We start from the raw sequence: 71259 nt of genomic DNA, 5'->3' as shown, positions 1-71259 counted from the left end.
CACTGCACACTGGCGATACATTACAATTTATGTTACACAACAGGTATCATATTGATCAGAAAGGCACCAAGACTTTATTTTAAGGAATGGAATTCGTTTTCATGCATTTAACCCTTATTAAAAATTAATACCGATTCCCTATTTCGGAATTTCCCAGTCAACATCTGATCAGAGCACTTCCTCAGTTCCATTCCTACATTTTGTACTGGAGAGAATGTAATGAAGCGCTCATAACGGAAATTAATGAGCATTTATCGTGGCCTAACAAGTAATCCGACACGAATGATAGATTAATTAGAGCAATACATAAAATGACATGTAAATAAAAGAGCGCGCAGGCGGCGGTGTCTGCGGCCTATGGCCATACGCTTGGGACGAGTCGAGACAGCTCATAGGAAACAAACGAATGTGTTCTTTCGAATGTGTGGACGGTCGAATCGGCCTACCTGCCGCCTCGGCCCTAGCGACTGCCTTGTGGTCCTATTGACCGGGATTCAATAATACTACTTTGTAAAATATTTACTCTGGTTTATTTAAATACTTAGATAATAATATAAAACATTTTAAGACTAATTATTCATTATTTACCTACTAGAGGCTCGCACTACCACTGCCTTTCGTTTATTACCTACAGTTTATACAGTTATATACATATCAACTTCAACTTCGTTGAGAATAACGAGCTAATTACATTTACAACAGGTCGAATCGGGCGAGCTCTTCACAGAAACAACTAAACATAAGTAAACTAATATGGCCTGCCTCCCGGCTCTCCTCTACGATTACGTCACAAACATTCGGTTACCTCGTTCCAAACTCTACTATACATATTCTCATGGGACAAACAACTTTTTGACAACATTATATAGAAAAAATTTCGCCACAGAGTTGGCCATAATATAAACTAAGAAAAATAACAAAACAAGTAAAAACATCAGTTGACCATTTGGCGTAATGGTTGCAAGTTTAAGATCGAAATAAATAGCTTCGGTGAGACGGCCGCGGCGGGTCGCGACTCGCGCACTTCACTTATCGTTAAATTGCACCTAATGACTCCGTCTCCTACGGCCCACACCCGATTCGCTTTCGTCTCTAATTTACAGTAACGGGCTCAAGAGTTCTATGTCCACGGCACGGCACCTCCCGGCCCAGGGAGGCCGAGCGTTATTCTAAAAATAAATTCGATGATACGATCGTCTGTCACGCGAGCGCGGCACGGGCAGTACTTACCGGCGGCACTGCACTGCACTCGTCAGGCGTCACTGCTTGCGAATATCTACACGTATTTACAGCTCCCGCGGGCTAGTGCGGCTCCGCGTAGAAAGGCCGCGGCGGCGCCCACGGGGCGAACTGTTAGTGCGCAGCCAGCGTGTGCGCTCCCTGTAGCGCGTGTTGCGCGTGCTGCGCGTGCTGGTGCGCGGCGTGCGGGTGCGAGTGTTGGGGCGCGTGCGCCGGATGAGCGTGCGGCGGCGAGAGGGCGGGCGAATGCGCGTGCAGCGGCGGAGAGCCGTGCACGTCGTGCCCGTAATGCCCGTGTCCCATCCCGTCCAGCATCTCGCCGCCCAGCGTGTTCGGCGGGGTCATACGCTTCTCCTTTTGCCGCCGGTTGCAGAACCACACGCGCACCACCTCCTTCTCCAGTTGCAGGCTGTCCGCCAGTGACGTGATCTCCTGCGCCGATGGCTTTGGTTGTTTGTGGAAATGCTGTTCGAGCGCACCCTTCACCGAAACTTCGATGGACGTTCGCTTCTTGCGTTTCCGGCCCTGCGCCGCAATCTTGTCGATGCTCGTCGGGCTCCCCGTCGTCGAGTCGGCCTCCTCCAACCACTTTTGTAACAACGGTTTTAATTTGCACATGTTTTTAAAACTCAACTGCAGCGCCTCGAAGCGGCATATCGTCGTCTGCGAGAAAACGTTGCCGTAGAGCGTTCCGAGCGCCAAGCCGACGTCGGCCTGCGTGAAGCCCAGCTTGATGCGGCGCTGCTTGAATTGCTTCGCGAAGGCTTCTAGATCATCGCTCGTAGGCGTGTCCTCCTCGGGTGGGTCTCGATCCAACGCATGGTGGTGTAGATGTGGCGAAGGCTGCACATCTCGCAGCATATGGTGTTGATGCATGGGTACCGGGTATCCGGCGTGAAGCGGCACGGGTGATCCCGCGCCGTAGTGAGCGGATACCACGGGGGCGTGCCAGCCGCCCTGCAGGTGGCGATGCTCGTGCGGAGCGGACGGCGGTTTGACGTCGGCGTGAGCGTGGTGCTGGTGCATGGCCCACGGGTCGGAGGGAGGCAGCGCGGCCCAAGGATTGAGCGGCGCTCCGGGCGACGGGGAGCCGCCCGCGTGTAAGTGGTGCTGATACTTCATCTCGGCGGGCTCTACGCTGCGCGGCGAAGCAGCGTGATACCCGCTAAGATTGCCGAGGTCCAGCTCACCCGGCATATACGTGGTCGCCGCCATGGCGCCGTACCTCAGATCCACGGTGGACGGCGTCTTGCCGGTTCGAAGGCTCGTGAGCCTTCACCTGGCGCACACGATCGCGAAACGGGCGCGTCAGTCGCGCGGAGCGGCAGCGAGGGCCACCTCACATCACCAAAAACAACAACGAGCGACATGCGCGTGCGTGCTCGACGGCAGCACGGAGCGGACTGGCGTGAGGCGGTCGCGGCGGCCGCGCGCCGGCGCCGAGAGGGGCGGCCCCGCCCAGCGCCGACCGCCTAACCCCTCTCGCCCCGTGCCCCTCGCCCCACGATCCGACCCCGCTCGCACGGCTCACATCGACACCTTATTATTTACAAACATTATGATTACTCGTGTACGAGTCGCACCACTCACCGCTCAGCACTCACCAGTCACCACTGATAACGCACTCAATCTGCAACTATTACTTTGACCGCGACACAATAATGACATAAATCACTGAACGTGGTTTAAACCGCAACTAAATGAAAAAAGCAACTTTATAAGAATTATTGTCATGATTAAAACCTACACCATAAGTATTATCTATTATCAGTATGTTATATCAGTAGGTAGCTACTGCTCAAATCACCCTTAAAATAGTTTTGAATAAAACTCATAAACACATAAAATTAAGACTTCTTTACTCAAATGATTTGTAGATATTATGTATTTATGAGGCCAAACTCTGTAGTTAGCTTATTACTTCTTATCATTTGATAATTCAATGGGATTTGAAAATTTTAAATTGCATTTCCATGATTTGGCCTTGATTTGCATTATTACTTTAATTTTTTTTTATGATGAGACTTTCCAAAATATTAATTTGGTTAACTAAACGCTACCAGATGCATAGGTACACAATTATACAGAGGGCCTAACATAACGTTAGTTAACATTTAAAAATATTGTATTCCTTTCCTTGAAATACTTCTTATAAATGATAGCCATTAATTTTTCTGCTAGGTTTAAAAATAAACATTTTGTGTGTTCTTTGTAACTTTTTAAACCATTTTTTACACCAACATTTACAACCACAATTAACAAAGTATGTATAACACATAAAACAATAATAAAGAAAACCTTCTATTTAAAATATTTTTTCTAAGAAAATAAAATCAGCCTGATTTCATATCTATTATCTCCATCCATATTGGAATGTTAAATTGGAATGCAAACTTAACTTTTGTATACTTGACTTGATTATACAAATCCGACGGAAACATAGATATTATTTTTATTGAAGTATTCATTTTTTTAAGCATTATTAGTATTTAAAACTACGTTTAAAATTTTAATTGTTTTACAGAACAAGTATAATTTCAAGTTGTATAATTCATAAAAGTCTCGCCATCTACCGCTGAGTAGAAGAACTGATTTTATACACTTTTATTATGTATACAAACTATGAATATATACAATTCTTTTTAAAACGTATTTCATACAAGTAATAAATATTATTATGTGTTAGTTATTACATGAATACCTAAGTATGATAATTGTTGTATACTACATATTATAATATATATTGTATATTACAGAGAGACTAGTGAGGTATTGGTCGAACAATTTGAGCAAAAGTTGAATGAAGTCTGTAGGAAAGCCAATTTTAGTTCATTCAAGTTCTATTCAATGTGCGTGTAAAATTAATTTGAATTTATTATCATAGCATTGACGAGGTTTTCTTGTTTAAAGCGCCATCTTGTAGCATACAATAGAAGTAGCAACTCTGATGCAAAACTTTGGCAAAGATACTATTGTAACATAATATTTCAACCCTTAGATACCTTTTTTGGTTGAACTAATAACTTATACCTAGGACAAAAGGAAAAGGACAATCATTATTTAATATTTAACATAACAAAACATTTATTTTACCAAAGAAATAATATACCAAAAAAATATTAAAAGATAAAAAAGGAAGAAGGTACATTTTAACGCCCAAAGCCAACCGCAATCTATTCTTGACGATCTGAGATAGCCATCTTAATCCAAATGTTGTAAAAAATGTGGTAAATACCAATCGACGGATTGTAATAGCCATCTGTCGATATAAGCTATCCATGGTAGGTCGGATCAGTGTCTGTGGAGACCTTTTATTTTAAATTTTATACAGCTTGTTTGAAGAGTGAAACAATGTGCATAACGCCGACTTGAACTGTGGCGTTAAATTGTTCAGTTATAGGTACTATTCCACTCATTATTTTTCAGCTTGTTGGTAGCGTTGGTTGTCCTTTTATTATCTCGCTGTTCTCAATAAAGGCAACGCTTTTGTCTCGTCCTTTGATAAAAGTTTATCTTTAGACTATAACAAGGAAAAGTGCAAAATACAATTACTTAATAGAAAATAAATTTGTAGCATGTATGTGAATTGACACGTTAACACTTAATGCACAATTTTATAATAATAATATAATAACAATATTTGCAATCACTTTTATAACTGTTTGCAAGTTCCACTGTTATGCACGCAAACAAACTGTTTAACTTTTAAATTTTTTGGAAATTTGTCAATCGTCAGTTAGCATTACTTTTTACTATAAGAAGCTATAAGAAACTAGATTTCAACAGATAATTATTTTAACAGATTTTAACTTACACCACTTTTTTTAAATAATTAAAAAGCCATTTGATATGTTTTAAACATAGACATGTATATTTTATTATTATTAATTTTTAGACTGAAAACAATCTGAGATTGTGGATTAATAATTGGGTTCGGGCGTAATTGTAATGTGTGCGTCTAATATTTAAATATTGCGGCCAATCCTAACTTACATTACAAAATCTGTCTGTAAGATAAACCTTCAGAATATAATATAAAAAACTACAAAACGTTTTATTTAAATAGGTACATATCTTCTTAGGCATCCATTCGACTTAGAAAATATTAATATTATAAGAATCATTTATCCAGTCTTTCTCAAATAGTCAATTTTAGCGGAATCAATTAAAATTATTGTAAGTATTCAATAGAAAAAAAGTAATAGTTTAGTTTTATACACGTAGGCACGACTAAAAGTATTTCGAACAACGAGATATTAGTATAACTGTTTTGATTCCAATTGGGCAATCATTGGCAACTTTGGGAGTTCGAACAAACACACAAACAATAGTGTTTGTTAGGGGAGCTAAGGGACACGAGCCAAAGGATCGAGGGGAACTTCGGCTTTGTTGATATTACTTCCGAACCCGATCAATTAATACGCTGAACCTGCATTTTAATTTCTCTATTTTTCTTAATAATATCGTCGCTCTCATATAGAATTAGAATACTGAAACACCGACGGCAAAACAAAATAAAAAACTCGACCAACGTCGGCTGTAATACTCCTCCAAACAGATCTCTATGAGAGTATCTTGTCTTCAGCAGAAAGATGCAGAAAGATGTTTCGTCACCAATAAAAATTGTAAAATCAATTAATTTATAAATATTTATCTTAATCTTTTGTTAAGTGTATCGTCGTTTACTTTTATTGTATAATTTATTTCCTTTTTTATGATTGTAAGGTGTCCCTATAAATGTTGTGTACACTTGTCATTGAATCATGTCCCTATTATGTTTTTGTTTGTCGTGAGTTATCCTTAAGTTATGTGTTTCGTTAGTGTGGTTTTTTTTTAATAAATAAACAAAATGTGTATGGTTCATATTACTTTTATTGTATTTCTAATTAAGGCGTCATTGGAGGATCTCTTAGGGCGTTTGACATAAAATTGACAGAATGCATGCTGCAAATATCGTCAGAGGATTTAAGAAAATTATGTTGATAAAATAAATATAAAATCTTATTCATTAAATGTATTTAAAAAAGGTCTAGTAGGTATGTAACAGACTTTACTTATAACTAGATGAGCACACTACATGGTAACATCAAAAAGTTTAGAAAGAGGGACATGAAACTGTATGAGCTAATATATAGGTATCTTTATATACCTAGTCTTGCCATAAATACTGAATGATTCTTTTTTCTTTTGCAAATAACATTTATTACTTTTACAGTGGGTTCGTTTAATACATAAATAAAAAACAATCTCCATTGGCTGCACTACAGTCCTTTAAACGTTGAGGCCAATTATTATCAATAGAAGCACGCGCTCTTTCCATGGGAAAATTCTTCACTGCCAATCCTACGGATCGTTTTAGGGCCTACATTGTCATGCCGCTTAGAGCAAGCCGTACTCTCTAAAACTGACCATAAATCATAATCTAGCGGATTAAGAGAGAGAGAGAGAGCGCAGGATTAGACGACGGCCAGTCTTCAGCTCTGATGAAGTCCGAAACGTTCATTTCAAACAAAGACTGCGTAGACCGAGCTTCATGACTCGGTGCCGAGTCTTGCTGGAAGGATCCTTCACTGTTATTAAAATTCGTGTTTTTAAGGGGCTTCACTACCTTCTCAAGAATGGTATCTTGATACACTTGTGCCGAAATTTTAGTACCTTTGTCACAAAAGTATGGCTCAGTCACTCCTTCATAGCTAATCCCCCACCAAAACCCAAATAAAACCATCACTGAAGTCGAATAGTGAACCAGTGATAGAGCTTTCAATTACTGCTTTGACCACCATTTTCGTACGAACACTACGTGGACGGCCAGATCTTTTTCTGTGACAAACTGAGGAGGTCTCATTGTACCTATTAATAGCCCGGTACACAAATATTTTACCAAACAGCGAGCGTTTGGAGACTTTTAAAAATTGCATTTGGCTCCATAGTAGGTTGTGTAATGCAATCACAGCAATTCGGTTCTATTTATCACCCCACTCCATTTTAATATCGCAAAATATTATACAAGGTAGGTAGGTAGGCGCCAAAATAAGAAAACTCAATGAACAATCTTTTTTTTTTTAATTTATCCCTAATGGGAAAGGCAAAGGACTTTAGTCCATACAGTCAATAAACAATCATATAAAAGTGACAGATTGCAAATTCAAATGTAATAATATTTGGTTTATTTTTATATTAATTGTATCAGTATTTATGGCCAGACTAAGTGTATTCAATTCTGCTGAACGTGTGTATGTCACTGAACTCCTCTTAAATGGCTGGCTCGATTTGAATGTTTTTTTTGTATGGCGTTTTTGAGGCGCCCTCGATGGTTAAGATTCACAATTCAGGCCGGCAGATGGCGCCGCAGTCGGTACTCTCATAATTTGTTTAACATCCTACTAATTAATCGCTTGAAATATCATGCAGGACAACGTGGTTCGGGTCCGCAAGTAATATTATAAAATCTGGCTTGAGGAACATTTCGAAGCAATTTAAGGGAATTACTAATGAAAAATGACTTGGACGAATCAATACAAATACAGAACATTTTTATTTAATATCTTTTATTACGCTTTGGAATCAGTTCTATTTATTTAAAAAAAAAATTAAAGTAGCAGTAAAAATTATCTTAGTGTAGCTCCGAGTTAGGCATCTGTAAATGGGTGGTTAGTAAAACATGTATTATTAGCTTTGTTTAATGCAAATAATAAATTAATGACACAAAAAACAACAGTAAATGAAAATAATGTTACAGGCTATCTGTTCTATTATAAAACGAACTAAAAATCTATCTCTCAGATATGTAATCTACCTGCATATGTGCATGATGCTGATGTTTTTTATAGGATGTATATAATGTACAGTATAGTAGTATTTGTTCTGGCCTTAACAAATAATTATCAAATCAACGCTGTTTAAAATGATCCAACTTATTTGTACTAAAGGTAATAAAATTTAATAGTTTTATAATAATAATACTATTAAAATTGTAATAGCAATAGAATTGCAGATTATATTGTTCAGATGCCTTTAGAGGTATTTTATTTTATTTTTTACTTAACAAGACAATTATGAGCTCGAAATATTGAGATCGGATGAAACATGCCATCACACACTTAAAATGATAATAAGTTATCTGTTTAATGACTAATAAGATTGTTTCTTCTTAATAATGGAGTCCATTTCCGGGTTTGTGTTTAACTCTTCTATAACATGTGCGGACTTTTATCAGAACTTTTGTAAGAGAGACAATTTCGTCGGAGGAGGAGGTAATTTTTACTTATACCGTTTACGCAGCGGGCGGGACTTTCAATTAAGTTAAACGTTTCCCTCTTTTATAACATTTCTAATTGATCCTCTGTTTCTCTCTATTATAGCGAACTATAACTTGTCTTTGGACACAAAAAATATCAATTCCAACCAGTTCCTGAGATGAGCGCCCTAAGTTATATAATATAGTACCTAAATATGAATGAATTTTTATATCCTTACACAAATATTAATTATATAAGATATTTTTAACCATTAATAATAATTATTATTAGTATTTATTATTGATAAATAGAAAATTAAAACAAATTTTAAAAGTTTGATCGCTGTGGCTATGACCTTTGACGCTGCATTGCGATACTTATTCGTTGAACGATGAAACCACCAGCTCTGATAGATACAGATATCTACGAGGCGCCACTTTAAATCCTAATTATCACCAGTGCCCTTATACACAACGTATCCCTTAATTATATTTTACCGATATTTATTTTAGACACTAAGCAATCAAGGCTTATTAAGATATGAAATAATAACAACTTAATAAATAATCTTTTAACAGATCATGTTTTAATAAACTTGATTTAGATTATGCATGATACATAATTACCCACTTTAATATCCGATATGTTCATTTTGAGTTTTAATGAAATTCTGAAGATCAGAATATCCTATCAATTTTTCGCCAATATTGTATGTACTCCGGCGTCATTGCGCTCACGGTAGGTAGGTCGGTGTAGGTCGCCACAGATTGAATGAGTTAAAAATTTAAATTTCCAATATTATCCAATAGATAAAAAATAAAATAAATAAGTTTTAGATCTCAACATGAATGTATCGTTCAGCTAAAGCCCTTGAAATATCCTAAAATAATTTTTAATAAAGCATGTTCGTTTATAATCGGTTTTAAATCGCTGTGAAGCCCTAAGTGTCCGATCGGAGCTACTGTATCATGTTTATGTCTCGAAAGGCCGCAAATTTGTCTGCGCCGTGGACGCGCAAAAGCAACTCGTGTAGTTCCTTAATAAAGTTCAAATCGTATCATAAATATTTGGCCCTTATGACGTTTTAGACCCTAAAATTTACAGGCAAAGGCAGTTTATTTCATAAGAGTATAATTAGTGGGTGGAGTAGATGCCGGGCGGCGGTCGAGCGAGCTCCGACAAATAAATCTATCTCGCAGGAATCCGAGGACTGCGCGCGCGCAACTAAACGGATTCTTTACCTTTTTATATTACCTTACAAGCATTCTAGTCTTTGTAATAATTGTCTTAGGTAATTTGCCATTTAATAATCAAGAGGCAAACAACACGTGTGAACCATTTTTTCTATTAAATTTTTAGTAAATTGTCCAATTTTATCACAATTATGATGATAACTACAATATGTTACTATAACATAGTGTTGGCATACTAGTTGTTCACGCTAGTGCCGGGAGGTCGCCGTCCAGGTGATTGCGGTAAATTGATAGCAATTATCAAAATGACGGCCCATCTGCGACGAATGCTTCCCAAAATACGTTGCAAATTACCTGCGCAGAGGCAACCATAATGAAAAAAGAAGTATCAGTTTATAAAACTACTACGTTTATTAGTTTTTTTTTATAATATTTTAGGACGAGACATAACAATTAGTAATAAATAATAGCATATAATCTATGCTACAATATTCTGAGAATTCCGGTGTTATTCCTATTTCAAACTTCTACTAGGTAGATGTATTTAAGAAGTAAATATCAACTTTTGCTAATGTTGATAATGTTGGTTTAGACCGTTGCTGTTAAGATAAAAACCTATCTAGTATCTTCTTCTTCCAGTGGTATTTATTTAAGAATATCGGAAAGTAAGACATATACTTATATATATTTATTGTAGGTAATTGGTGTCGAAATCTTTAGTTAATATTAGATTTATTCAAATAAAAATGCTTTTGAATAGATTCCATATGCTCAACATATATGTAGTTGGAAACTAAAAAAACTCGAATGTGTAAATTAGATTTACATAGTTTTATTTTTGAAAGAATGCCAGAATGAGCTGTTGTTGTTTCGCGCAGTAGGATTTCGACATGGCCGGATTTAGATTGCTATTCGCAAAAATATTAGGCAGGCCGTTGACCCCTGAAGCCACGGCATCGTCGACGTGAAGACTCGTATGAGGCTATTACACGCTATTTGCATGAAAGGCAAACCGCAAGCGGCGCCAGGCGGCGATCTGATAGCTACGTGACAGACCCGCGCGGGCTAGACCGCAACCTCCACCGCCTAACTAAGCTCGAAGGTCGTTCTTGAGCTTTTAAACAAATCACAAGGTAAAAGCGGAGAATTTCCTTCTTAGCCTACTTTGCTCAATGCTTCGGGCATTTTGCTAAAAATCCTTAAAAAATATATTAGATAACTAAAATAATTATGGGCTTCGATATTGTAAACGATTGTTGACGTAGAAGATGTTCCGCTCCTCGAACGGTGACAGCAATTCTTAACCCAAGCCGATTAGCATTGGAAGACACAACGGTACATCACCTCACATCACCATTGTTAGTACTGTAACTTGTAAGTACATGAGGTGTCATCACCTAACATTAAGTATCTTTATTTCCATATTAGGTAGGTACAAGCTTTGAAAGTACTATAAGGTGTTTAGTATTTTGTATGTTTTCCAGCTACAAGAGTAGGAAATAGGCAGCGGCTAGCGCGTGACACGTGACGATGAGACGTGCTTCGACTACTCACTACGTACTCTGCCAACTTTATGTCGCCTGGCAACCACTATTGAAGTCATTTCGATTACAATGGCAACTCAGAAGAAATGAATTTATTTAGAGCCGACTGTAATATCTCATTCAACCATGCAGCAGTTTATCGCCTATAAACTGCGTTCCAAGGTTGATTCTGCTAATAATTAAAATTCTGTGTCACGGTGTTTGTAATCCCTCCTCCGAATTGGCTTGACCAAATTTCGTAAAATTTTGTGTGCATGTCGAAATCGAACATATATTTTCATCCTCCTCAATGTTAAGAGTGGTCCACCGCTAAATTTATTATATATTCCTCAGGCAACATTTATTGTTTTTATGTTTAATTAATAACTTATGACTTGAACTCCGAGGTTTCTTTAGAGAAAAATTTACAGAAAACCCTAAAAAGTTTTCATTCCGGAAAACCCAACAGTCTCTGGAGTAGCAAACCGAAATGTTCCTAAAGGTAGGCTAAGTAAAATCACATTAACACTAACGAAGGCCGCGGGGGTAGGTCATTTTTATAATAACGTAGGTATACAGAATGTCTCCTCCGTCGAATTATTTTCCAGCTCCACCTAAGCTCTCGTGGGTCTGAAGCAAGAAACGGCTGTCGAATTGCTTTTGCAGCGTATTCAGTGAAATAGACACTAACTGATAAGAATTACAAAAATGACAAAAAACGAAAAGACGAGTTGCTTTAGTTAATTAAACAAAAGTATTTTTTGCTAATAGGTGTTTTGTTACTTTATCCTTTGGTTTATACTAAGTAAGCATCAAAAGTATCTGCTCAAGCAGTCACAACTATCTTCTTATTTGTAATGATGTATTTCGTTGGCCATTAATATGCATCGAAGACTATTTAAAGAAAAGTGCGTGGTCTCGCAAGTGGCGCACAGAGATAGCATCGGCCGAGTAACAGTTAGCGGGGCAGGAGACACTGTACACATACTAATAACCGGCATGAAGAAGACTAGCTATCTCTTATCTGCGGCCTCCGACTGACGAGCAGGACAACTGCCAACTGGGCTGATTTTAAAACGACTTCCACGAAACCCGAAATAAATAACAATAAGCCTGATTTTCGGCGCTTGTTGCATTTTAATTACAAAACAAAATATATGTAAAATTGTATCGATAAAACTGATAATCGAAAATAAAGAGTCAATAATCTCTCTCTTTCTATCTCTTAATTATTTCTGTATGTATTGGTCGCAGTGGTCGGCGAATAATAACAATAACTTAGTAAATTATTCGTGTAGTAGGTACTAAGTAACTAGGCAATAATTACGGTCTACTGTGAATTCCAGCTTTCCCAAACTTGGATTGGCACTAAACTAGTATTTCATAAAAAAAAGAAAATTAAAACGGTTATCAATTCCTTTCTTTCCTGTCTGAAAATATCATGATACCTCACTCATACTTAAAGTGTTCTTAAATGTTAAATTCACATGCCTTATTTGTTCTATTACAATAATAAATATGTTCAACGTGTTTATTATTGAAACCTCGATTTACTTACTATACAGGTAATTAGCCTGGAACTGGTATCGTAATTACTTTCACTCAGGTTAGTTGGCACCTATTGACTAGGCTATTCTAGAAGTGTAATAGTTAGTTGGTAGCAAGCAAAATCGCAGCTCGAGTATAGTACGCACGAAGCGCGCATCGCGATGTCTTCTTTGGGCAATAACTCGTGGCGGCTGCCGTAGAATCCTTAAGTAGTTTATTCAAAGGAACGTGACTTCACCGTCGCCTGTTCCTCCTCTTTACTGGGTGAAAATGTAGAAGCTTTAAGCAGTACCAATCGACTGGATTCGAATCTTTATAAATTATTATAAAGCAAACGTCACTATTAAATAAAAAAAAATCTCACCAAAATCTTGAACCGGATGGTCTGTATACATGAATAAATCTGTTTTACAATCGAAAAGTAAATGTATTCTATGACATTAAATTAAACTGAAAAAAACAACCCATTTTGAAACTCAAACGATTAGGTAAACTGATACAATATTCATTGATTCGATAACGTCGCCAGCGCATAATTCACATTTACACTTTTACAGATCGACACGTCAATATTCCGGACGAAATCTATCATCGAATGCTAACGAAACAAAGAAATTTGAACGCTATGCGATACAAAATAGAGTCAACAGTTGATGGAAAGACACAGAGTTTGGCACCGCGTACGGATCCATAAGAATGAGACAACGCGACGGACACATCGCGATGTATTTATTTAAATTTATTACAATTGCTACTTAATAAGCTTCTGTTCGCACTCCATAATCTCCTCATCAATATCTACATTTACATACTTTTTCTGAATTAATAACTTGGGACCCTGCCGACTCTTACGTAACAAACACTTGGGAATATTATCTTTAGAATTTCTACGTATAGATTAAACCTATCGGATTTTTAAATAAATTATTTTGCTTTAACTCCATAATTTGAGTAAGAGAGTATCTCTGTACCGAAAAACGCAAAAGCCAATCGATATGATTTTAAATTACTACGCAATTAAGATCTACAGAAAACTAATATTTCTCATTGAAGTTATAATTTCTCACTGAAATATGTGTTCCATTATTTGGATTTGAAGAATCGAAGGACGATTGGCTAGATCGGTGCGGTGCCGCAGGCTCACTATATTATTCATTAATTTGCCTCGCTTTATCAATCCGATCGGTTTTTTGTATCGGCTAGCTGTCGACTCCCCGCTATCGCCCGCTCGCTTTGCATTACATTACAATACAATGGTAATGCGCCCGCGCCGCGAGCCCAGGTGCCCGGCAAAAACTGCTCGCATATTTTATTTTTTTATAATATCTCAGTTCCGATTACTTAAATGTTTATTTTGGCTCTTACCATGCAACGTGAGTCGCAGTGGTGACATTAGAGCGAACCACGGCATCGATATGCTGCGCGGTGCGCGGCCTCTACGTGCGATGCTCTAGCTTTGCGCGTTCACACACCGGGAGCCACTCCTGCCTCTTCCCGACCTGCCGCTCGCACTACATAGTCTATCGACCTGTGACTTTACAATATCGGATTGTTAATATTACCATGTTTTGAAACTATTTTAACCATTGACTAACATCAGTCTTTTGTGAGAAAATATAGACTTAGATTTCCAGTGAAGGGCAGGCACGTGAAGGAGGAGGGATGCGAGCGCGTCGTTATCGGCCCGGCACGCCGAGCGCCGGAAACGTACAGTTTACGTGCGCACAGCTTCGTGACATTAACTTTTTTGATGCTTCCTGCGTGCAGTCTGCACTCCTTGTTGATGTTGTCAATAAATTCCAACGAAGAGTTTGCTCTGCCTTGTTCAAATCTCTCATGTTCCTAAAATAGTGTCGAGCCATAATGAACTGTAATTACTACTAATCAATTACATATTTATCTATCAGCTACGTGAAAGGTTTTGTAATGTTAAACCGACCGATATTAAGAACAAAGTATAATTCTAATAAACAATATTTACATTCAGATGGTACGATTAACTTATTAGCATACTCATCCCTAAACATCGTACCTGGCCGCAGCACCAATAATACGATTAAGCTATTCGACCCTCGAACTACGACCACGCGAATGCCAAAGCCAGGTTCACTGTTCACCTGTATGTAGACTGACTTTCGCATAAGTGTATGCACGTCTCAGCTCACACTTGGATATTGCTAGTGCTGCTCCATTGTCTCTGCTACTTTTCGCAGTCCCTTCTGCTGTCGCTGCAGTAAAATTCAATGTCGTTCTACTCGTCATTTATGAAGATTAGAAAACTTCACGGCAATTCTCTGTAAAATATCTGTAAGTCAACCTTATGCGACAAGAAATCGATAAATTTAATTATTATCGCAGCGAAATAGCTACACGTCGGTGACTAAGCACCCGGCACTAACAAGAATCGCTAATTAAGATGTTAATGTATGGTAAGCGGTAGTGACCACGCGAATTAGGCTACGATGTTCTCACTACTCGGCCACGCTCCCCAATTAAGCACTTCGGCCGCGTTAACGATTTGCGTATTCCATCACGACCGCATCTAGTATTCCTAACGTCTCGAGATGACTCGCATGCTAATTGTTTGAGAATACTTTATTTGCTTGATACGTTTCCCACGTCTTCGGTGAGCACGATCAAAACGCTTTAGGCGCGGGTTGCATCGAATTAATGCCCCTTTCATCGGTTGCGCAGAGCCCTTTTAGGTATGGGGCGTAGGATTACGAGGATCTTCACGAGATCGTTATGAAGTTGTAATAACTGGAATATTGGTGATTCTGGGCACGTCATTAACGAGAGAGGTTGGCGGTCGCGAGGCTCTCCTACGAGCGAAACAAAATAGTCGAAAAAGGTAAACGCTCGTGACGGGAATGCCACTCGCGTTATGTATTTCAGCTTAAATTCATTGTATTTTAAACTGCTATTGTTTCGTATTTCGCACCCGCGCACAATGCGCACGCTCTCTAATATTTCTCGTGTCAAATCCTCCGGATAAATAATGCGCTCTTCCAGGAACGATCGGACATTGATGAACTGACAGCTCGCTCCTTAACAGCAACGAAAACAAAACGTGCAGAAGGATGATTTTACTGTGCAGTAGTAGATCTATATATTGGAAGAAGTTCAGGAGTAAAACTCACATAAGCAATAAAAAAATAGTGAATAATTCGTTCATGGTTCGTCGAACAAAGTGTTGTGGAATCAAAAAGATATGAGAGATGTTACGACGTATTTTTACTTTAACAGATATTGTTTATGAATCAAAAATATTGAAACTTTCTATAACTATTTGACAATTTCTGCTTCTAAGATATAATATTTAATAGTTCGGAAGTCATTCCAAATTAAAGGAGACGGAGGAGGGAAATGCGTGACGAGCGAATGTCCCACGGTCCATAGCAGTGATTAACGGTGCGCCTGCGCCGTCCGGGACGTGTCCCAACACAGCTGCGTGACAGAATTGCAACCTTCGCAAATGACTTAATTTCTTAGTATCTAAAGAAAACACTTTTTTAACGGATTAAAATTATTGTAATGTATTATTGTAAACTTATAATTATTTAAACATAATTTAAATTTAACCGACGTTTCGCGTGCTTTACAGCGTGCGTGGTAATAAAAGACAATACTTCTTAGTATCTAAATATTTATGTAAACTTCAATAATGGTCTAAGAGCCCGTGGGAGGTCGTCCTGAAATAAGTAGGCAAGCATACCTAGGCATATTCTGTGTATCAAAAACTATCAGTCAAATAAATTTCATTTGGTTATCAAAAGGATGAAGGTGATGAAAAAAAATCGATTAAAGTTAATTTAATTAAAAATAGCCAGTACCACTTTTCAATAGGCAAGCAATTATAGGCATATTTGTTTATAAAAAAATATTTAATAAAAAATACGTCTCTGATCTGGTTATCAGATCGGTGAAGGACGACCTCCCACGGGCTCTCCTACTATAAATATTAAATGTTATTGGCATATTATTCTTGTATGAAAAGTGGTTTTTCTAATTTCCTTCCTATCCGTACTAAAACAATGTTTGCGCAATCTCTTCTGCTTTCTGTCCTCGATTATACCGACTCATACACCTCCGTTATAAATGAAGAGCTGTCTGAATGAATGTTCTGAATGTCTTCAGAATTTCTGCATACGTTTTATATTTGGTCTTAGGAAATGTGACCTTGTCTCTAAATTCCGCTGGCAGATCGGGTTCCTACCTATTCGATTCAGATGTGACGCTCATCTTCTTCAACTTCTCTACTCAATTCTTTTCAATCCCAAAACTCCCTCATATATGTATATTATTATAAAAAACATTTCAAATTGTCAGGTCCTTACATCACATCATTTATAGGCCATTCATTTAGAATCTTCGCCATTAAGCTGTGGAATAGGCTGCCCGACTCCATACGGTTGGCTACCTCCCTATCATCTTTTAAAACTCTACTGCATAAATATTTCTTAACAATATCATATCCTGATCAATTGTGACTTGTGTAATTCTTATTTTTCTTTTATTTTGTATTGCATCGCCGTCCATGAATCCGAGTGATTAGCTTTTTAGTTTTTAGGTTCTTATTAATATTTTTGAAGCTTCTATAATTTTTTTATGTAACATTTGGTTATCCACTTCCTGCATTTTACTCATCATTTTTCTTTTTTTAGCTTTTCTCTTAGTTGTTAGCGATAAAGCCGCCCGTTCTATTCCTTATAATTTTAATGTATTGTGTTATTTGTTTTTCTAATTCAACAAAGTGTTAAAAAGCAAAAAAAATTGGTATATATATCACCAATCTCCAAAAAGATTCTGTTATTCAACCCCATAACCAATAAATAGGTTGAAGTTACAGTATTTCTACATCGAAACGCTACACCACATAAATTTACACGACTAATAGATAGACTACAAGAATTTAAAATAATATAAAAATGAGGCCGTCGGTGCCTTTTTTCTTGGAGTATAGAGACGAGGCATGTTTCACCGGCTGTAGGTACGCCAGGCAGGTTTTAATCAACCATTTAATAATTATGGTTGATTAAAACCTGCCTAAAATTAAAATATAACTATCAAACATCCTATGCAAAAACAAAATAATACCTATATATGTACCACGTACAAAATAATTTTAGGGACTAATGAAATAAATTAGTATTTAATTTAACAGTAAAAACAAGAATCAATCTTCTAAGTTTCCATTTATTTTTATACTAGCGACCCGCCCCGGCTTCGCACGGGTGCAATGCTGATACTAAATACACTACAGAAAATCTGTGAACGTTGTATATAAAAATGTGGGTTATCCATAAGAGATAGACATATACCATCACGGACTTTTCTGTAGACCTTTTCAATGTCTACAATACTTAGTGCATTATTTTGATAAAACAGCCTGCGTTTGCAATGTAAGCGGAAAAAATGTAATTATTTACGACATCACGTTAGAAACCTCAAAAATAACAGTACTTCTCCACTATTTAATGGATGTTATTATACGTATAAACCTTTCTCTTGAATCACTCTATCTATTAAAAAAACCGCATCAAAATCCGTTGCGTAGTTTCAAAGATTTAAGCATACAAAGGGACATAGGGACAGAGAAAGCGACTTTGTTTTATACTATGTAGTATGTAGTGATAGGTAGTGTTGTAGTATCTTTAAATTTATCACTCGCCTATAAAGGAATCAATAATAAATAAAATAAATAATTAAATCCTGCGCTCAAGATAGTCTCAGCAACTAGTTCTCGAAATCGCGACGGTTATAAAACTAAGAAAAGCTGAGTGAGAAAAATCTACAGCTTTGGCTCATCCACATAAATTAAATAGAGTAGTTATGCTAGTGCGTAAACACAGTAGGTGCATTCCCACACCGAATTCTAACACAAAGAATGACAGTTTTTCCTCAGCAGTGGTCGAGATGGGCAAGATTCGCGATGCTATCTAAAGCCTGGCGGAATATTTCAAATAGTTTTTATGATAAAGCATTAACTGACTGCGTTTAGTGGGCAGAGAGAACTGATCAGTTTGCAGCAAGCACCCACCGTGCTTGCACTTTGGTAAGTTCTTGGACATGAGGGGTTTTTTTGATGGTGTACCCTCAAACGTTCAAATTTTAAGTTCGTATTCCATAGCCTGGTCGAACTATTACCGCGGAAGATGAGGGGATTTTATAATTATAATGAGCTATGTTATAGAAAAATTCTAATAACTGCAAGTACATACATACTCTATGTAGTACTTTGTGAAGGGGGAAGGTTGCGGGCGGGGGGGTGACATTCCGGCGCGCCGGCGCACCTCGTTGGTATTCCGCGCTCGCGTCGCGCGCAAACTGAACGCGCAAAAAAACACAATGACTGTGTCTTATAGCTCCTTAAAGGTCCCATCAGCTTATTGATACGATTCTGTCCTCTTCTTAAAACGGCCATCTCATGTTTTTGGGGAATACCAACTCGTTTTGTTGTGGGCCTTAGATGCCTTATTGGGATTTGTCGTTCTTTAATCTCTCTGTATTCATTTTTAGACATCGTCCAAGTCGTGGACTTAAAGAGTGTAATTACTTATTTATTAGTAGTATTCTGTAAATTCAATTTGAAAAGTTGTAGAGAAAAAAAGTTTACCTTACCAAATAGGTAGGTTAGTTAAATGATAACTTATCTAACTAGAGATAGTTCCAATAAAAGCGAATAAAATTTATCAGGTTTATAAGTATGATGTTCTAGCGAAGTACCATTTTAATATAAAGCGCCTGCTGTGTTTTACGAGCAGCGTAGTATTTCGGACAATATAGTGATTAAAAAGAGTGGCAGAGACTTTATTGCCAGTTCTTCTCTTCCGTTCTACACCATTCATTTGAGAACTCGCAGTAAATGTAATATAAGAAACATGTAATGTATATTTCTTTTTTTGACGTTCAAATGTACATTGTGTTATTACTCTATATGTGTACCTAAATGATTTTTTTTTTACTTTTTGACTATTACGTGTCTTAAGGTACTTCGTAAAATAAGTTTTATTACCTAGTAGGTATCTATTTACCTGACGCACTCTAAATTCGCTGTTTTGTAAAATTAGGAAAACTGTAGTAAAATATGCCTCAATCGAACAATATAATAAATATACAAATTTGTCAATTAATTCCTAATTTTTTCGCTTTCGATGGGATCAAGGGTGAAATTGGCTGAACTCTTGCTAAATGACTAAAACATGTGTTATATGAATGGAAATTCATTACAAATTTTGCCTTGCCCACTTTAAATTTAGTGTAAAGGCAGTGCGAACAAGGTCAGCTGTTTGTAGCAAAACCTAAAGTCAAGGGTTATCAACGCAAATGTAGATTATTGTTTAGCTAAAGAAATTATTAAGTTCATGAACATCGTAAATGTCCTTCTAAAAACCAAACCGTTGTCACAAGGTGAAGTCCAGATATTAGTTTAATAACAGAAACTGATAAAAATGTATCGTCCACAAGAAAAAAATCATTTAACGTAAAGGCTTATTGTTTGGTGGAAATGGCAGTCGTTGCCGGCGTCCACAAGACGGCTAGTACTCTCACAAGCTTGTTCACTTTAGATAACGGCAGCTACGGCATCTGGCGCTGAAAACCAGAGTAGCAGACCTCCCTTTCGCACAGTGCTACATCCAAACAGTCTTAGGCAGTAGTGATGAAACCGAGATAGTGAGGTCAGCGAACACCGTCGCGAGTCGAGTGCTGACGCTGCGAGTGCCATTGTTTTTAATACGATACGTTTTTTCCGAGTGCTCGGGCCAACCGCGGCCAATGGCAGACGCGCCGGATCGCCATTGGGCGCGCGCGCGGGGGCGGTTCTTCGCGCCTTTCGCAATATGTCTCGTTTCAACCGCGATCGACGCGTTCCATATTTAAAAATAAAACGTTTACAAACACGCGCTAATTTACAATAAGTGCCTATTATTGTCCCAACAGGGTTCGTTCGCGACGAGCTACGATTCGCGTCCAATGAGGCGTTGGACAAGAAGGCTAAAAGCGGATTCTTTAAATTGAGTTATTAAATTAATAAGCATTTTTTATTGTTATGTTAATAATATATATATGTATATGTTGCCTGTACGTCAAATAAGTAAACGCGAGTCTTTTACTTGTTATTCACTCAATAAAGTGCAAAGTTTCTAGTTATGAAAAAGATACATTTCTCGTCCAATTATTATTACACGTATTAACAAGTATTAATATTTTGCGACTTAATTTGTTGATAAAAATCGAATTTATTTTTAACATGATAGCTTCTTTTAGAATTTAGGATTTTTGAATTATCTCCCTATTTGCGACTTAGAAACGATGAGTTCTGACTCCCGGGTGGTCCAGTCGTGCCGTAGGTGCTTATCTGCAGCAGCCGATATCTCGACCCGCGCTAAGCCAAGTTCCCACACATAATATAACGATCTACATTGCTGCTGCGTGAGAGGCACACCGTTGCAAGTCTCCAAAACTATGTATATTATGTACATATCTTATACATTTTATTAATAACTTTTTTCGCATACGTTAGCAAATCATTTCTATTCATGTAGTTCTTTTGAGAAAATTTTCATATCAATATTAATTTTTTAAGAGAAGTATTAATGAAAGACATCTCTCATATTATATTATGTGTGAATTAGTTAAGGGAAAACATTTATTTAAAATTGGCATTCTTATATCTAGCATTTGAATTGCCATTGGGTCGCCACCCTTTTATAAATAAACAAGGGCTCTGAGAAGTTAATACTTAATAAATGTCTATTTATTTGCCAGTTTCTATTTGTACAAAATGTGAAGTGTGAGCTTTTTTACACTCCACTTACTGCAGCCTTCAAGCTTACTAATAAATCTTACATAACATTTACTAACTATTCATTGTCTGCACCACTTTGTTTGCGTTAACACAGACAAACCGTAAAAAATAAGGAGTGTTTGCGAAAATAATAAAACATATATGTAATATACCTAATCAAGAATCACGATAGGTACATTATGTTTTAATTGTACTACGATTATCAATTAAAATTCGACATAAGCCACAATATAAAAAAATGTTGTAACGTTTATGCACCTAATGCAGTTACAGTTTTATATAATAAACCATATATTACTAAACCAACCTTATGGTTTAATCTTTTCTGTCAAAGGTACAAAAAAAGCTGGTAAGACACCCAAAAGAGGTAAGCGTACTAATTCGTGTTGGTAGTAATTTGTTATTATTAATTTAGAAATCATGAAACCGAACCGTATTTCAAAAGATTGATAACTGGCTATGAAAAGTGGTATGACAAGAGCATGCATCGAAGGTAGTAGGTACATAACTTTTACCCTTTTAAAGAAAAAATATTTGCACCAACCACGCACGCTGTAAAGCACGCGAATCGTTGGAACAATTTAACATTATGTAAAATTAGTTGATAATAAAGCTACAATCCGTTGAAAAAGTGTTTTCTTTAAATCGAAGGTAGCACTCAAAGCTTGATTAGGCTACGCTTTAAATGGCAATTTGGTGTTGGGATTTGCGGGCTGTAATTAAATGAAAATATACATAAAAGAAAACCTTTAACCAGAGGCTTATTATATAATTTTGTAGTTACCATATTAAAATATAATATTACTCCTGTTTGTGATTTCATGAATAACTAAAAGATAACCGCTTTAGCTAAATAGGTTTTCAACTACTTACGTTCATAATGAACCAACATTAATTTCTTGATGCTATAATGAATTAAGTCAGACTCAGTGAGTGTAAACAGAGACTAGTATTGGGTGGTGGGTAAGGGGGAGCGCGTATTTTAATCTGGAGACGACAAACGCGCAAAGGGTCCTCCACAGCGGCAAGTGTCAAGTGAGGGCATCTGAGCCATCGCTGCACAACCCCCTACACTCACTAATAGAGACGTACAAAATAGTAATAATAGAAGATTCTTCTTCTATTATTATTTTGTACGTCTCTTTATAATTAAAACAATGTTTTAAAATATTTTTTTTTTCTTTAGCTTATGAATGTCAATATTGGTGAATTTTATTTTCGGCTTAATAACTTAACCCAGAGTTCATAGGGACACGGCACTTTAAAAATAAATAAAAACCACGCAAAACATTTCGCCTGTTTCGGCGGTTTACAGGAACCAATAAAATGTATTTAAGATCTAAAGAATTACGAAATTTTTATTCACAATTATGTACATATCAGTAAGCTGCACTTTATTAGTGGACGAATCATAGGAATATATACACAGACATTGTTGACTGACTCTAATTCAGTTATACTTGCGAGAGAGGAGAGAGAGATATAGATATGTATATAATTACCAGTTCCCACTCCCACTACGGTCTTTAGCAATCGGATCTCTTGAAAAAAACCAATGATTTCTAATTAAATATTGGATTGATATAGTAAGTATAATCTCGCGCCAGTTTTTTACGAGAAGAGGAAATACAACTTGTAATAGTGTTCGCTAAACATAATAGATCTGAAAGATTTAGTAGACTAAAATAAGGTCACCGTCGATACATCGGGAAGGTAATTAATAATTGCCACTGATTAAGGAAACGGAAATATTGAGGAACAGGAATTAATCAAATCTTATTTATATATTCTGCAAACTTGTGATGCTGTATTAAGAAGATAATTGATGAGACCTCTCTTAATTCTTTTACTCTAAACACATGCCATCAATTTAAAATGCAAACAAACTATTTTCGAATGTATTCTATGTTGTAAATAAAACGATTCACCAATCTGTCATAAGCAAAGTGTCGGCACTTAAAAGTGTTTGATGGATTCGTTAATTAAATAAGCAGTGGGGGTAATTGGTACAAAGAAGCGTAACGCGCGTGTCTGAGAGCCCACGCGATCTGCTTTGATATGCAAACGTGCGACTGTCTAGCCCCATACCCCACGACGAACCCACGCCCAGGTCCTAATGCCTATATACAACAAGCATCTTACTAAATATAATTTATATTTTAATAATAACACGTATGAAAAAGGTCCTGCGTTTACTGTTTTAGAAACTGTACGCACTAAAACAAAAAATTCTACGGTCATCAGCTGGAAATTAGGTATTTCGCTTGAGTATTTAATTAATGTTTTTGCGTTGTAGCAACATCGGCCATACTCTGCTCCTATTCATAGCTACAGTTTTTTATTCATCGCTGGGCAACCACCCATTGCTTAGAAACATCTGCCTTTTTCTAAGAAATGTCAACGCTACGACTCCATTTATTCAAATGATCTTTATTAAATTATGTTACTTTTTATACCGAGCAGTTTTGTATCTGCAGTTAATAGGTACAAATATTAATTTTTTCGTGAATGGACGTAAACAATCTATAATTTATATCTATGATATATTATAAACATAAAGTTCTTAAATTTATTTCTAATATTTCCTCAAATAAAATGGTGAAACATATTTTTAAACTAATGACGGGCCTAAGTCGTGTCAATCAATCGGACGCGTGTCGATATAATGATTGTTAGCCGATACCCTTACAATTGTTCAATATCGGTGCCCGGCGTGCTGCTGTTTGCAAACAAACAAATAAACAATACATTGAAGTTCGCGGGAGATTTTAAAGATCGTTTGTGGTTTTAATTGATGGGAAGTTGGGAAGCGCGACGGAGTCGCTCATTCAGTCAACGGGTGGTTCATTTATTTGGTAAAATGTAAGCGATTTTCACACTTTTTCTACATACAAATATACTTATATGTAAAATAAAATGTTAAAAAAAATAATAGAACTTCTCGTTGTAATAATATTGAATGTTGGTATAAATTTCAAATATTATTATAGCATACTTAGCTGGCGATATTAAACACCTAATATGATGGCCGAATATGATGGTTTTTACACCAAAAAAAAAACAAAAAAATATTTGACAAGATTAGCACAAGGATACTTATAAAAATATATTTCGATAAATCCATTCCTAAAATGAGATTTATTTGTGAGTAAGGACAAGGTCGCGGACTCCGTAAATCAGAAAATGGAACCCTTCCGATTCTCCACACACGGCGCGACACGTAGACCTATTCATACTCACCTGATTGTTCGTTTCTGATATGATTTATATGGGAGCGGTTTTGATTCTTTTATAGTATTTGATAACTTTTTTTTAAGAAATATGAATTTTGGATACGCTGCAATCGTTGAAAAATAGCTTCTTTGTCATCGGCGGTCACTCGAATTTTAATTTTGTGTTTCTGAAAGTTTTTGGGTAAACCAGACCAATTCCACACTTATATTATCAACGCTCAAGTATGGTCACGTAAGAACTGTCGGCTGTTGACGAACGAGGCTGCAAGGAGAGGGTCGGTCATCCGCATAATTCAAGATGATGTTGAAAAACATCGAGATGTATGCAGAAGCGTATGCGAAGCCACTAACGGTTGGCGGCTTTTCGAGAACTCATCAATATTTCATTCGACATTTGAGTTGCAGATGTCGCAATCGCTCGATTTTAAATCGATCGTATCGCTTACCTATTTACGTACCAACTTTTTTTTGTTTGTATGCACTCACTTTCAATTGTTACGTCGTTATGTATAGCTATCGTTCCGTGCAAAACACGTCTAAAACATTATTCTCGCATCCCAGCTATTATTATTCATCTTAAGAATCTCTCTTCTATAAACGATAGAACGATATAAGAAATAATTCTACTTAATTATTTAAAACCGATAAACCGAGTTGAGCTTGAATGTTAACCAATTACATTCGATTATCCACAACACAAATATTAATGAGGTGTAAGCATGTTATAATTGTGATGTCAGTCATCTCTTAGGTGAAAAGCTTTTCGAGACATGTTGATATGGCATCCGATGTAGCGATAATAAAAGAGATCGCTTTTCGTGATACTATTTCGGAACTCGGAATGATACGCCAGCTTTCGTAGAAGGCACAAAAAGAACCATTCAAAACAATAGGACTGCGAAGTACCTGCGTTCTGATTGATCGCCCACACTTCTTACGAGACATTTTTTGCTCAAACTTATATAAAACACGTGTTTAATTAACTGTACACTTTATTTATCTCGGTAAGGTGTCATGGGGGACGTGATTTCTGCGTTTATTAGCTTTTTCGTAGAATGTTACGGCTAAAAATATGTTTATATAAGAAATAGTAGTGATTACAAAATCTACAGTTTCAGACCATTTATAAATCAGACAATGTTTCGATAAAATAAAAACGAAAATATAATGCGACGACCAATATAATAATATGTTCGTATCTAAACGTAATACATCTAATCAAATATGTTACGTACATACTAGTATTATTCTGTGACTCTAGATCATTACATATAAATGAATATCACATGTCTCGAGTTTATAGAGAATAGAGAAGGACAAAAGCTAGCAAAAACATGTTTTTCCGGTTTCTCATTATATTGTTGTCTTAGTTAAAATATAATTATAGCCGTTTTGTACAGTTTCTAATTTATGAGGACGATTTAAATTAAAGAAAATAAAAAGGAAATTCATACATATTCATAGGCTTTGACCCGTGCAAGTCAATTTACAAAATTCAGATTCTTTTCGCATGTCATTGTAATTTTGTTCGATTACTCAAGAACTTTAATCATATCAAAAAAATATAAATGGTATATAAATGGACAATAGGTATATTTACCATCAATAAATATTCCTTGCGCTAACCCACAAACACTAGTTTCTCATCGACCTCAAAATAAGAAAAGTGTACGAGTAGAATTAATACGAATAGTATAGTAGTAGTAACAGTAATTTTTAGTGATATAATTTAAATTAAAAAAAAGTATTTATATTATTTCGAAATAGATTTATATTTTTGTAATTCATAACATTGATGAATATCGAGCTTTAAAGCTTAGGCTAATTTTGCAAACATTTATATAAAAAATCAAAACAACCACTAAATTTAATATGTCATGTTCATTTAAATGTTTTCCCGCGTAAAACCAAATAAAGCATTTCACATCACTCAGTATGCAACCGTTTCATTAAATTGTCATATCGACAGAAAATAAATAAAATAAATAACCAAATAAATTATTTACTTTAAAAAAATAATAGGTATTTCAGCAGAATCAACTCAATAGACTAATCAAGTACTGCGTAAATCATAAATGAAACTCTTACTTTCACACTGTAACTGTATTAATAAATCACATATAATTGAACAGAGTATAAAACATATCGTCAAATTACAAAAGGAATAATCCCGCTGGCGAAGGTGAGGCGTCACGTGGGGCCGCGTGACACATTAACATGCATTTGAATTGATTGACAGCTCTTGCGGAGATTTTCCACACGGCCCTGCTTCTTCCAATGAGCAAACACGACGCCGCTGGAAAATAGAGGTCGTTGGTCGCCACGTTCTTACACCAAATTTATAAAAGTACGGCATATTTTAATAAGTAAACTTTAAAAAGAGTAGGTACGTAATACCTATAATCTAGTTGAAGAAGTTCACGTGCGAAGGCGAGCATTTTGTTGATGAAGCAGACAGCAAATAAGTAAATTTAGTAGTTTTGTGACTGGGTATAAAACTTGAAAAATTATACAGTTTTAATAATAAATGTCCATCTTATTAAGCCACTTTTACTCGATACTATTTTACAGTAAAATTTATTGTTTTGCATCTAGCAGAACATATGGTACTCTTTGGACCTACTGATCCGATTTTGAAAATTTATCAACCCGATAAATGAAGACTTTCGGGGTAGTACAATTTGCAAAGTCGCAGAAAATCATAACGAAACGGACGATTCTTAGAAATGCGGTTTAATCACGATTAGAAATATAAGTACTTATGATTTAGATCATGAATGTAGTTTTAGAGCTTCATAATGCCTACAAAAGAGTCAGAGACGGCAGAGCGTTTATAATATATTAGGTGACCCATGAACTTCGTATCTAAACGTAATATAGTATTTTTAAGATAGTTCAAGAAATAGGACCTCATACTACAGCTATGAAACAAAAATTTGAGAAGGCTTATATATATATATATTAACCACCACGTGACAATTGTTTATTTATAAAAATACAAAAGACAATTATTTCCTAGCTCGGAACAGTTTTTATTGCTATTAGCATTTTCCCTTCATTGGTCGAACTTCACCGCTTTCTTTTTATGAATCAGGGGTCTAGTCCAAACGGCTTAACAGTAGTGTCGACAGTTGGTACCAACTACTAGCTGTCATTTTCATACAAATTTAGTTTTTGACTTTTTACATACACTACTGTAACGCTGTCTTGACTCGACCCCAAGGGAGTTAGAATTTGCGTCGAATTGAACTTATTATCTCATGTACGTATGTGTGTATAAGCTGCATCTAAGTATTCTGACAGGTTGTCACATTTGGTCGGGTTTTTACGCGACCTGGGCTCGAGAGCACACGAAATCTCTCAGTCGTCATGTTTAATGCATTGGAATTCATTAGCGATAGTTTTTCAGCGTCTCTGCGGTTTTTAATGTATATTCTGGTCCCTAGCAGACCTCACCAAATTCCTTAAACGTTGTGATCTGAACTAAATGTATCGTATACGTCAAAGTGAATTAATCGTCCTGATGTTTTATTGTCCGTTATGTCTATTTCCTAAAAAATAGCTTTCGGTGCTCGCAGCGGCCACGCGCCTGCACTTCCGTGCGCAAGTTTTTTTTTTCAACAAAACAGTCCGGAAGTAATGCTTCGAGCGCATCAGCACACAGATCGTTAAGCTTTCGCTAAGAGACCCGCTTAATTTATGAGTTCCTTGCTACGTCACGACAAGGTCGCATTTCGGGTGTCAGCGAGCCGTATTAGAGGGTCATCATAATAACAGCGGAAAGTTATGTCGTCATTATTTTATGACGTCTATATTCGACGCGTGGTGGATTAGTCATAGAGGCAGCCCCTTAAGTAAATGTTCCTGCTCGTCTAACAGTGAAAATTAAACTACTTTTACTATTAGAACTGGCCAGTTAGAAACATTGCTAATGAAAACGTTTTTTTTTATTTGAATTTTACAACTCTTTGGTAACCTAATGTACTATATTGCTTTCTAAATAATTCATTCATTCAATTTCATTGAAAAATAATTCTAATATAATTACTAACCATACAATGTAATAACTAAAATATTAGGTCCTTACATATTTGATATTTGAAATTGGCGTTTTGTATGGGAGGAACAAAAAGTCGAATATTTTTAAATATAATTTATTTAATTAATCAAAGTATGAACCATTGTTTTCTATGCACTTTTGCCATCTCATAGGTAGTTCATTGATCCCTTTACTAAAAAAACAGTCGGACGGGAATCAATAAAATCTGTGAAGGCAATTTGGCCTGCCCCATCAGAATTAAATTTTTTTCCTTGCAAGAAGTTGTCCGAATTTCGTAAAAAATGGTAATCTGTTGGAGCAAGGTCCGGGAAGTACGGAGGATGTCTAGACTGATGTCTGTCTTAGACATTCCAATTGAAGCTCTTCTAATTTGGTAGCCGTCTGTTGTGCAGTGTGTGGTCTAGCGTTGTCGTGAAGTAGCAGTGGCGTGGAGCGATTGACCAGCCTAGGTTGTTAAGCCGCTAGCTTTTCCATCATGGTTTGCAATTGCTGACAATAAACATCAGCCGTAATAGTCAATTCGTGAGGTACCCACAACAGAAGAAAAAAACAAATCAATGACGGTCATCGAAGCACAAATACATGAGTAAATAGCTGTACAAATTTCAATTTGGAATTCCTTACCAAAGAGGAGAACATCGTGATTAAAGTGGCCAGTACGAAAAACGCCAATTTCATATGTAAGGACCTAATATATTATTTAAAGGAGTCCCTTTGGCAAGGTTCCGAAGATACCTGTCATGTGTTTTTGTGAATTAGCGGCAAATCTAAAATTGTTGTTAAACGTGAAAATGAACCAAACGCGAGTTTTTTAGTCAATGATTTATCATGGCTTTGGTTGTGGTCTTACTCAACAACGGAGCTATGCTAGGCTGCGATTCGCAATTCTTACGTAGCAATCTCAATGATGATCATCCGCGTGAGGGACGTCCTTGAACAGCGACTGCTAAGATAACATCAATTCCGTGTGACACATGATACAGGAAGATAAGAGAGTGACCTACCAGCAGATACAGGCAAGCCTAGACATTGGTATGAATCAAGATCAAAATATATTACACGAAAATTTAGACGTCAGGAAGCTTTGGACCAGATGGATTCCCCATACTTTAACAGAGGACCAGAAATACCTTCGCATGGACTGGTGTCGCCAAATGTAATGTAAGTTCAACGGTGTTGACTCAAAGTCACTCACTATGTTTTCGAGCGAACCCTAAACGACGCACCCCAGCAGCCTTTAACAAACTTGCTGCATCCTTTACCATACTGTTACAGAGTGCACTGGACGCAGCTGCCACCGAGCGCTCTCTGCCGGCCACGTACACACAGTTGCCGCTCCGTTTGCTGGTGCTCATCAGCCGCAAAGCGCCCTACGTCGACGCTGGCAACAGACCCGCTGTCCGCGCATGCGCGCAAATTTGCACGCCTTCTTCAAAAGCGTCTTCGATCCGGCGAGTTATTGCCCTATTTCATTACTCGCCACGCAATCCAACCTATTAGAGTCCATGCTGCTGCCGACAATCAGGCGGCATTTTACTCCTAGGCCCGAACAGTTTGAATTCCGAAGCGAACATTCCACCACCCTACAGCTGTCGAGAGTACTGCACGACATCACCGCCGCCCTTAACAAGAAAGAGGTGGCTGCAGTATTTCTCGACATGGAGAAAGCTTTTGACCAGGTCTGGCACGCGGGCACAGGCTCCTCGCCTCCGACATCCCGCGGCGCGTGGTGGAAATCATTCGCTCCTTCCTTCTCGACCGGCTGTTCCCCGTCTCCGTCGAGGGAGGTCAGTCTTTGGCCATAGTCTTTGGCTGGCGACAACTCCCGCCACCGCTCCTAAGCGACCTACCGAGGCTTCACAATGCGCCATCACACCGGGCCACGAGCCGCGCAATGGTGTTTGCCGCCAGACTCGCCCTGTGCTGCAGTCATCGCTGCCAATAAAGCGCAAACTGGCGCCTTACAAACTACATCACACCTCACACACTGTAGTGAAGCATATTGCGACAAAATATCATAAATCGCCATCTCTTGACAATAAAATATATTTTAGTAAAACGCCATCTTCTGTATATAAAGTGTACTACAACAACACTACACGAAAAATTATGCCTATTTGGTATAAAACTGCCATCTTGTACAAAAGTTACGTACTACGTATGCACGATGCTGGGAAATTGCTTTTTACAGTTGGAGCTACTAAAAAAGTGGATGGTATACTTAAAAATTATTAAAAGATGGCGTTGCTTCCTTGGCCGGGAGTTCTGGTAAAAATTATAATTAGGAAGCGAAATTGAAAACTTAATAAAGTCGTAACAATTAATTCTCTAATTTGTACGGTTAATCTGTTTCAGTAAAGAATCAGAGGTTTTTGATATACTTAAATGTTCTTTCACCTTTCACCAAACTGTTAGTTTTTAATCATATTCGCTGAAACAATTACTGGGCATGTTTTAAATTAATTTAATTTTTTGGTAGTATTTATTATGTTCGTGTTTTCATACATGTTACCAATGAAGATGTGATTGGTAACAAATGAAAACACGCGAGGGGTATGATATCCGTTACCGTGGTAACACACACTATTTACTGTCAATGAAATTTCCGATATCTGTAGAGTATGTTTAAACCATCACGATTTGATGAAGTCATCAATCGAGATGAGTGATTGTGGTTTCAGTGCGGCTATACGATCTCGTTACTCACATTCTATATTCAAAACAGATTGAAGTTACGTATAGTGTCAAAGTTGATGAAATCTGATGAGCGAATGTGCTGCATGCTAGCGGCACTGCTCGAGCAGTGGTTTCTGGCAACGGAACGCGCGCTGCGGCGGGCAGCAGAACGCTCGCATGAGCGTGTCGGTGCGTTCGGTGCTGGTGGAGGCACCACAAGCCACGCCCAAGGGACCTTACACGTTTGCTAGTCAACCACGAGCTCTATATCATAATACTAAACTGCGCAGGAATCCCTCTTGGTGAGTTGTAACATAGCATGTAACACAGCGTACACCACCATAATATTAATATGTTATCTATTATAACATGTATTACGATACATTTATCCGACTTTTAGGAACTCCTGCTAAATACTTATAGTTAATCAATAAATTGTTGAACTAGTCACAATATCCATAACCTTATAGATAAAAATAAAATCTTATAAATTACAAGTTATATTTCCTAGATACATTCAGCTCTAATATTCCGAGGCAATCAAACTTATAATTAAATGGCAGCGTAGAGGATTAATAAAGTTGCACGGCGCCAGGCAATATCAGTAGCATTCGATAGTTTATAGATAACGCGAGTGCACGCTACCGCATTGACTAACGTAATAGATCTGAATCATCTGATCATTAGTCAAAAAGGTCGGGGAGAGAGCCTCGACACTGGACTCTAGAAAAAGTTATGTTAATGTTTACGTGTTTTCGTCAAGTTATGTTTTTTGCGTCTTTCTGAGATGAAGGTCAACTCTAATCTCAATACCTACTGAATAATGAATCATTACGAAGTAAGTAAAAATATCGAATGTATATACACAGCCCTCTTGACTGATGCAAAGAATGAAAAATCACTTTCCTTTATGTTGTAAATCCTTGAGATCGCGTGTTGAGTGGTCAGTAACCACCACCGTGTGTTGTCGCGCAAAGGGCTCGGCACGCCATCGTTATTGCTCTGAGGTTTTTCATAGATGCACATATATATATTTATATATTATAGGTAACATTACATAGGCTTACATGACGTTTGAAAAGAAAGTTATAAAGAACTCTACAAAATAATATGGCAATAAATAATCGTTTTGAAATATTGTTTTGATTTCTTAAATTATATAAATTACGCAGCAAGGGCCAACGTGTAACACCAAACCCCTATTAGCGGTCAACCTCCTAAGAATGCTACATATAAATTATATAAATTCTTCTAGTAGGTTCCTATTAAAATATTTCAGAGGGAAGGTACATTTTTTTTAGTTTAGAATTGTTATTGCTCGTAGTAGCTTGACCTGAGTAAATTTCGCTGATATAATAATATTTAATTGACCTTTTGACCTCGCGTGAATGATAAGAATTAAGGCGAGTGCGAAGGTCACCTTTCCTTTAAGATATTTTGAGTTTTCGGTGTTATTTTGTGAAAAACCCTTTTGACTATCACGCGCATAAATAATTAAACTACCCCATAAAATATTCCTTTTTTCCTATTTTTATACATAAATGGAGTAGAAATATAGTCTCCGCATAGTTAGGGTTACACTTTGTAATCGCCTTCATTACGATTTTCATTTCTTTTAAACGACTTTAGGTTAAGAGTTTTCTAATTTGTCTTATGCGCTTGCGCGAATCTACGTGCCGTAGTGGTCGAATATAGAAAGGTCGTAACTGACCTGATGTAAAGAAATAGCGGGCAGCTTTCATTGGCGATCGGCCCGCGTCCGGCGTCGCCCGCACCGTGCGCCTCGTGACCCAGGATTTCTTCATAAAACGACACACGATGCCCCCAGGCGACAGTCAGGGCGATGAGTCAAGCTTTACCGTTATCGAATCGGTAACGCGGGACGAACAGTCAGTGATAGCGCGAAACGTGAACGTGGTGAGGCCGCTAGCGCGCGATGTACCGCCGGAGGCGCGCACCATGCTCGACGAAAGATTCTCGCAGACCCTTAACATGAAACTAAAGCGCTTGAAGCCGCGCGAAGCCCGGGTGCCTCTGGAGAAACCTCGCTTCGTTACAACAGTGCGGTGTGGAGAGTTTCTGCCGCCGCCACCACCGCTGGCCAGCCTCCTTCGGCTGCCTCCCGCCCCCCTCTACTCATACTCCAGCAGACCGCATCCGCTCGCGATACGCCACAAGCGTTCCGCCACACCACAATAGTTTGTTCATTTCATTAAAATGCATCTTATATTAGATATTCTCGAATGATCAAGTAGGTACCAATTATTAGCTCTACGATGACACGTGGTGATCAGAAGATTCTTCATGTTTGGATTTATATTCGGTAAAGAATACGTAAAGTATCAAAGGTTGTCGTGTCGTTGTAATAACTACCTTTTCTACCACTTCCCGCCTTAATATTAAAACTAAACTATAAGTAGTTAGTGCTCAGGATAAATAGGAAGCAAATAGCTGGGTGAAGCGGGTGGTCAGACGGTCAGGCGGGTCAATGCCCCTTTCGACCCAGTCTGAGTAAAAGTAGTTGTAAGTTAAGCACATCGTCCAGTGTTAGCCATGTTAACCCACTTTAAAACAATATTAATATTATAATCTAGTTAATATTTTTTCAAAAGCTCCAGTTATTTTTGATACCTGGGATACCCGGGGATCTGTTTATTTATTGAAAAAAAAAGTGGATTGTCTGCAGACAAGTGCAGAGTAGCTTTTAACGAATGTAAGAATAACGAGGAAACGAAACACATTTTTCTTTATAAGATTATTGTAGATAAGTTAATTTTTTGTACAATTTTAGGACTTAATATTTTTGCATATATATTGTCGTGAAACTACTAAATACATAATACCATTACTTTGTCGGCAGCGGGAGTGTGGTGACAGGTGCTACGGGTGCTACGAGCGCGCAGTACAGCAATGTGATGCACGACAAGCGCGTCGTGCGCGGCAGCACTTTCGCGGCGCACCCACATGCAGCCGTTAGTTAGCACCTATTTAAAGACAGGTCATTAATAAGACCGTATCACAAATGTGAGATGTGGTTTCCAGGGAGACGGACAAGAGAGCGCGGCGGCCCGCGCAGCGCGGACACGAAGACGCGCGCTTGCGCGGCGTGCGGCTCTGGCCCGACTGCGACCTGGCACACCGCCACCGGCACCTGGCCGACGACATCTACCCGTACAGACAGAGCGGTACCTCGAGGAGGTCAGATCTCCAATAAAATCAAATTATCCGCTCAAATATGGTTACTAATACTCGTTCACTTGCAGTCATTTAAAACGACGGTAGCTAACCGCACCTAAATTATTTATTTGTTTATACGAGGCACCAACAAATACTCATGGAGAAAGTCTGAAACTTTTTAATTTTTATTTTATCAAAACATGGACAAATACTTACAACAACATCAAAAAATCGCCAAACTGTAATAACACTAACAGTATGTTGGCGATCATAGCGCTCTGTTATTCAAACGAGTTGAGATGGGTTTTACAATTAATTACGTTATGTATACTAATTTCTAATTACTTCTATTTATAAAGTAATACACTGTGATTATATTATATACTAAACTTTGTAATAGATGAGATCTATTAAAAAGTCTCTCAAAGAATCTAGTTTATTAAATATTTTTGGAGTTATTAGTTTGTTATATCGTCTCGTCCTTTTCTTAAAATCACAGAATAAGCCAGCACAGTACAGACATAAAATACTCGGTATTAAATACATAAGTACACATAACAGAATATATAAAAAGACTAATAAAAACAAATGATTAGTAATTATAATGAGCGTAGTATATCTGGAGGGGATCACGATATATTGAAAATTTGATTCTACGACTTCGTTACCAGCTATTCGATAAAGGCCTGGAGGTAGAGGCGGGCGTCCAGACGGACCTGTTCGTGGACAGGCCAGCTACGCCGCGCTATGTACCTGCCATCACCGGGGCGCATGCCGCTACGCAGATCTATCCTGGAGACGTAAGTGATAACCCATGTTGGAACGAAGTTCCTTATTTTTCTTTTGATTTGATCACACAAATAAAGACGTCATCAACATACGATATAAATGTGACTATACTAATACAAATTAAACCGTTCCAGCTGTTCGACTTCGATCTTGAAGTGCAAGGTATTGTGGGAGTGCTCGTCGGCAAGACCGTGCAACAAGCGTTAGGAGAAGTGGCGCAAGAGGAGGAGCTGGAAACCCTGCGGGAGCAACAGCGCCGCTACCGAGAGTTACGCGATGCTGAACTCGCTGAACGGCAACGATTGGCCGCCACGGATGTCCGGCTGCAACACGAAAAGGAACGGCGCGTGGCTGAAGCCCGAGCTGCAGCGATATCGGCGCAAGAAGCACGACAACGAGTGGCAGCTGCCACACTCGTGCAGGGCTACGTCGCTGAACTTCTGCCCTCTGTGCTGGCTGGTCTGCGCGACGCCGGTTATCTCGTACGTCGTCTACACAGAGGTACGTAGGTTTTATCCTAGTATTAGGATTCTTATGGCGAAAGCAATCTTCAAATTTAGATTTACACAATCTATTTTTCTTCTTCACATTTATTAGTGTAGATTACATGTTTATCCATTTTCTACCACATTTTAAGTATTTATATTAAAGCAAGTTGTTTAACAGCCAATAAAGCAGGCGAAAGATGATGGTCACATAACACGGTAAAAGACGAGGTTTTACAGGTGTTGAAGAAGAATTCATGCCATGGCTGATAGAGGAGGTGTCAAAAGAGATCGAGTCGATTATTACCAGTCGTGATGTTATTACGGGTGAGATTTAATAATATGAAATGATTTTGTTAACCCTTTGGCTTCAAAAATTAAAGTCGTGAAGCATAATCACCCTATTTTAAAGTTAAGAAAGTTCAATTCTAAACAAAAAAACAATTTGGGTGAAAAAGCCTTTAGGAACCGACCAATTTATTTCCAGAAATCGTTCGCGAGGTGACAGAGGCCCGGGCGGATCTTTATGCGGCGGCAGGCGAAAGAGAAGCGCAGTACGAAACACCGCTAGACTCTTTGACGCCGCCGGAACCTTCAGCCGAGGAAGAGGATGGTAAGCGTCCTCTGAACATTACTCCCAAATCAGTTTACATTTACTACTTGCTATACTTATGTTGACCTTCGACAGGAATCTAACCGATGAAGATTTTTAGCTTTTCATCTTTTTATAAAAATAATGCAACTAGCATTAAACATTAATTTCTATCTTTATTTCAATTAAATAAAATGGAGATAAAAAAGGGATAAGTTTTCTGCGATACTAGCAATGCTACTAGAGTTTGTTACAGTGTAGTTGGATGACACCTGACGCCGCGACACGTGCGGCACGCACCCGCTGCACTCTGAATGCGGTCATTAGAGACCCCCGCGTGACGAATCGACCCCGTTGTTATTGCTGTATGCGGTGCCGGCACTCAGTGCGACACTTGTCAGGAAAAGCACATTTAATCTCGTATCAAACTATTAAAATATCCAGTAATCTAATACTAATAATTAAATTAAAACATTATTTATATTATGAGAATAAGATTTGTTCGTAGCATAATCAAGTTAAAGTATTGTTGTCGTGTAAATTTTCTATATTATAATACAATTGTTTTAAGAAGATATAGTTGTATTAAGATCTAATTGTGAAAGATAATTTAAAAGCTGTTAAATAAAGAGTGTTCCGTGGTCGTCTCGTTTCGTATCGATCCGTTGCACGCCATGATTACAATAATATAAATATAAGCTTAGAGACCGCACACGTGCACTCTCCTCGTTTAATACTAATTCAACTTGACGCTTAAGCGACAATAGCGAATTATGATCGCATTTAGTGATAGCCGAAAATCGCAACGCTTTATTTAATAATCATTTCACCAAGCAATTGAAACGTTGACTGAGATGGGGCTGCAGGGATTAAAGGTCCATACAAAAGTCTAAATATATTCCAAATTAAAAGTTCTAACAAGTAACAACGTTTATTAAGGTAACAAAAAAAATATTTTGTTCATGTATCAATATATTATGATTAAGCATAATATAAAAAACTAACACTTATAAAGACCTTAAGGTTACGATTCGACGTATACTTATGTTTTTAGTTATAAACAAACAAATATTACAAAGTTTTTAATTGAATTGGTGAAATAATAATGTTACTTAACTGTTGTGGCGCCCCGTGGTTGATCCATCTGCTGATAAGATAAGGAATAGCACAAACATGTGGGGCGTAATACTCCGGAAGACCAATATGCGGATTATTGGCACGTGCGACGCTCAGAAGTATGTACCACTGCTACCGGGTGTCATAAATGATATGCCTTTAAAACACTCATACCATTTCGATAGCACAAAAGACGATTTTTAATGAGTACTGAGATAACAATGAGACTGGCGTCACATTTCGGAGTGAGTGTAGGTTCTTGTGATCTTCTTGCCATTCCTTCCCATCCCCTCGCGTCGAATGTTTGTGCAGCTGCATGACGATCCGCGCCTCATCACAATACTATTATATTGTAAAGAGCTTAATGTTACAATTTAAGAGTACATTAAATTAATATTAAAAGCTCCATTTTACAAACTGCATTAATTGTTGCTGCTCTTTTTAGTTATTTCATATTATGAAGCTTGAAAAAAGATACTTTATTACTTAAGTATTTATTAATTAATTAACAAACAGAATTACTTATCAGAAGATAACCTAATTTGTGTTTCTTTTCGTTTCAGCTATAATTGAAGATCAGTGAGCATTGAGGCGTGGCCTGTCGTAACCGGAACCTCTTCGATGTAGAGACGCTAGTGTGCCTGTGTAATGTTGTTTAAAGAAATGAAATTTATCATTGACTAATTCGCTGGAAAGAAAATTGTAGAGAAGGAATACTATAATTGTGTTATTAAATATAATTGTCTCAGATATTCAATTATTCAGTAATTGGTCACTAGTAGTTGTACGGTTTTATTTACTTTATTTGGTTTATATTGATTATCAAATATGAGTGTAAAGAACGAAAAGATTGCATTCTATCCGTTGCCAAAAATGAATTGTCTTCGTAGGGTTTGGTTATTGGGAGCAGATAAGATGTCGATCGACTGTCATGGTCTGATTGTTTTCAATCTGAGATTGAGGATTAACTATTAGGTTCGGGCGAAAGCCTAATCTATAATATTTTTTATTTATAATATAACTAGCAGACTCGGCCAAGCGTTGCTGTGGCTAAGGTTTTTGTTATATTACATAGTAGTAAATTAATCAAGGGAAACCGTAGGAGAACTTATGTGAAACGTTGGTACCACGACACGGACCTAAACTAAACTACCTTTTACTCAGCGCCATCTGTTAGAATTATATCAAATAATAAACAAATAATTTGCAATAAAATAAAATTGCGACTATAATTAAAGATCTTACCTATCCTATCTCTCAAGTTGGATCGAACTGCACATGGTGTGCGAATTTTATTATAATCGGTTAAGTGGTTTAGGAGTCCATTGAAGACAAACATTGTGACACGAGATTTATATATAATATAATAATGAGGGTAGGTTCTAGGATTTCTAGTAAATAAATAAACGTAAAGTATAAAAAGCATTATAAATATATAATACATATAAAAGAGCTTAACCTAAAAGATTGGCATTCGCGAGCATTCTGGCAGATAGATTCCCGCCGCGCGTCGGACAATTTTTTTGAAAAAAAAATTGTAGAGGAAATAAGTGTTTTCCTTTAGATATCGAAAGTGTTATTAAGGCGAGTGTTAAACAGGCCATTAGTCAGGGCTACACAGGTTGCGGTGTGTAAAGGGCGAGGGACGACCGCGGCGCTAATTCAATAACAATTGTTTAATCGCGGAGAGATTTGCGGAGGGTGTTCTGCCGATTTGTCCGCCCTCCGCCCTCTGCTCTCGCGAGATATATACCGAGTGCGTATACGCCGACTGTCATTTGGTCCTCGTCTGCGCCATGCCCGGCGTTGTGACGAGACGTGGTGTGCGCCGAGGCCTGTCATCCGCCTTCTTCTCAGTCGATAACCTAGCGCAAGAACTCGCTTCTAACACGCAACCCGCTAATGAAACGGTAAGCCTCTCAAATTGTTTACTTTTGCCACATCTTTATCCTTTGAAGGTGCACTAACTACAGTCCACCGAACTCACACCTACATTTACAGAGCCACGTGTGTATTGAGCCTACACAATTAGATTTAAACTCGTAGGTACAGAAGAGTAGCACGTGTTTTCTTGACATACTCAGGTGTACGTGGAGGCAGACGATGGCGTGTTGCGCTGCGGTAACCCGGCACGAACGATGCTTCAGGCCGCTCTTGCACCGTCACCGCCCGCCGCGGCTTTACTGCTAGAGATGTGTGCGGCGCCGAAGATGGATTGCTCTTCGGGCGAAGCCACACTGCGTCTGCGGCTTGTAGCTGACGCACCACCACACGCGGATCTCACAATGTGGTTTGATGAAACTGCGTTGGCGCTCCTCGATATGCCATTTCTTACACTACGAAACATTACAGGTAAATCCTAAATGATTAAAAATATCAAACACAATCTATTTTGATCACTTCTCGATTCATATACTTAAATCAAATCAAATCGTTTATTTGCTAGAAGTCTTACAATTAGTTACATAAATTACAAAAATCCGCCACATATAAATTGGCATGCAAATGCAATCTTATATTTTATTTATTTATCTATTTATTTATTTATATAAATACATTTATTATCCTCATTTATGAATAATAATTATGAATAACAAGACTAGTTATTAAATATTACATTTAGAAAAATGACAGCGCAGAATTAGACACCAATATTTGTATTAATTCTTATCTAAAAAATACAACGATTTAATCGTAAGGCTTCTTTTTCTTGTATTTAATAACATCTGAAGTGATGTTCCCCGCGTTAATTTCAAGTTAATTTAGTAGTTAGCACCCGTAAAATATTGCATTAATTGGTTTTCAGGGAAAAGAAACTACAAGTGTCACGAGTGCAGCGTCGAGTTTGACAACCCAAACCCCTTAAAAATACATTTATTCTCAAAGTGCCAACCCTTCGATGAGTTAAGGTTTTGGCAGAAATGTGTGGAAATACTCCGCGGAAACTCTATAACGGCGGCCGCAACCCTCTCGACTGCAGTGGCGTTCTCGAGTCCTGTCTGGGAGTGGCGAGGCGGCAGCGACGTGGAAACTCTGGCCGCCGCCTGGGGCCGCGTGGGCCGCGGACACGTGTGCGTGTATTGCGGAAAGTTGTACTCTCGCAGATATGGCCTTAAAATCCATATTCGCACCCACACCGGTTACAAGCCGCTACGCTGTCGATTCTGCGCGCGCCCCTTCGGTGATCCCAGCAACCTAAACAAGCACCTGAGGCTTCACGCCGCCGCCGACACAACTCCATCGTCGCCGTCGCCCCACGCTTGTCCTCTCTGCGGAAAAGCTCTCGCCCGTCGAAGAGACCTCCAACGACATTTGCGTACGTACCACGCCACTGAGTCACCGGAACCTGATACTTCGGATTCGTCGAAGTAAGCAATTCCACCTCCATTTCGTTAAATTATTCTTACATTAGATGTGATCCTAATATAGATAAAATATATTTTATTGTTTATTATATAAAAATATAATCTAAAATTGATATCGTTTTAATTTCCTTTTAAGGTAAAATATCATTATCCCGAAATTCTCAAACATTACGTTTTATTTTTCATAACCAATGAAACATGTAGAATAAAAATGTAGGTATGTTTATTCGACAGTTTTATTTATTTTATTCTACAACAAATGCTTACTTATGTAGGATCAAAATCTCACCTGTTTGGGGGACAAGTCTTCTAATTGTCAAGATAGCATACTGATTGCGTGTTTTCAATTATTTCCTATAAATATTAATTAATCCATAAAAGTAACCACGCTAAAATTGCATACGTAGGAGTATGTTGATCCTTATTTTGTAAATCCATCGTAGGTATGTAATAAATCTATACAGAAAATAAACTTTGAAATGTACTTATGAGTGTTAGTACTGAATGACAGGACGGAAGCTCATAAATCCTATCCCCCCTTGTTGGGCCTTAGACTCCTTAAGTATATTTCGCCATCGCGAACTTCATCGCAATCAATCATTAGTGCTTCTTGTGTCCAATTTTGAACCCCTATTGTTTCGAGGTCTTAGAGAACTCCATCCCACCGATCGCGATCGGAAATGTCTACTAAGGCCGATATAGAATCGATTTGCTGTCATAATGCGTCTACTGATCTCACGACTGGGACTATTATCACTAGTCATCATTGAGCCCAAACAAACTTCTTACGTTGTTTTCAGCTAAAGTATTAAATGACAAAGGTGTTTCTTGCTGCCAATGTTGTTATTGTAACTTAGTGTCGATTAGTAATCCTACCGTTATATAATTTAACGTTATAAATATGGCAAATCCACACTTTGGTCCGCCTTGAAAATGGAGCTCATGCCCTTCACCGGGGAAGATGTGGTTATTTACTTTTACTTTACTTTACATACTTCTCTTCCTCCAGTGTGCTTGATACCAAAAAAATGCGGCTTTCTGCACGCTGCCGAGTCAACACATGTGCCTACGTACATCTGCGCAGTGCCGCATGATCACTCCATGGCGGCGTGAGACTCCTCCTGTTTCAATGCCCTCGCTTCTATATAAAAACTAGAAAACCTTAACTAAACTTATTTGTTGTGACGATAAACGAATTCATTTGGATGCTCTCTCATTTTAAATATAAATATTTATGATATTTATAAATTGTGAAATCTGGAACATTCCTGTTTCTTCTCTGAACACTCCAACTACATGACTAAACCGTTAAACATAAAAAAGTTGAAGAATGCTTTCAACAATCGATAATAGAAAAAAATGATAATGTCCGAAAATGGCCGACATTCAATAACAATGTTGTTGTTCCTCGCACGATCGGGCTGAATATTGATTTGCATCCTCGTGTGTCCTTTTATCCACAGTAGGATAACTCTGTTTTTGAGGGTTCTTGCATCCAGTGCATTGTGACTCTCCAGTATCCAGTGTATTTTCGTCTTCAACTCATCAAGGTGCAGACTCGAGGTAGCTGTGAGAAAATATACTAAGTGACGACGGTAATCAAAGGAACAATGTCTCGTTCCCGGCACAATTAGGCACAAGAACAATTCAAAATCAATTATTTATGTAGGTAACATAATGTACAAATCAAATCAAATCAAAATATCTTTAATCATCAAGGTAAACATGTACCTACACTTATGAACGTCAAGAAAAACAAATAAAATTAATTGTCAATTTACATTTACAACCAGTTCGCAAGTCAAGGGCGTAGAGCGGGTAAGAAGAACTGGCAAGAAACTTTCCGCCACTCTTTTCAATCGCCAAGGATTTAATACAAATTGTTTGAACTGTAGCAAATCAATCCCAAGGATTAGGATCATTTAAGTATTCGTCACATTTATAAAAGGCTTAATTAATTAATTTACTTTTAACGAGGGCTTTGAATTTATTTAGTGACAGTTCTCTAATTTCGCTTGGGAGTTTGTTGTAAAAATGAATACAATTTCCATATAAGGAGTGGTTTATCTTCTGGAGCCTGGTTGGTCGCACACTCAAATTAGTTCTATTACGCGTATTATACTGGTGAAAGTCACCATTTGTTTTAAAATCGTTTAAGTTTTTTTGTACATACAACAAGGCGAATATATTGACTAATAATGTAATAATAAACTAAAAAATAATGTCATAATATTTAGTTCCTGAAATCTATTCCGTACCGACTCCCTCGGGGAAACACAACAACTACCCCGAAGAGCCCGCTTCTGCAACACAAATATGGATTGAACCTCTGCAGCAGCACCCCACAGTAGAATACCGTACGACATAACGCTGTGAAAGTAGCTATGGTACACGTATTAATGTCAAAAAAAGAAATCTACTTCTAATTTTACATTTACTGCCAGTTCTCAAATCAAGTGCGTAGAACGGAAGAGAAGAACTGGCAATAAACTCACGCCATCGCCAAGTTTTTCTTTTACACAACGTTTGTAAGGAGCTGCAACCATTACACCATGTTCCATGTGATATTATAGTAATAAAGAATATTAAAATAAATTAAAAACAAAGATTTATCCTCTATGAGCAGGAGGTATGGTGAAATATGAGCGCGTTCTTACATACTCGTGGGAACAACACGCAAATACGTAGTAGAAACAACTAATATGACCACATACACGAATTCAAGACAAGTATCACCCGTTCACGAGTATGACGCATGGCCAGCCATCGGCCTCGTCGCCATATTCTCCCTGAGAGACAACCCGACGCATGGACGCCGCCACAAGCAATGACATTTAAGCTTGACGATCTTTGAAATGTGGACTTGGCTACACAAGAACAATTTAGGTCAATTAAATTAGGCAGTGAACTTAAGTCACAATTTATTGCATATTTAATTATTATTATTAGTAGTTAAAGTCAACAGCATGTTCAACTTAAACCTAATTTTATTTTCCCTTGGTGCACCTTTGATATAAGGAAATGTAAACAAGATAATATTCTTTCCATTAAGTGATTTTAATTTATAAATATATTATGACAACAGTTTATTTTGTCCTTTTCCCCTTATCCCAAAAAGCAATATTATGGACGTGTTACTTGTATAATTTCCACACAAAACTTGTATTTAAAATGTTTACAGGGATGGTTCCAGGCATACAACGATTAGTTACAATTTTGACAGTGGACCGATATAATTTAGTGTCAATATTTTTCCCTATATTATGATAACCAAGCAAAATAATTTCACTTTTATTTATAAAGTTGACTTTGTCTATGTAACTGTCACTCTGTGCACTACTCATATGATCGTTCCGCATTTGTCTCATTAAAATGACAATGGCAATTGTTGGTCAGACAGGAAGCGTTGTTCATTGTATTGAGACAGAACCTCATCCCTGGCCAATTTGTGCTCCCCTTTTTGCTGGGCACAACTGTATTTATGTCATCTCTTCAAGAGAATTTTGAAGACCTGAAATCCTCGAATTCAATGTAAGCATGTCAGCTTCATATTTTTTACAGAAATCGTGACTACAACAAGGAGTCGTGCTTCATTCTTATTTCATCTCATGAAATAATTTAAGTTCACTGTGAGAAATAAATTTGAATATATTCGTGAATGAAAAGAATGGTGGGTTTTAGGCGTTTATTATGTTAATCCTAGTGATGCGCCACTTTGGCTGCGATCCTCTTGTCCCGCTCCTCGGCGATGGTGAGGCGGATTCCTTTGCCTCGAGGAAGGGAGATGTAGGCCTTCGTGCCTTTGCCTATGATGAACACGTTGTTCATTCTGTTGAGGAAATCTCACATTAACACAGATAAAAATTCTTAGTCATTAAATAGCACAACGTGGGAAGGCTTTTATTTGATCATCGAACATCCTGTGGACGGAGGTCTCTGATCGCTCACCTGGTGGCAAAAGTGTGTCCCGTGGAGTCCTTGATGTGAACGATGTCAAACGATCCGGGATGTCTCTCTCGCGACACGATGGTTCCAACTCGCCCCAAGTTCCTTCCGCCTGTGATCATGCAGAGGTTGCCGGACTCGAACTTGATGTAATCCATGATTTTGGTGGTGGCGATGTCCAACTGGATGGAGTCGTTCACTTTGATCAGAGGGTCGGGGTAGCGGATGGTTCTGCCGTCGTGCGTCACGATGTACGGCACTCCCTTGGGGCCGGTACCGGTCTGCTTCACTTTGCACAGCTTGTACTGCAACACGATATCTTTTTATTAATACCTATGTCTAAAATAGAGCCATTTCAAAAACCCCCACTACCCGTTCTTATGGGTCGGGTGCATAATCCGGATATAATAGAGAGACTGGGTACCAACTAGGAACCTGAGGCTTACGTCTAAACTTTTGGATGTACCGCGCTCACATTTAACTTGGTTAGCAAAGCGCCACTCACGCGAGCAATACAGATAATCAACAAAACTTCTATTGAGGTAGAAATATTTGTATGTACACTGGCTGAGTTCACAAGAGTTGCTTGCTATATTGTTAGTTATATGATTTAGGAATATAAGTTTAATTTTTTAATGTTTTTATGTAGGATAATTCATGTGGGACAATTTTAGAATTCTATCGAATTAGTAACTGTTAAGATAGAAAAAATGTAATGGAATAAATAAATAATAAATCTCAATAAATAGTATACTTAACAACGTCTGATGCAAGATAACCCTTTCTTAAATCAATTAATTCCTAAGACGTCCCAAATTCTATTTGTCTGTATTAGTCCTAGGTTAATTGCTCAATAATATTGCAACTATAATCTCTTTAACAAGCACATAATAATAATCTATTATAGTAAAATTTATATGTATGTATTATGAATATTTAAATATTAACATATAATAATATCATTTTACAATTCCCCGAAAGGTACTTATTGTTAATACATATATGTATTTGAATGGATTTAATTGATATAGTCGCATTAAATAAAAATATATATTGTTTAGTACGCAAAAATTAACAGCAATGAAAAGTAAATAAATAGTTATACGGCAATTGCCATAATTACTGCCAGTCATTCCTTTACCACTGTTTTTAATAATAGTTTGGTCATAAAACAAATATTTATTTAAAAAAATTAATTATTTAAGTTAAATTTAAGTATTATTAATTATTTAAGTGAAAGCAAGGTTATATCAATTTAAGTTTAGAACTAAATACCTTAGCTTCCTCTGGGGTGATCCTGTGGATGGTGAATCGTCCTTTGACATCATAGATTAACCTGAACAGCTCATTGGTTTTTTCAATTGAAACCACATCTAAAACATAACAATTTTACTTTAATAATTAAATTAATATAATAAATATCTATATTGATTTCACATAACAACTACTTTGTTATAACAATTTGTACAGACTTTTACTGCTTAGTACCAATATTTATCATAATAGTTCATGTATATGAAAGTTTCAAAACAAAATCTGTATTTATATCATTACCCATGAATCCAGCAGGATAAGTGGGATCCGTACGCACTTTTCCGTCCACCTTGATAAGACGCTGCTTTACAATCTTTAATACCTCGTTGCCAGTGAGTGCGTACTTAAGACGGTTTCTTAAGAAGATAACCAACGGCAGACACTCACGCAACTTGTGAGGACCAGTTGATGGTCGGGGAGCGTAAACTCCGCCGAGCTTATCCAACATCCATGCTTTAGGAGCGTTTAAACGCTTCAAGTGTTTCTTTGGTCCTCGAGCCTGTATACAACCAAAACGTTAACGATTAACGGCTTAGCGTAGCAGTCACTTTACAACGAACGAATCTCCCAACATGGCATAGGATATGCAAATAATACTCTTAAATATAAAGCACTTTGTCGCTTAATACATGATAAAAAAACGAAAGTATATGTACAAGTTATTTCAAAGCATTTATACAAAATCATAAAAATACAGTGGTCCCAACTCTTATTAACAACTGCTAAATTATATCGGATTATAACCATTTGCAATAGTGCGTTAATAAAATGGATAGAACTGGATTTATTTAGTTTCGAAAGAAACTCACCATGTTGGACACAAAATTAAACAAGAAAGAATTCTTTCAGATACAATTCACGTCAGTCTTCAATCAGAAGTCACTGTCATCAAATGTCAAGTATAAAAGGTATAATCAAGATTATGCTACTATAGCTTATATTAATCTGTGTAACGGCTGTAATATTACGGAATACAGGTTAAGCAACTTTCACAAACGTTGGATTGAGACAAAATCACTGCCAAAGGAATTGGTATAAAAGTGATCATATAAATAGAGACAATAACGGTAAGCAATTAAAAAGCCATACAAAGATATAATACATATGATTAAAATACTTGTCTAGTCTCTGATGCATGTCTAATATTAATTACGAAAATTTAAAATCTACTAAATCTTTCATCTGCGACGTATGCTCATTTTTGTGGGTTTACCTTCTGGTGTTACTTTATACTGTTCATACAGGATTAAAATAATTAATCACTTTTACAGTAGATGGTAGACATTTTTTTACTATTTAACTGACAAGTTTTTTTTACTATTTAACTGACACTCTTTGGAGTTATAGCCGATGGCGTCATTTAGTCGTCAACAGCAACAACAGTTCTCATTTACGTTATACTTTATCATTTTAACCTTGGACCAGGATTTGTACCTTATTTGGACTTTCTTAAAAATGCCTTCAGAATTCTCATTACACTTGCCGGGCAGTACCCACACGAAGTATTGTTCTCACCTCTGGGCGGGAGCTGCCCAGTACCAGCTCTTTTTACTTGACTGTATTCAACAAAAATAAATTCCAATCGTCGACGACCAGGTACATTCAATTGTCTCCATCCTTTGACATTGCGTAAAAATGTGGGGTCACTGTATCTTCTACCGCATTTAGCACGGAGAGTGTTCAGAGTAGCTGCTGTTCGAACAAGGAATTTTTCTCTGTTTCATCACCGGACGTCAAGGCAGAAAACAAAATACGTTTTCTGAATACGAGCGTTGCTTAAGACGCGCATCACCACTATGTGGAACCAGCTGCCCACTGAAGTTCTTTCAAACCACTTCAACGTACAATTCAATTCATTATATTTAAAGATCAACCAATTTTTAAAAAGCTGGCAACGCACTTGCGAGCGTTCTGGCCATGTACATGTCCATGGAGGTATCACTTAACATCAAGCGAGCCTCCTGTCTCTCTGCCTCCACGAAAAAAAAACATGTGGCACTCGGGGACTGCCGCGTTAAAGCTTTTAAATAGCATTTTTTATCAACAAAAATTAGAATTATTTATTTTTTATATATGCAGTACTTTTTTTCTCTTTAATATTAATTCAATCTACCACGCTACCAGACTCAGACTAACACGTCTATATAGTATGTCTCACTCTTACAAGCACTGGCTGCATCGGCCATGTATACATAACGTCACCGATCTCGGCTGAGAGATGTGACTACGCAATTTGTATCCTGTCCCAATCTAACTCACCAACGCTACGTCACGGATCACTTCAGACCGATGTGAGGTGCAATACCTATGCGTTCTCTAACGCGTATTGGCCACAACTATATTACGTTATGGTCGCCGCACTAAGAACCCGCGATACAATCGGGTTAAAAGGTTTTTGTTTATTGAGATGTGGAAGTTTTATAAGAATTCTCAAAGTATCAGTTAGCTTTTAATATTTATTTGGACATTTCTTTACATTTTAATGGAATATAAACATATTGAGACTCTTGCTACAAGCGTGCATATGCTATAGATGCTCATTTGACAAAAAAAAATTGTAGGATGAAGACCATTGGAAAAGGAGGAGAATATTATAAAAATGAAAGGAAAAATAATTTACAGACGATCTGAGATCGGGAAGGGGAAGGGGATGTTATGAGATAAGAAGATTTACTATAGTAATAAACATGTTTACCATCGGAAATTAGAGATTCGAACGAACAGAATGCACACCAACTTTTTGGAAAAAACTGATATTCTGATGGGTGAATTTTGGATTGAAAATTAGGGTGCTTTTTCGATAATAATTCAAAATAAGGTGAATAAAAAGTATTTAAGACATATAAAGGTAAGTTTTCACCGAATTTCTTGTTTTTTTTTGTAAAAGGATTTTTTTTACATATACTTTGAGGTTATGTGAAAAATATGTAAATACAAAAGTTTTTGATATTTTATTGGCTACAATTTCACCATTTGACTTTTTTCAAAAGAATTTTAGGTGAGTCGAAAATCGAGAGTAACCGTTTTTTACCGTTAAAACTCGCCCCCTCCCCCTTCCCGACCTCAGATTGCCCGTCAATTATTTTTACTTTGATTTTCATAATATTTTCCTCCTTTTCCAATGGGTATTATCCTACTATTATTATTTTTTCACTTTTTATTATTTTTAAAGGCTCTACTCTTGTATAATATGTGTTTGGTGGCTTCAAATTTTTCTAAACTATTATAGAGATGATTAACTTGCGGAACTTTCTTGTTTGTAGAGAAGAGGTGAAGATAGAATGATAATATGTTATTTTCAAAACTATGTACATTTACTTATACGAAATATTATCCTACGATTAAAACATGTGTTACCAATATGCGCGGGGTGTGTGTGTTAAAAAGATTCTGTTATATCCGCCAGCAACATTAGGGCATCTACAAGACTTTCTCCATCATAGTTATTTTTGGTGGGTGCTTAGCAATGGCGCAAAGTTCACACACTGCTGATGTTGGAGGTATCATACATTTCTCTGCGAGCATGTAAATTGGAAGTTGATTGGAAGCTGTTACAGCAAATACTTCTGCCATTCATGTGTTGTTGTTATGTCGAATCCGAAGGATAGCGATCAGCATGGGTAGTTACATTCTGTTCCTTAATTTTTCCTTCACCATCCCCATCACGCTAAAAATTCTTTCTAGGACGGCATTACTCAAAGGTAAGGAAAGAGCGCAAGGAAAACTCTTAAACAAAGTCTTAAAACATGAAATTTAACACCAGCATTCTGCATTTTCAATATCCATTAATTTACAGTATTATTGGGAGGAGCTGTACCGACTATTTCCTCGATACGCATCGTACTTAATACAAGCAATAGTTCATAATTGCTTCCCGGTCAATGTTAAGGTTATTAATCAGCCAGAGGCTAATTAATAATCTTAACATAAATGACAAAGCGAAATTAAAAGCGCTAAACATTTTCCCAAACTATTTAGGCAGTGTAATATAGATAATTGCGGGAGTCACTTACAGCAATATAGGTATATTGCACTGCACTACCTTCTAAATAGGAGTTTATAATTGTGTAAGACAAATTCTGGATATTCCCCGCCCGGAAACATACCGCGAATAGTGTTGTCATCATTTTTTATATCTCATACAGATTTTAGAGTGAGTATGATTTTTATTAAATGTAGTTCATTAGCAATTCATGACATGTCCCTGAAGTAGCCTAAAAGCAGTCGCCATTCTGATTTTTTCATCACCGACTCTAGTCGTCAGTAGCCTAAATGGCGAAAAATCGCCTACGTTGACCACACTGTTTAAAATTGTAAATTTTTCTTTTAAAGTTTATTTTGTTAGCACAACTATCACTAGAGCGCTACAATGTTGGCTATATCCATATCCTACATAATACATAGTATACTGTGCTCTAAATTTTCTGTATTGGCTACAGTATTACGAGATCAGGGGATTTCCCCGTAGATTTATGGGTTTTTACGGGAAATTTCAAAAACAAGTAGTTTTTTGCTTTTGTATAGGTACATATTACGTTCCTGATTTTGGAACTAAAATGAAGTACGAAGATATCGTAAGACAGGATCCTTGTGTCGTACTTTACTAATTGTTTATTCGTAAGTGCTGACAAAGAACGACGTGATTTTAATTAAATACAAATTCTACAATTACTACATTAAAATTCAATAATATTTTTTGTATTTTAATGTTTTTGATAATTCTTTTTTACTAAAAATATTCTATAACAGGTGTCGCGTTGGCTTTTAAGTTTTTCTTACCGTAAGAACCTAGAAGAAGGTAACCTAGATTCGGGCCATATGGGTATTGGGTCCTAAACATGATGATTTGTTTTTCTCAACTGGTGAGGTCATGCCAGGGGATTTCAGTGGAGAAATTAAATCATCCTAGCGGTATGTCGCCAAACACCTGGCGATTCGGCTAATATCAACTGGCAAGCGGCAACACAGTCCCTCGACTCTCATTAGTCAATCTGTCTATAGTCATTGCATGATTGCATCTCACGCATTGCTTGTGTATTCAGACATAAAATTACTTAGTATTCAATTTCTTTACTAATTGTAAAATATGTTGTAATCGACAACTTAATTTACCTAGCAGGTATAAAAAGCATCAGTATAATAACTTTATTTTTTATACTTAAAACATAACCTATTGTATTCAATGGATGGTTACAATCGAATACAGTATATAGTATGCAGTTCTATGTTTCTGTTCCAAGAGTAAAACTTATAACTCGTTATGTCTTCAGACGAAAGTTTCTTGTGGACTAGTGCTTCAAATAGTAGTGATAGTGATGATGGCAGTATGTAAGTGTTATGTGCTTCTTGCCCTCGCACAGGCGCTTTAATTAATATGTAATTACATAAATATAGTTTTATGGGTTAGTATATGAGTATATATTAACCAATAAAACTATTCTTCAACTCCTGCACTTTACCTCACTAATTTCATTGATGATCAATTATTAAAGACAAGTGAAATGACGCTAAAACTTAAATATAATCTATCAAAGAGACAAACTACTTATAAGTCTCATTATTTTAGTTTTTAATTCATACAAATAAATGTATTCATAACTCAATTTAGTATATATAATGTATAATTTCAGATCTCGGAAGTTCTCTGAAATGAATAAAAGCCTCGTTAAGAATGAAGTAGAAGAGAAATATAAAATTTTTAAGAATAAAGCTGTTAATGGCAATATTATAAAAGATGAACTTACAAGTGACATAGACATGAAAATTGTTAAAAATGAATGCAGTAAAGGTAGTATTGGTGACAAAGTACTATTTAATGACAGCTACCTAAACTTAAGAGTAAAAGAAGAACAAACATCATGTTTTGATGACTCTGATATACCAGTAAAGAAAAAGAAAAATAAAAAGAGAAAACACTCCCATGTAGATCTAAACAATGATGACAGATTTCTAGATGTATCTAATAATGAGGACAAAATTATAATTGAAGAGACACTTAATACTAATAGAGATGATCCAATTTCAGCAACAGAAGATAGTAGTTATGTTAAACATAAAAAAAAGAAAAAGAAGCGTAGATCTTCTGGTGTGGAGTGTAACAATAGTAATATATCTGAAATTAGTTGTAATAATTTTAGTAACTTGAAATGCATAGATAAAAATAATTCTGTCAGTGAGGATAATTTTGAAAGTAATGGAGGAAATGTTGATGAACTAGAATCCAGTGTAAGGAATATATCAAAGGTTTCTGACCGAATACAGTTTGAAGAGGATTTAGATTTTAACAAAAGTAATGAGTTTAATAAAAGTGTGGTAGTGGCAAATCTTAATCAAAAGCAAATAAGACGATATTTGAAGAAACATAATAATCTACAGCCAATTTCTCCGAAAACTAAGCTGGAGTCTATTATTACAGATACAGATGATGTTTGGCTGGTAAGATGTCCTCAAGATGTTGACATTATGCATCTTAAAGATATACCCTTAAGCTTAAGTAACAAAGCAAAGTTAAAAGTGGGTGGAAAGGTTTATGAGTATATGGTAGACAACAATAACCTTAGGTTGCCCATATTGACATTTCATAACCAAAACGAACCTGTCATTAAAAATTTAACAACAAATGGATGTATTCATTTAAGGAATAAAGTACCAAAAGTACATATACCTGACAGTGAAATGATGGTGAATGATCAAACAAATTTTATTCCATTACCAGATACCAAGTGTCGTCATCCACTTTTTGGAATACACTATAAAAAAATGATTAAAGTCCCAGTGGAGATTTCCAAACGCCTACATACAGGTCAAGAACTCAATTCCCTTGCTCTTCAAGATAATAAAGATAAGAAAAAAAAGCAAAAAACATATAAGAAGTCCATAGAGAATACTGGTGACTTTCAGGAACCAATAAAACTGGAACAAGAGACTTCTAAGAAAAAAAAGAAACGCAAACTCAGTTCTGGTACTAACAGTCCCATTAAAAGTAAGAGAGTGAAGTATGATCCAGATTCTACTCAAACTTGGGATTCAGAGAAAGCCATTGAAGAAAATCTTTTTAACTTTTGATCAATAAGATAATACTTTTTGTATATGTGTAGTTGTAATTTGCAAAGTATTTTATTGTTTTTATTACCTTTATTTTCCCCGGTTTTTATTAATGATGTTAGTCTAGTTGGTAAAAAGCTATGTGGTATCTTTTATTATTCTTATATAATATGATATTAATAACAACATTTAATAAAAAGATGGTTATCTCTGATATTTATTAAATATCATTAATTACAATAAACATTGTGTATCCTAAGCAATATGTAACAATAAAATTTAGGCTGTTGATTTAAAATTATACCAACATATTCAATAAGATATTAACATTGATTTTCTGCAGGAGCAACTAAACAGAGTTAACATAACATGGTGCGGGCCAAATAGATTGATCATAAATGAAGAAAAGCACTGCTGGTAAAATTAAAAAAAAAAAGGAATCTAGACAATCCATTATCCAATGCAAACAGCAGCACACATAATATTGCTTTTATCTCTTGTCATCAGTCATGCTATTCTAATGAGATTCTTTAGAATCACTCTAGCAAAGTGGAAGTGTACATGCAAGAAGTCGAAATCCGGCGTATAGGCTGATCAGTTAAATGTCCTAACCACAATAAATTTGAAAAATACGATTATTTAATATGACCTAAAAAAGAGATTTGATTTTAAGCGACTTCTAGAATGTGGGCATTAGTATTTCCATAATTTAAACACGATAATTGACACCCAAAAATTAGACTAATCAGATCTTCACACCGATATCGTTTACTACACCAATTTTAATGTATTTTTTGGAGTGCTGACATTTTTATTTAAACCAGTAGTTTCTAACGTTCCAAACCGTAGTCGAAGTCTCTCTCGCTCTCAGACTCCACGCAATCAGGGCGACTTGCCCTGATTGCGTAGATTTGGAAAATTTCTGCGTCGTGATTTTTTCGTAAATCTTCAAGTGATTTATTTAATCTTACCCCGTGTACTAACTTATTACAAGATAAGTGCGACTGTTTCATGGTATTATTTAATTATAGTTTTTTGTCTCTTTCTATCTTTACAGTTTACTCAAAAAAAAGACGGGGTAAGATAAATTAGAATAGTTTCGATCTTACTCTGTTTCAGTGTTGCCAACTCGGATTTTGAAACTTGGCCAGATACGAAAATTAAGTAGATTTAGTAATAATTGTATAGGAAAACTGAATAAAACGAGTGTTTTTTTAATGTGCATTATAATTTACTGGCACATAAAATTTAATATACCAGAAAATAAAAAAAAATGTAAACGAATCCGACCAAATATATAATCACAAATAGGTATTACATAATTATATTTTTAATAAAAAAAACGAAACGGCCCAAATTTGAATCATCAAAATTGCTTCACCTAATGGAAAGTTATGAGGTAACAATACCAAATATATAGTGAAACTGAGAACCTCCTCCTTTTTTTACTGCATTGATACGGATTTGTGCTAATAGTGCTTTTAATGCTATAGGTTTTCGGTTAATAGCCATCTCTTCCTCCGTCTACTTTTTGAAAGTAATAGAATATAATATTATTATGTCTATTCAGCGTAATGAATTTGGATATTGTGCGAAATCTTACGATTTGATTAAAAATACGTAGATTCTATGACTGAACTTCATAGGTTTTCAGGAAAGTCCCAAAATACGTAGATCTACGTAAAAAGACGTAGAGTTGGCAACGCTGCTCCGTTTTCAAGTGGCATACACAAATTCAGTTGTTCTCAAACTAATTGTGAACAGGAAATACATTGGCAACGTACGTAGTTGATACTGCCACGGTATTATGTATTGGTATATACGGAATATGATAAGTAAAAATTAAATATTTTAAGATCTATTCTATTTAATACATAAATAAAATTTTTGTTTTGCAATTAAATGAAAGGTATCCATATTAGAAATTAGCAATATTAATACCTAAAAATCATTTTATTAATTATGGTTAAAGGTATATCTTGTTATTACTTGTAATTGCAATTTTTTTATTCAGTAACAATGCGTCGTAACTACGTACGTATCATAACGTGCAACTTCGAGATTCCTGAATGGCTTAGTTTTAAGATGGCAAAAGTTTGAGCACATCTATTTCAATCTTACCCCAACGGGAAATATAAATAATAAACAATTATCTGTATCTTTACTAAAGGTATTTTTTCACTTAAGCCGGATGTGGGTTTTCAAGTCTCTGAAAGGTATGAACTTAAAACCATTGACGACATCGCACATTAATATTATCAATTTTAGAAAAAAATTCAATCTTTCCCCGTCACGTTTTCTTTTTTATCCTGTTTTGTCGTCGGGGTTGGATTTATAATTACGTCGCGCGAATTGAAACTCGTCGCTCCGGGGACCAGTGTGGTCAACGTAAGTGTTTTATCGCCATTTAGGCTACTCAGGACTAGAATCGGCGATGAAATTTGGTGAAAACTTACCTTTTTGTGTCCCAAATACGCTGTAATTTATTTGATTAAAAATATTTATATTTTCACCTTATTTTGAATTAATATCGAGGACAAACACCCTAATTTTGAATAGAAAATTCACTCGAAAAATATCAGCTTTTTCCAAAAAGTTGGTATGTTTTCTGTTCGTTGAAATCTCTACTTTCCGAAAATGTTCGTTGAAATCTTTTCAGAAAATGCAAAAAAACTAAACTCGAATTTGAAAGTTTTTTTTTATTTGATTTTCGCACTCAATGGTTACAATTTGGAATTACTCCCATTGATCATAATTATTTTCAAAGTTTTTCATTAGTTTTAAAGGAAAGGGTAGATTCAGAGTCGAGACTTAAGGCTTAATGTATAAGCTATTATATGGGTAGTGTATTGAATACACTATAACATACGAGAGTTATTTTAAGTCTGCTCAATTTTATGATCCTAAAAATCTGTGGGCGAAAAAGCTCGCTTCATTATCGCTGTTGTGGATATTGGAATAAAAATGTAAGAAAGGTCGTCCCAAGGAGATAAGATAGGAGGGAATTACAAGTTATAACTTTATTCATCATTTGTGTCTGGATTGATGAAAATTGTCTGGAAGATGTTGGAAAGAAACAATTAAAAGAAAAGGCTGTTTTAGTTGTAGTTAGTATTTAGTAAGAAATTCATGAAGAATTGATTTGATTAGCCGCTACAACTATGACAATAATTAATTCTGTAAGTATGAATAGACAAATGCTGTTACTTTTAAGAGTTTAAGAGAATATAGGTATTTGTTGTAATAATTGTTTCGTCAAAACGTTTAATAATTTCATTTCTATGTATGACTTACATAGAAACTATTAGATTTCAGTTGTATGAACTTTTCAATCCCAGGTCAAAAAAAAAACTTAACAATAATAGAAAATGTACAATGATTATAAACGGGAATTTTGGTTTTTAAATTTGCTTTTAATTCTAATACTATTTACACAATACTTATTATTATTAAATTTACTAACATAAAATACTGTTTCCTGTGTCGAGTTTTAATAATTTTCAGAAAAATAAGCTTTTTTTTAGTTCTGCCAGCAAGTATCTTATTAATTTTTAGTAGTATTACATGTATAGGACGTATGATAAAACTACTGATAATCAATGTTGATAATTTATTAAAGCATGTTCAAAGAAATGGGGCACAGCATCAACTATGCTGATAACTGAATTTGACAAATTACTAAGGAAATTAAAAATATGATTGATTTCTTTTGTTAACAATTAAGTACCTAAATAAAATTATATGATACTTCAAGTTCTAAGAACTTGAAGAAGCATTAAAGGAACTAAAAAGTTAGAGGAGGCCTTTGCCAAGAGGTACACTGAACTAAGCGATATTTTATAAATAAACAGACACCACTATACAGAGAAAGAAGAAAGCTGTTCAGGATAAGAGGCTTATTATTATACGACACTTAAACCAAAAATTTGTAATATGAATATAACCTCCTCTAGAAATCTGCTATAGCTTATAGGACTTTTTGATGCAATCTAGTGGCTAGAAAGACCTCTCAGTAAACTGAGAGAAATCAACAATTTTGTTTAAATATAGTATTATTAAAAACGCTTGATGAAAGTCACAAGAATATTAATATCTTTGTTGTGGGCTTGAATTAAATATCTTAAAATGAAATTGGTTTTAACCATAACCATTTATGGTTATGTTTGATATTAATCAATTTTAAAATAAAAATAAATTTATAGTTTATATTAATTTTGTATTGTATTATAAAATTAGAGTAAATTAAAATTTTAAAAGAGTTGCAACATTTTAGCATCAACTGGCTTGTTAATATAATATATAACAGGCTTCTTTCTTTTTAATTGATTTTCTAATGAAATCCATTGTTGTTTTATTACCTACTACTTGATAATGTAATGGAATAATTTACCATTATTAATGCAGTGTTGTTATCAAATGTTGCCTTTGGAAGATGTTTAATATTTCATATCTATTTCAATCATGTTTTTTTGCTGTTTTACAAAAAAGTTTGGATATATGAAGGTAGAATTTTATATCTTATAGGCTTTCTTAGTTTTATAATGTGGCAATTACCTAAATCATTTAACATTAAATTATTACGCTTATATTCTACTGTTGTATGCAAGTGGTTAATATAGAGTAAAAATAAAGAAAAATTAGAATAAAATTTTGTTTAATCCTCCCCAATGACCCAGGCAGGAACCATACAATGACCATACTTATTTTGGTTTTGGTTTGAAATTTTTTCATTCTGCAGTCTTCCGTCTTTTAATAAACCATTTTTACCTAGAGAAGGACAATTTGTAACAAGTTTCATATGTTTTTTTTGTGTTTGTTGAGTTGTTTTACCCATTTTAGTGTTTGTGATATACTAATTACTATACTAAAAAACTTCCCATATACCAATATGCGTGTTCGCAATATTGTTATCAGATGTTGTTACTCATTATATGTAAATATCTAAAGAAAACAATTTTGTCCATGTATAAAACACAAAAGGTCAAATCAAAAGCACTAAAGGTCCACTTTTTTAATTTAAGAGAGTAGGCCGTACATGTCGGGTCACGCAGTCATTTATTTTAAACACCTTGACCAAATCATTATTATGGATGTGTGAGCAAAAAAGGTCAATGCGATAATATGTTTTGCTCCAAAGCTGTTAAATATGTTTTAATGACATTTCTTAGATATAGAACTAGAAAATAGAACAATAAACTAAAAATAAAATAGTCTTGTAAAAATAATAAAATAATTAATATAAACTTGTTATCAGACTGCGCCATCAATACCACATCTAGTAAAAAATCCAATCCCAACATTTATGTTTTGCTTGGTTCACCGATCGAGTTAAATATGTCTACTCACATTTTTGTTGCTGTTTTGTTTTGTAATTTTTTATACGTACATCTGTGCGCTCTAATAATTATTAATCTTAGTTTATATTGTTCTCAGTAAGTGAATTATGTATGCAATTCTTATGAGAAATAAAGTTATTCTTAACCTAGATGATAACATTAATTTAATCTATTTTATTTTAATTATCAACATAGAACTCATTACGAGCTTGATTAAATCACGGCTAACGTAAACATAACAGCAACAAGTTTTAAATGAGTGTTACATTTTGAGTGATAGATAGAGACATAAAATTTAAGTTTAGATAATTGATTTATTTATTTATTACAGAAATACATATATTATCCTTACAGGCTCGAATTTAATTCAAACTCAAACTCAAAATATCTTTATTCATATAGGTAAACATGTACACTTATGAACGTCAAGAAATACAAATTAAATTAATTGTCAATTTACATTTACAACCAGTTCGCAAGTCAAGGGCGTAGAGCGGGTAAGAAGAACTGGCAAGAAACTTTCCGCCACTCTTCAATCGCCAAGTTTTTAATACAAATTGTTTGAACTGGAGCAAATCAATCCCAAGGATTAGGATCATTTAAGTATATATATATTCGTCACATTTATAAAAGGCTTTATTAATTAATTAACTTTTAACAAGGGCTTTGAATTTATTTACTGATAGTTTTCTAATTTCGCTTGGGAGTTTGTTGTAAAAACGAATACAATTTATGACGTGGAATAAGTGATACCATGATGAATGATGATCTTATGTTCCAAAATAAACGTACATATTTTATTTTAGACTATGCCAATACGAGAACCATTTAATAAAATATAATAAAGTGCATATTCTTAATAAAAATATAATACGACAAACAATAATTAATGTGTCAACGAAAGAAAATATGAAAAATTATAATTTTTAGAAAATAATTTAATCAATAAAAACTGTAAAGAATGAGAAATACAAAGTTTAATCTACAAAAATGTAGGCTTGATAAGATTTGTTTCATGAGTTGTCTGCTAAATTACTTAGATCAAATATTGTTTGTTTACTTTTTCTATGATTCTATTGAATTGAAGAATTTAATTTTGGATAAAGCTTATTTACGGAAAGACGTCGAAATGGTACAAAGTATAATATGGCGGTAACTCGGTAACGTTCTGTGAATATCTTATAAACACTGATCGTCTGTAGGTATATCTAATCGCTTACACAGTACCTATTAACTTGCGGTTGAAATGAATATCTTATTACTATGAAGGCAACGGTCGAAAACAAAGGCTGTTTGGTCCAGTGCGTGCTTTGTGTCCACTCGAGAACACAAAGCGAGCGTAAGAGGAGATGTGGTTATAAAAAGGCGGTGACGCGGCGGCCGCGTCTGTATCGGCGGTGACAGCCTGCTCACTTGGTGTGTTGCAGGCGCGTGACATGGAGCTCCGGCGGGACGACACGGCTGCGGCCGTGCGCCGCCTCGAGCTGCAGCATGCTGAGCATCGAGATGCCACGCTCTATCGGTACGTAAATTATTAGATTCACATGCGGGACTTTTTAAACAAAATATACGAAAATAACTTAAGCCTCTTAAATTCCATACCAGGCAAATTACGCCTTTCTTTCGACTAAAAACGAGCACAGGCTACATCTGGCCACTGTTACCACGATATGTAATTAAGAACATAGTGTTTCTTTTAATTTTGTTTTATAGCCCATTCCTCTTCATTGTAGGTTCGAAAAAGGCTCATATTTACAATTTAACCCCGGGCCGACTCTAATGGGCCGCAAAGTCTACTTGTACACCAACTACGTGGTCACGGACCAAAGTATGTATTATTTAATCATAATAATATTCGCCCCATCTTATTGCACTCGCGACTAAACTTCAAGTCGCCGCAAAAGTGGCGTCGGACTACAAGAATGTTATCTGACAGCAGGGGAAAAGGACGAGCATATCGCCTTCGACCGCAAGCAGTACTATTGCCTGGAATGGGTTCGAGCCGGTCAGACGAAGAAGACGAGCGAAACGGCCGAGCTCGAGCGGCTGGGATGCGGGCTGCTGGTCACCGACACCGATGCTTACTGCGAGCTGCGTCTCGAGCGAGCCGGATCGTTCCACTATTACTTCGTCTACGACACGCCGTGAGTGATTTGCCGCTTTTTCGTTTGAGGAGTTTCGCCGTTAAAGGGAAGATTAGTGACAGTTAAGGATTTGTCGCAGAGAGTCCCGCGTGGGGCCACAGGGCTCCGGCTGGTTCGGGGTGACTCCGAGCCTCAGGGCCGGCGACTGCACTTTGCCGCTAGACTCGCTCATGTGCCAGACGGTGCTGGCCAAGTGCCTCGGCCCTATCTCGCGTTGGGAGCGGACGCTGCGAGTGGGCCGCGAGGCCGGGTACAACGTCTTTCATTTGACGCCCGTGCAGGTACGTATCTTTCGATTGTGCCGACTGAGTTTTTTAAATTCCTAACTGAGCTCACAAATTTAATGTCTCACTTACGAGACTATTTTGTATTAATGGCTATTAGGAGTTGGGCGCATCGGGCTCGAGCTACAGCATCGCCGACCAGCTGAAGCTGAACCCGCTCTTCGACGATCCGGACACGGGCCGCCGCGCTACATTCTCGGACGTCGAGAACCTCGTTGCCAAAATTCACAACGAATGGAACGTAAGTATCTTCGGAGCTTCGCGATAGGAGCGATCCTACGCCCGAGCTCACCGGTGTCGCCTTCGTCCCCAGTCTCTCGTCATTTGCGACGTAGTGCTGAACCACACGGCCAACGAGACGCCGTGGCTTTTGGAGCACCCCGAGGCGACGTACAACTGCCAGAACTGTCCGCACTTGAGGCCGGCGGCGTTGCTCGACGCGGCGTTCGCGAGGGTGTCGGCCCGGGTGGGGGCCGGACTGCTCGAGCCTCGCGTGCCCCGCGAGGTGGCCGAGCCGGCGCACGTCGACGCCGCTCGCGCCGCTCTCGAGGAGGAGGCGGCCGCTCTGCGGTTGCCGGAGCTCTTCCAGTGCGACGTCGACGCGCTCGAGCGCCGTTTTCTGGAGCTGGCGCGCACCCGCGTTCCGGCGCCACACGCCGCCGACGCCAATCTTAAGCTGACGCCGGACCCGCAGCGGCGGCGCCTCGCCGCCACCGTCGACCTCGAGCTGGCGCTGCAGTTGTTCAACACGCACCGCGTCGACTGTCCGGACGAGGAGGCGCGAATGGCCCGCTGCGCGGCCGCCTTTCGCGCCCGACTGCTAGAGCTCAACGCCGACGCCGCGGCCATCGCGCTGGACCATCTGCGAGCCGCCGTCGACAACTGCGCGGCCGCGATGCGTTACGAGCGGCTTCAGAGTGACGGACCCAGGCTGCGGGAGGTGTCCGCTCGTCATCCGCTGGTGCCGCCCTATTTCACGCTCCCAGAGACGATCGAAGACGCGAAGGCCGTCGAGATGGACGTCTACGGCGAATCGGGTGAGTCTTCGCACGTACGTCACCAACCTCTGCCTGACGCGACGTGACGTGTTACGGTTTTGCGCAGGCCGATCGGTGATGGCGCACAACGGGTGGGTGATGGGTGCCGACCCGCTCCGAGACTTTGCGGCTCGGGCGGCGGACGGCCGCGTGTATCTGCGCCGGGAGCTGGTCGCGTGGGGAGACAGCGTCAAGCTGCGTTACGGCGAGAGGCCCGAGGACAGCGCCTGGCTGTGGGCGCACATGCGCGAGTACGTGCGGCTCACGGCGCGCCTGTTTGACGGGCTGCGTCTCGACAATTGCCACTCGACGCCGCTTCACGTGGCCGAGTGGATGGTGGACGAGGCGCGCGCCGAGCGTCCCGACCTGTACGTGCTCGCCGAGCTGTTCACCAACTCGGCCGCCGTCGACAACATCTTCGTCAACCGCCTCGGCATCACGTCTCTGGTGCGCGAGGCGCAGAGCGCTTGGGACGCGCACGAGCTGGGACGCCTCGTCTACCGCTACGGCGGCCGCCCCGCCGGCGCCTTCCTGCCGCCGCCGCACGGCGAGCCCGCCGCCGCCGCACCGGCCGTGGCGCACGCCATGCTCCTGGACCAGACGCACGACAACCCGAGCCCCGTGGTCAAGCGCTCGCTGTTCGACCTGCTGCCGTGCGCCGCGCTGGTCGCCTTCGCCTCTTGCGCCACGGGCTCCACTCGCGGCTACGACGAACTCGTCCCGCACCAGGTGCACGTCGTGGACGAAGCGAGGCTGTACAGGGCCTGGGGAGAGTCGGACGAGTGGCCCGAGGGCCCCGAGGGCACCGTGGGGCCCGGCCGGGGACTGGCCGAGGCGCGCGCGGCGCTCAACGCGCTGCATCGGCAACTCGCCGTCGAAGGATACACCGAGGTACGGCGACGCAGACGAACGCACGTTTCGGAGGAAGGCTCGCGTTCGGTCGAAGATGACGTCCGATGTGGTTGAACAGGTGTTCGTGGATCAAATGGACCCCGACGTGGTGGCCGTGACCCGCCACCATCCCACGTCGCGCAAGTCCGTCATCCTCGTTGCTCACACTGCCTTCGCCGCCCCCGACCCCGCGGCTGCCCCGCGCCGTCCGAGGCCCCTGCGCTTCGAGGGCCAGCTCACCGAGGTGGCGCTGGAGGCCAGTCTGCGCCACGGGAGCGGCCGCCCGTTCGAACCTCCGGGGGCTCGTGAGCCTCACCCGCGGTTCATTCACGGCCTCAACGAGTACGTCGCCGACGTGCGCCCCCCGGGGCCGCTCGCCGCGTCGGCGTTCCTCTCGGGGGAGCGGCGCGAAGGCGCCTTCACGGAGCTGGAGTGGCGCGGTCTGCCACCCGGCGCAGTGATCGCGGTGAGGGTCGCGCCCGACGGCCGTCAGGCGGCCGCGCTCGCCGCACTTCATCGCACGGTGCGCGCCCAGCCGGACGCGGCGCCCGACCCTCTGCAGCTCGCGGCGCCGCTCGCCGAGTTGTCACTGGCCGATTTCAACACGCTGCTGTACTGCTGCGACGCCGAGGAGAGGGAGCGCCGCGGCGCCGGCGTCTACGAGGTGCCCGGGCACGGGCCGCTGGTCTACGCCGGCCTGCAGGGCGCGACGGCGGCGCTGGAGCCGCTGCTGCGAGACGACGACCTCGGGCACCCGTTGTGCGACAACCTGCGCGCCGGCGACTGGCTGGCGGAGTACCAGTGGCGCCGCATCGAGGGCGACGCGCGACTGACGACGGTGGCGGCGCGGTACCGGGACGCGCTGCGGCCGCTGAGCGAGCTGCCACGCTTCCTGGTGCCGGCCTACTTCGCGGGCGTCGTCGCGGCTCTGTACTCGGCGGTGCGAGCCGCGGCCCTGTCGCGTCTGCGGCTGCCGCACCCGGGTCGCTTCGCGGAAGACCTCGCGCTCACGAGCGTGCAGCTTACCGCTGCGGTGAGTCTTGACTATTGACATTAATCGCGTTCACGTTTTCGGTCTCACTCATCTCACCTAAATGGTCTATTGGGTGTTACACGCACCTTTGGCAATTGAATCATTAACTGTGATGATTTACGTAAATGTAAACGGTTAAATTTCTTTTTTCTTTGATCTTTAGCTCCTAGAATATTTTGTTCTCAAATAATTTAGCATCAGTTGTGGTCCTTCGTACATTGTTTTCTGATGAGCATCCATAGTTATAAGTCTGCTAAGATAGTTTTCAGCAGGTAAGTATTTCCGAACCAATTCGACTTAGGGTCCTTCAAGAAAAGAGCGTACCAATTCTTAAAAGGTCGGCAACACACTCGCGAGCCCTCTGGCATTTGTCCATGGGCGCCGGTATCACTTAACATCAGGTGAGCCTCCTGCCCGTTTGCCCCCGGTTCTATAAAAAAAAAGATAAAATTATAGGATGCTGTGTATGATACTCCACATGTTCACATTACTCTTCTAATTTTCTACTATCAATTTTCAAATTGGGATGTTATCGTAATCTCTCTGGTAAAAGTAATAATGGTTTAGTAATAATGCAGTCTTCGGGGAACTAATACTCAGTTCCGTTTGCCTGCAGATGCCGTCGGCCCCTCTGCCCATGGAAGGCGCCTCCGCCCCCGAGCGCGCTTCTCTATCGGCGGGACTGCCCCATTTCTCCGTTGGCTATATGCGCTGCTGGGGACGCGACACCTTCATCTCGCTGCGGGGCCTGTACTTGCTGACGGGGCGCTTCGCCGAAGCTCGCGCGCACATTCTGGCCTTCGCCGCCTGTCTGCGACACGGCCTCATCCCCAACCTGTTGGACGGGGGCCGCAACGCGCGCTTCAACTGCCGCGACGCCGTGTGGTGGTGGCTTCACAGCATCCAGCAGTACTGCCGCGAGGCACCGCAAGGCTCCGCGATACTCGCCGAGCGCGTCGTCCGCCTCTTTCCGGCACCGGACGCGCCCGTCGAGCAGCCGCTGCATGACGTCATGCAGGAAGCGCTCGACACGCACTTCCAGGGCCTCGCGTTCCGGGAGCGCAACGCCGGCCGCCAGATTGACGCGCACATGACCGACCGGGGCTTCAACGTGCAGATCGGCGTCGACCCGGAGACCGGATTCCCGTTCGGCGGCAACGACGCCAACTGCGGGACCTGGATGGACAAGATGGGCTCCTCCGAGCGGGCCGGCACTCGAGGACGGCCCGCCACGCCCCGCGACGGCAGCGCCGTCGAGCTGGTGGCGCTCGCGTACGGCGCCGCCTCGTGGCTGGCGACGCAGCACCGCGCCGCGCGCTATCCCTACCCGGGCGTGGCGCGACGCCACCGCGACGGCACGCTCACGGCCTGGACCTTCGCTCAGTGGGCCGAGCGCATCCGCCGCTCCTTCGAGCGCCACTTCTGGGTGCCGACGACGCCCTCCGCGGCCGACGCGCGCCCCGACCTCGTGCACCGGCGGGGCATCTACAAGGACTCGCACGGCGCCTCGCAGCCCTGGGCCGACTACCAGTTACGCTGCAACTTCCCCGTTGCGATGGCGGTGGCGCCCGACCTGTTCGACCCGAAGCGCGCGTGGCTCGCTCTGGATGCCGTCGAGCGTCTGCTTCTCGGCCCGCTCGGGGTGAAGACGCTGGACCCCGCCGACTGGGCCTACCGCCCCGACTACCGCAACGACGACGACTCCGCCGACCCTAGCGTCGCCCACGGCTTCAACTACCACCAGGTGTGGAGGGCGACCCCGCCCCTTCCGTTTCCTTCGTGCTTCGCTCCGTGAAGCTGTGTATTAATGTAGTATCGACGCCGATTTCAGGGCCCCGAGTGGGTGTGGCCGATCGGCGCCTACCTGCGGGCGCGACTCGCCTTCGCGCCCGACAACGGCGCCCACGCCCGCACGGTCGCCGCCGTGTACGCGGCTCTCGGGCCGCACGCGGCCGAGGCGCGCGCCTCGCCTTGGCGGGGCCTGCCCGAGCTGACCGACGCCGGCGGTGCCCCCTGCCGGGACTCGTGTCGCACTCAGGCCTGGAGCTCCGCCTGCGTCCTCGAGGCCCTCCACGAAGCCGTCGGCGCGAGGCGAGCTCGGCCCCTGCCCTCCGACTGACGCACCGCGCCGCCGCCCGCCCGCCTCTACTCGGAGCCCTACGAGAGTCTCCGACCGCGCTCGGCCCTCCGCCGCTTCGTCGCTCGACGGCGACGCGCCGCCTCGAAGTCGGCCGCTCGGTTCTCGAAGGTGACGAGCGCCTTCGAGACGGTCGTCTACAGCGACCGCTACTTCGTGTACGGGCTTCCGTTGCGGACCGCGCCCGGGCCGAGGCGGCATCACGTTCCGCTCGAGTCGATTCTGCCACCGCGGATCCCGCGAGCCTTCGCCGTGCTGTCGGACGCGTCGACGCCGCGGCTCCCTTCGCCGCGGGCCTTCTACGGCTCGCTGCGTCGACCCCGTCGCGACTCGCCGAAGGTGTTCGGACGCGACGTCGACGGGCGGTCCCCGACGGCGGATGGCCGCCGGTGTGACCCGGGCTACCGGCGAGTCGGCTCACACGCGCCGCCTCCGCGGGCGCCGGCGGCGACTCGACGGCCGCGACTCCGTTCCCCTTCGCGTCCGGCGGAAGCGCCACCGGCGCCGAACGCGCTGCGTCCGGAGTTTGCGCTGTCCGACGACGAGGATGAGGTCCCGTCGACCCGGAGCGGCGAGTCGGAGACCGAGGAGGTCGCCGGGTCGGAATCGGAGACGGAATGCGCGGCGTACGGGTCGGGCCCGGCCATCGAAGCCGAGGAGGCTCCCCGGACGGAGCGAGAGGACCGGGCGGAGAGAGCGGAGAGAGCGGAGAAGGCGGAGGAGGTGGACGGCGATGGAGGCGCGACGAGCTGCAACGGAGTGCGGGCGGCGTCGCGGGCGCTGGCAGCGTTGAGCGGCGCCTCGTACCTGTTGGCGCTGCTGGCCTTCTACTTCCTGAGCCTCGGCTGAGCTTCGGACGATGTCGTCAGATTCCTCTCTGCGTGCCATATGTTTTTCTTTTCTTCTCTTGAGCGTCGTGTCGTATAGAACCGGTTCCAGTTTGACATATTCTGTCGGAGATGTCGAAGGCTAACGAGACACGGACACACTTTTAACGCTTGTATAGATTTGTATTTATATATAAATAATCCCTTGTATATAAATAATCCCAGATTTTATACAAAACATATTTTCCGACTTCCTTGAGGCAGCTCAAATTTATATATTTAAGTCACAGAGTTACTATATTGTCGCCTGAAAACCGAAGCTTTATTTTATGTTTCTTTTATTATTAAAAAGATTTTAATAAATGTAAGAAAAAATTATAAATTATACTGGATACGATCGAATGTTTTTTATTCATTTCTCTTAACTATTTCTGATTTATTTCATGAGAATAACAAAAAAAGTGCTCTTATTATGGTGATCATAATTAATTTATATATTTCCTTTCCTCGCTTGCTTTTCTACTTTCCCGTTTGTTTTAATTGTACAGATGGAATTAATTAGATTTATTCAGCTAAAACATTGACATGATGTAGCTTTTTAATTGTGCCTAATACCTAGGTAACACTGAAAATATGTAGAAAATGAAAAACGGCTTAATGTAGAAAGTTGCCCATAATTGTATCGTTTTTCAAAGACTTAACAAACATATAAGACAACAGAGTCTCTCTGGCCTAGAATTATTAAGTAAGATAAGTAAATTTAAGGACAATACTATCAATTCCTCTCTCCTGAAACTTGAGCGAGCCCAACGAGCACTTCTTAAAACCTCATTATATCTCCCCTTCCGATTCCCTACTGATGAACTTTATAAAACCTGTTCTGTACTTACAGTTCGTCTACTATAACTACTTATCTTATACGCTATTCTTAAACAACATTCGCTGTTATTCTTTGATACCGCTATATTGGACAAACGTCGCAAATATAACGTTTGTACAACCCCATCTTTTTCTACTTTTTCTCAACGATCGTTCTCTTTTCTGGGCTGTTACTTGTATAAATAACAAACTCAACAAAACTCTGAATATATATCCTAAAACAAAAAAATGTGTAAAGCAAACAGTTCATAAATTTTTTATTACTTTGAGCTATGATCAAACGGAAATTCTACTAGAAGTAATAAAATAATTTTCACATAATATGTTCTTGTCATGTCACACACACCCTTTAACACTCACTAACACACGCATGCGTACCCTTCCCCACTATCACACACAAATACACACACACTCACATACACAAACCCTTACAAACTTCCATTTTGTTATTTATATGACTTGCTACGGAATGGAAGCCTGGTTATCCATATCACAGGTTCTTACCTAGTTTGGAAACCAGTCTCCCAATACTGTCACTGTATTATGAATTATTATTGTTAATGTTTAAGGGAGAAAAATAAATATATTATTATTATTATTAATCTCATTTGGGTCCTTTACTTTTTACCTTATTTATCTACGCTGCTCCAACTTACATTATTCTACCTTAACAGTTACTACTAATTCGATAGAACGCCAAAATAATTCCCAAATCAAATCGTTTATTTGCTAGAATAGTCTTACATAAATTTAGTAATAAATTAGTTACATAAATTACAAAAATCCGCCACATATAAATTGGCGTGCAAATGTCATCTTACATAAATACATTTATTATCCTTCAGTCATATAATATGTACTTCTGTTCATGTTCTTATTTTCTACCATTGTTTATTCATTATGACACACTTATAAATTATGTAAGGATAATTATATAAATTATGCAGAGTTAGTTAGACACCAATATTTGTAATAATTCTTATCTAAAAAATATAACGATTTAAGCGGTTTTTTTTATTGGACCACAAAATTAGGACAAACACATGTCAACATCAACTTACATACGAAAATATAAAAAAGCGGTGCCGTCCCTAGAATATGTGGACACGACCAGCGAAATTTGGTAAATACAATTAAGTGTCAAAACAAAAAACAATCAAAAATTTAAAAATAATAGCTATAAAGAATTAAAACAAGAAAAGAAATTATTGGTATTGTGTCCTAATTCTACTCTCAGCTGAGGCCAGCGAACCATGAAAAATGTCAAAACTCTGTGCAATATCATTATGGTGGCGACACAACCTATTAATTGGAGAGTTTCTGCCAACGTTTGTTCGACAGTGTGGGATGTGAAAACATTTACGATTTTTTAAACGACTCCCGGCCCGAGGAACTTTTATGGATACACGTTCTACAATTTCTTGGCAATCCACAAATCCGTTAATGACCTTAAAAAAGTATATCAAGTCGTTGTATACTGTAGGTGACCAAATTAGCTGTTTACGTTATGTCGTTTGATACGCGAATAAATTGTTCTGAAAAGAACAGTTGTACGTTTGCGTAAGATACAGGTGTGTTCTGAAAAGAACAGTTTGTCAGTGTTGTCGCATAAGCTGTAAACATATCGAATGATCTCAAGAGAGCACATCCGAACGCTTCAGCCGCTGCGCGCAGAAAAGGGTCAAATTTTTGCCGCGCCTCGCTTTTGTTGAAACACGAGTCAGGTAGCGAAAAATCCCTTTCGACCACACCCTGCGCGTATTGGCTGAACGTTTTAAGTCAACATGTCATTACTACTTTTAAGGATAGTTTAAGTTTTTTATACAAATGTATCTATTTTTGTAAAATATTATTCATTCCATATTCAAGATTCAATATACACGCTTATATACTCAGTTCCATCTTCAACCTCTTCTCGGCAAGTTATTAGGGAGTTTTATTTATCTACAACCAATTATTCCTAAAGTGAACATCTCCTAAAGTGGTGACCCCAGAAGAACGCAAACGCCCTAGAAGAACGAAAAACGCCTAGAAGAACAAAAACCTCCGAGAAGAACACCAACCAATCGAAGATGTCGAACTCACAAAATTCCGGTGCAGAGCGTCAAGTATCATCTCAATCGTCGAGCCAAGAAGTCTCCGGCATTTCACTGTCGCTCCGAGTGCCACCATTCTGGCGCAACCAGCCGCTACTCTGGTTCTGCAGTTTCGAAGCCGCAACCGCCGACTTGAAACGAAGCCAAGCCCAACTCGCCCAGATGGTCATCGCACAACTCGAAAAGCAAGACATACAGAACATAGCCGATCTCATTTGCTCGCCGCCGGAAGCTGACTACTACAACGCCATTAAAGACCGCTTAATATCCATCTACGAAGAGTCCAACAGTGCGCAAACGAAAAAACTACTGTCGCAAGTCGAGCTTGGAGACCAGAAGCCCAGCCAGCTGATGAGGCAAATGAAGCAGCTCAACAAGGACAAATTTCCTGAGAGCACCATCAAAATGATGTGGCTCGAGCATCTGCCGCCACATATCCGTTCCGTGCTAGCCGTCAGCGAAGCATTCAAAATCAAAACTACGCTCGACGACCTGACTTTGCTCGCGGACAAAATGATGGAAGTACACACGCCGTCTCATCACATCGCTGCCGTCGCAACACCTCTCGTACCTGCGTCACCAATACCACCAGTGCAACCGCACTATCAACAACAACCTACTATCGACACCCTCATCGGTGAAATAAGAAGGTTGTCTTTGGAAGTTGCCGAGGTACGAGCACAACGTCGCGACTATCGCAACAGTCGCTCTCGCCACCGTTACCTGCCGTGCCTGTAGATAGTTGGTCTTTTATTTTGTTGCATATTACATTACAAAAACTAAATTTAGATATGCGCACCCGATTTGAACAGGCGTATGGTGGAGATTCAACCACTCATCTTCCCACGTTTGATGAATTGATCTTGTTTTTAGAGGATGAGTGTCGCAGACAGGATAATGTTCCAGCGCCGTCCACGACGCCGGCCCCAATTTCTACTAGGCCGCGACAACAGCATATGCGCTTAATGCGACGCCCTGACCAGCGAGTTTATAACGTGGCAACTCAACATCCAGGCAAATGTTGTGTTTATTGTCGAGTCCCTGATCACACCGTAGTGTCATGTCAAAAGTTTTTAGCATTACGTTTTCAAGCACGGCGAAATATTGCCCGACAGCGGAAGTGGTGTTATGGTTGTTTAGGTAAGCACCTGGCATCACAATGCCAAGTGTCACGACTATGCAAACAATGTAATGGCAATCATCACATTATACTTTGTGGTAATATGAATGGTTCACATTGGCTCGACTA

The 71259-nt window shown here is 39.2% G+C and overlaps 7 protein-coding genes across 11 annotated transcripts; 5 read left to right on the top strand and 2 right to left on the bottom strand.

Annotated features, from left to right (window-relative positions):
- Nucleotides 1-511: 511 nt before the first annotated feature.
- LOC111002084 (silk gland factor 3) lies at nucleotides 512-2659 on the bottom strand. The gene has a single exon (XM_022272190.2). The coding sequence runs from the start codon at nucleotides 2452-2454 to the stop codon at nucleotides 1354-1356; it is 1101 nt and encodes a 366-aa protein (XP_022127882.1). The 5' UTR covers nucleotides 2455-2659; the 3' UTR covers nucleotides 512-1353.
- A 28729-nt stretch (nucleotides 2660-31388) lies between these two features.
- On the top strand, nucleotides 31389-38430 carry LOC111002083 (radial spoke head protein 3 homolog). 3 transcript variants are annotated; one of them, XM_022272188.2, is made up of 8 exons: nucleotides 31389-31821; nucleotides 34380-34491; nucleotides 34562-34717; nucleotides 35368-35496; nucleotides 35620-35986; nucleotides 36211-36297; nucleotides 36458-36583; nucleotides 38242-38430. In XM_022272188.2, exons 1-8 carry the CDS (start codon nucleotides 31697-31699, stop codon nucleotides 38259-38261), a joined length of 1122 nt encoding a protein of 373 aa, XP_022127880.2. In that variant the 5' UTR covers nucleotides 31389-31696; the 3' UTR covers nucleotides 38262-38430. The 3 variants fall into 3 exon arrangements, with proteins under 3 accessions (XP_022127880.2, XP_045487730.1, XP_022127879.2); XM_045631774.1 differs by lacking the exon at nucleotides 31389-31821 and adding an exon at nucleotides 32246-32357; XM_022272187.2 differs by lacking the exon at nucleotides 31389-31821 and adding an exon at nucleotides 33253-33717.
- A 642-nt stretch (nucleotides 38431-39072) lies between these two features.
- LOC111002082 (zinc finger protein 846-like) lies at nucleotides 39073-41084 on the top strand. The gene is made up of 3 exons (XM_022272186.2): nucleotides 39073-39588; nucleotides 39763-40030; nucleotides 40485-41084. Exons 1-3 carry the CDS (start codon nucleotides 39475-39477, stop codon nucleotides 41048-41050), a joined length of 948 nt encoding a protein of 315 aa, XP_022127878.2. The 5' UTR covers nucleotides 39073-39474; the 3' UTR covers nucleotides 41051-41084.
- A 3630-nt stretch (nucleotides 41085-44714) lies between these two features.
- On the bottom strand, nucleotides 44715-47230 carry LOC111002319 (40S ribosomal protein S4). Its single transcript, XM_022272473.2, has 5 exons — nucleotides 47112-47230; nucleotides 46543-46801; nucleotides 46264-46361; nucleotides 44992-45293; nucleotides 44715-44872 (listed from the first exon to the last, which is right to left on the bottom strand). The coding sequence occupies exons 1-5, from the start codon at nucleotides 47112-47114 to the stop codon at nucleotides 44743-44745; spliced, it is 792 nt and encodes a 263-aa protein (XP_022128165.1). The 5' UTR covers nucleotides 47115-47230; the 3' UTR covers nucleotides 44715-44742.
- Nucleotides 47231-51278: 4048 nt separating this feature from the next.
- Nucleotides 51279-53560, top strand: LOC111002320. Of its 2 annotated transcripts, none has more exons than XM_022272475.2 (2): nucleotides 51279-51421; nucleotides 51933-53560. In XM_022272475.2, exon 2 carries the CDS (start codon nucleotides 51952-51954, stop codon nucleotides 53365-53367), a length of 1416 nt encoding a protein of 471 aa, XP_022128167.2. In that variant the 5' UTR covers nucleotides 51279-51421; nucleotides 51933-51951; the 3' UTR covers nucleotides 53368-53560. The 2 variants fall into 2 exon arrangements, with proteins under 2 accessions (XP_022128167.2, XP_022128166.2); XM_022272474.2 differs by lacking the exon at nucleotides 51279-51421 and adding an exon at nucleotides 51428-51630.
- Nucleotides 53561-56106: 2546 nt separating this feature from the next.
- Nucleotides 56107-67437, top strand: LOC110998633 (glycogen debranching enzyme). Of its 2 annotated transcripts, none has more exons than XM_022267365.2 (11): nucleotides 56107-56525; nucleotides 60110-60204; nucleotides 60416-60510; nucleotides 60622-60826; nucleotides 60906-61107; nucleotides 61211-61351; nucleotides 61424-62147; nucleotides 62215-63038; nucleotides 63118-64071; nucleotides 64688-65815; nucleotides 65903-67437. In XM_022267365.2, exons 1-11 carry the CDS (start codon nucleotides 56508-56510, stop codon nucleotides 66188-66190), a joined length of 4674 nt encoding a protein of 1557 aa, XP_022123057.2. In that variant the 5' UTR covers nucleotides 56107-56507; the 3' UTR covers nucleotides 66191-67437. The 2 variants fall into 2 exon arrangements, with proteins under 2 accessions (XP_022123057.2, XP_022123056.2); XM_022267364.2 differs by having other exon boundaries at nucleotides 56109-56525; nucleotides 60619-60826.
- A 2549-nt stretch (nucleotides 67438-69986) lies between these two features.
- Nucleotides 69987-70682, top strand: LOC111000815 (the record flags this gene model as incomplete). Its single annotated transcript, XM_022270401.2, has 1 exon — nucleotides 69987-70682. A coding segment is annotated over exon 1 (696 nt), but the record flags the coding sequence as incomplete, so codon positions are not given.
- Between the last annotated feature and the right edge of the window lie 577 nt (nucleotides 70683-71259).

Source organism: Pieris rapae, chromosome 16, assembly GCF_905147795.1.
Source record: "Pieris rapae chromosome 16, ilPieRapa1.1, whole genome shotgun sequence".
Lineage (NCBI taxonomy): Eukaryota > Metazoa > Arthropoda > Insecta > Lepidoptera > Pieridae > Pieris > Pieris rapae.
Note: the sequence above shows the minus strand (reverse complement) of the source record. Positions and strands in the feature narration are given on the sequence as shown.

What these genes read in the sequence shown, in the direction of transcription:
- LOC111002084 (XM_022272190.2), bottom strand. Translation starts at nt 2,454, where the DNA reads ATGGCGGCGACCACGTATATGCCGGGTGAGCTGGACCTCGGCAATCTT.
- LOC111002320 (XM_022272474.2), top strand. Translation starts at nt 51,563, where the DNA reads ATGTCTTCAGACGAAAGTTTCTTGTGGACTAGTGCTTCAAATAGTAGT. An exon ending in GATAGTGATGATGGCAGTAT is followed by an intron (nt 51,631 to 51,932) that starts GTAAGTGTTATG and finishes GTATAATTTCAG; the next exon opens with ATCTCGGAAGTTCTCTGAAA.
- LOC111002319 (XM_022272473.2), bottom strand. An exon ending in TTATCCTGCTGGATTCATGG is followed by an intron (nt 46,362 to 46,542) that starts GTAATGATATAA and finishes GTTATGTTTTAG; the next exon opens with ATGTGGTTTCAATTGAAAAA. An exon ending in TCACCCCAGAGGAAGCTAAG is followed by an intron (nt 45,294 to 46,263) that starts GTATTTAGTTCT and finishes ATCGTGTTGCAG; the next exon opens with TACAAGCTGTGCAAAGTGAA.
- LOC110998633 (XM_022267364.2), top strand. An exon ending in CCGTCGAAGGATACACCGAG is followed by an intron (nt 63,039 to 63,117) that starts GTACGGCGACGC and finishes GTGGTTGAACAG; the next exon opens with GTGTTCGTGGATCAAATGGA. An exon ending in GCGTGCAGCTTACCGCTGCG is followed by an intron (nt 64,072 to 64,687) that starts GTGAGTCTTGAC and finishes GTTTGCCTGCAG; the next exon opens with ATGCCGTCGGCCCCTCTGCC.
- LOC111002082 (XM_022272186.2), top strand. Translation starts at nt 39,475, where the DNA reads ATGCCCGGCGTTGTGACGAGACGTGGTGTGCGCCGAGGCCTGTCATCC. An exon ending in CGCAACCCGCTAATGAAACG is followed by an intron (nt 39,589 to 39,762) that starts GTAAGCCTCTCA and finishes TGACATACTCAG; the next exon opens with GTGTACGTGGAGGCAGACGA. An exon ending in TACACTACGAAACATTACAG is followed by an intron (nt 40,031 to 40,484) that starts GTAAATCCTAAA and finishes ATTGGTTTTCAG; the next exon opens with GGAAAAGAAACTACAAGTGT.
- LOC111002083 (XM_022272187.2), top strand. Translation starts at nt 33,338, where the DNA reads ATGCCCCCAGGCGACAGTCAGGGCGATGAGTCAAGCTTTACCGTTATC. An exon ending in CGGCGCACCCACATGCAGCC is followed by an intron (nt 34,492 to 34,561) that starts GTTAGTTAGCAC and finishes TGTGGTTTCCAG; the next exon opens with GGAGACGGACAAGAGAGCGC. An exon ending in CGCAGATCTATCCTGGAGAC is followed by an intron (nt 35,497 to 35,619) that starts GTAAGTGATAAC and finishes AAACCGTTCCAG; the next exon opens with CTGTTCGACTTCGATCTTGA.